This window comes from Taudactylus pleione, unplaced genomic scaffold (assembly GCF_031769625.1).
Source record: "Taudactylus pleione unplaced genomic scaffold, aTauple2 ptg001605l, whole genome shotgun sequence".
NCBI lineage: Eukaryota > Metazoa > Chordata > Amphibia > Anura > Myobatrachidae > Taudactylus > Taudactylus pleione.
In genome coordinates, this window is record NW_028286002.1 from 650,029 (window position 1) to 722,117 (window position 72,089).

The following is a 72,089-nucleotide window of genomic DNA, read 5'->3' on the forward strand; positions in this document are numbered from 1 at the left end:
CCCCAAGGTTCTGTTCTTGGTCCTCTCCTATTCTCCCTCTATACTTCCTCTCTAGGTGAACTCATCAGCTCTTTTGACCTCCATTATCATCTCTATGCTGATGATACTCAAATCTACCTTTCCTCCCCTGATCTCTCCCCCTCTCTTCAGACTCGTATCTCCAACTGTCTCTCTGCTGTCTCTTCCTGGATGTCCCAGCGATTTCTTAAACTTAATATGTCTAAGACAGAGCTAATCATCTTCCCACCCTCCCACATCACCTCACTTCCCACTATTTCTTTATCAATTGATGGAATAACTATCTCATCTAGTCCCAAGGTGCGCTGTCTTGGAGTTATCCTGGACTCATCCCTCTCCTTCAAACCACATATCCAGAACCTTTCACAGTCCTGTCATTTCCATCTCAAAAATATTTCTAAGATCAGACCCTATCTCACCCAGGATGCTACTAAGACCCTCATACACTCAATGGTCATCTCCAGATTGGACTATTGTAACCTCCTCCTATCTGGCCTCCCCAAATCCCATCTCTCTCCTCTCCAGTCTGTCCTCAATGCTGCTGCACGGCTTATCTTCCTCTCCAAACATTCTGTATCTGCCTCCCCTCTCCTACAAGCCCTACACTGGCTCCCCTTCCCTTTCAGAGTCCAATTTAAGGTTCTCACGCTCGCTCACAAAGCCCTCACCCAATCTTCTCCCATATACATCTCTGATCTCATCTCCCTTCACGCTCCTCTCCGCCCTCTTCGCTCAACTAATGCACGCCGCCTTTCATGCCAGCTGATTACTTCCTCCCACTCCCGCCTCCAAGATTTTGCCCGCACTGCTCCCCACCTCTGGAACTCTCTCCCACTCCGCATCAGACTCTCCACCTGTTTGCAATCCTTCAAACGGGCTCTCAAGACCCACTACTTCATCAAAGCCTTCCAGCTATCATTCTAACTCCTTGCTACATGCTCATTCGTCCCCATCTACCCCATCTGTGTCAACCCAGTTTGTCTTCCCCCACCTTTTTAGAATGTAAGCTCTCACGAGCAGGGCCATCTACCCTCTTGTGCTTCTCCTTACTATAGTGTCATTTACTTCTTACTCACCACTAGGGCACCTAACACTTGGTTGCTTATGCTCTGTTGCTTATCTGGGTGATATGGTCACTAATGTAGCAATATATATTATCCATGTCCTGTATTGTATTGTTCTGTAAGTCACTTGTATACAATTTGTTTTTGTACTTTGTAAGGCGCTGCGGAACACTTGTGGCGCCATATAAATAAATGCTAATAATAATAATAATAATAATAATAGCATGCCTGAACTCTGAACAATGTGCAGCTGCCAGGGAGCTGCAAAAAATACCGGGATCCCTGCAGGAGGAGAGTCACCAATTTTACAGGCAAGTAACGGGGAGCCTGCTGCCGAGTTCTGATAGGGTTGGTGCAGTTTTGATGGTGTTACCAATGGTTGCGTCTAAAGATGCACCCAGTGGTATTTCAGCATCTAAAGATGCTCTAAGTGGGTGCCTTAGTCCTTGCACATGCAGAGCATGCATGTGCATCAAGGAAGGGCTTATACTGGTATTAGCCTAAAGTCACATGCGCTACACTGGCAAAAGACCAACATACAGACGCTGCAACATCCAACTCAACAGCTTAATGTTTACTAAATTTGTCTTGTGGTGTTTTTTTTTACAATTTGTTCTGTGTTGAGAGTCATAATCAGGTTCCAGCTAATAGTGCCACCACTAAAAAATTATATACTAATTTATTTAAAATAAATATATATAAAAATCTGCAGCAAGACGGCACTCACTGGTCTCATATTGTTCAAATAAATGCACTTAAGCAGCCAGTTTGATAATCTGACATTTCTTTTATTGCCTGTTGTATTTCCTTGAAAACGGGCTATAATGTATATGTATATATATATATATATATATATATATATATATATAGCCAAAACACTGTGGGACGGCACTCCGGCATAAGTAATAAATCAAACTACACCTTATGGTTGTCAACGTTTCAGAGCTCTCCGCTCTTTTATCAAGACAATATCATAATGAAATACAAACAAAACACATATATTTATACATACCATGATCAGCTACACCCGAGTGCTCGTGCGACGCCAACCCAACGGAGTCCCGATGACGTCATGGACGCGCACAGCGCCGGCGGTCGCTGACTCACAGGGGGACGTCCAAAAGTGATGTATACCATCACCATGGGAACTACAGGGAAGCATAGTGTGGAAAAAAAGCATGAATGGCGGTGTCGCAACTCGGCAACAAAAGACAACAAGTGGTGTGTCTGACACCGAATAAGCAGACTAAAAACGGCAGATACATAAATATAGTAAAGTCTAAGAGATAAACAACCTACGGTATAAGGGAGACATGGCCATAAAAATATAGTCTCGACTTTGCCTGTAAGAAAGTACTACACAAGGATCTATCTAGTGTCCCTGTCTGTACACAGCTAAGCCCTGCTAAGGGGGACTGTGCCTAATGCTACACATGCTCAGAAAAATTTATTATAAGAAACAATTTAAAGAGAGCATCTCGTTCAGACCCCAGGGTTGTACAGTTTGTAGTGTATGAATCCAATAGGCTTCTTTCTGTAGTAACAACCGATCTCTGTCACCTCCCCTAGGATTATGGGGGACATGATCTATCATTTTATATTTAATAGTGGCAACACTATGCTGGAAGTCTCTGAAGTGTTTGGCGACAGGTTGGTCCGATCCTCTACCTTCGATGGCAGCCCTGATGTTAGATCGATGTAGAGCCATTCTCTCTTTTAATTGTCTTGTGGCTTTACCCACATAGAGAAGGCCACATGGGCACCTGATAACATAGACTACATAAAGAACTTGAGCAAGTCAGCGGATATTTGACAAAAAACTCTTCTTGCCTGATCTGGGATGAAAGAATATTTTGCCTGTTTCAAGAAAGCTGCAGGTGATGCAGCCTATACATTTGTAGTTGCCTGCGGGATGGGTCAAGAAGTGAGTAGTAATCGCCTTAGTATGTGAGCTCACATCGTTATGTACGACGATATCCTTAATATTTTTACCTCTCTTATAAGAGGAAAGGATAGTAGAACCTTGTAAAGCAGGTAGTTTCGGATCGTGGGCAATAATTGGCCATACTTCTTTGGCTGAACGTGCGAAATGCATACTAGCAGTGGTGAATTCCTCAGTCCAGATAACTTTGTTGGAAATGGTTTTAATTCCAGTGTTAATTAGCGCTTGTTCTCTGGAAATTGCAAGGACTTTATCTTTTGCTCTGTTCAAGGTCTTGTAATGATATCCTCGCTGCAAAAATTTAACCAACATATTGTCAATTTGTTTAATAGCATCAATACGATTACTACAAATTCTCCAGATTCTGAGAAATTGAGAGTATGGAAGTCCATATTTTAGGGCTGCCGGATGATGACTGGCTGTTTGTAGTGTAGTATTATGGTCCGTCAGCTTGAAGAACATCGTAGTTTCTAGTTCATGCCGCTCATTTTGATTGATGGTGACATCTAGATAGTGAACCGAACTAAAGATGTATTCAAAAGTGAATTTTATCGGATGTTGTTTATTGTTTAAATCTGTCATCAGTTGTAAGAACATATCTGTAGGTCCCGACCATAACAAAAAAATATCGTCTATATATCTGGAAAAACCAATGATATGTTGAGAAATCTGGATCCAACAAGAAGAATTCCTCTTCAACCCCAAACATGAAAATATTGGCGAAACTGGGTGCCACGCATGAACCCATGGCGCACCCAGTCCGCTGGGTATAGATATTAGTGTCGAACAAGAAATAATTTCTGGTAAGTGTATATTCCAATAGTTTGACAAAAAAATTAGGGTCCGGGCCCTTGTACTGAGGATGTTGAGAAATGAAATTATATATCGCTTGGATACCTTCTTTATTAGGAATGCTTGCATATAGGCTGCAGACGTCGATGGTACACATTAGTAAACGAGTGGGTAAGGGAGACAAACCCTGTAGTCTCTGAATGAAGGCCGTGATGTCTTTTAGGTATGACTGTTTCAAATTGAGGAGTGGTTGAAGGTAAAAATCGAGAAATTGTGAAATCCCATAATATAGGGAATCTTTGGCAGCTATAATAGGCCTTCCCGGTGGAGAGATAGCACCTTTATGTAATTTGGGAATAGTATAAAATACTGGTGTTTTAGGCGTATCTTGTGTAAGAGCATCGCGGATTTGAGCTGTAATGATTTTATCTTCTAATGCTTGTTCAAGGAATCTACTAATCTCCATTTTGAATTTACTGGTGGGGTCCTCTTGCATCTGTTCATAGACAGTGTTGTCCGATAGTTGTCGGTAACATTCAGCTGTATATGCTGTTAGATCCTGTACCACTATACCTCCTCCTTTGTCTGTTGGATGAATAATGATGTCCTTATATTTGCCTAATTGATGTAGAGCTTGGAATTCACTTGGGGTCAAATTGCATTGTCTCACTGAAGTTGTTGAGCTGTATTTAGATATTATGTTGTCCATGTGATTAGTAAAGCAGTTTATGCTCAAATTAGACGACAGAGGGATAAAAGTTGATTTTTTTATGGACAGGCAACAGCGGGACACTGGCATTATCAGTTCCAAAGAATTCTTTGAGTTTTAGTCTCCGATCCAACTTGAACAGGTCAATTTTATTTTGAAACAGATTAGGTGAAAATGTGGGGACAAATGACAAGCCTTTGTTCAGAACATTCATCTCGTCCGTAGTCAAAGTGCATTTCGATAAATTGAAAACTATGTCTTCTTGGGGAAAGGTTTTATTTGCTTTCCTCGCCCATTCGCCCCCACAGCCAGTCATCATCCGGCTGCCCTAAAATATGGACTTCCATACTCTCAATTTCTCAGAATCTGGAGAATTTGTAGTAATCGTATTGATGCTATTAAACAAATTGACAATATGTTGGTTAAATTTTTGCAGCGAGGATATCATTACAAGACCTTGAACAGAGCAAAAGATAAAGTCCTTGCAATTTCCAGAGAACAAGCGCTAATTAACACTGGAATTAAAACCATTTCCAACAAAGTTATCTGGACTGAGGAATTCACCACTGCTAGTATGCATTTCGCACGTTCAGCCAAAGAAGTATGGCCAATTATTGCCCACGATCCGAAACTACCTGCTTTACAAGGTTCTACTATCCTTTCCTCTTATAAGAGAGGTAAAAATATTAAGGATATCGTCGTACATAACGATGTGAGCTCACATACTAAGGTGATTACTACTCACTTCTTGACCCGTCCCACAGGCAACTACAAATGTATAGGCTGCATCACCTGCAGCTTTCTTGAAACAGGCAAAATATTCTTTCATCCCAGATCAGGCAAGAAGAGTTTTTTGTCAAATATCCGCTGACTTGCTGAAGTCGTTATGTAGTCTATGTTATCAGGTGCCCATGTGGCCTTCTCTATGTGGGTAAAACCACAAGACAATTAAAAGAGAGAATGGCTCTACATCGATCTAACATCAGGGCTGCCATCGAAGGTAGAGGATCGGACCAACCTGTCGCCAAACACTTCAGAGACTTCCAGCATAGTGTTGCCACTATTAAATATAAAATGATAGATCATGTCCCCCATAATCCTAGGGGAGGTGACAGAGATCGGTTGTTACTACAGAAAGAAGCCTATTGGATTCATACACTACAAACTGTACAACCCTGGGGTCTGAACGAGATGCTCTCTTTAAATTGTTTCTTATAATAAATTTTTCTGAGCATGTGTAGCATTAGGCACAGTCCCCCTTAGCAGGGCTTAGCTGTGTACAGACAGGGACACTAGATAGATCCTTGTGTAGTACTTTCTTACAGGCAGAGTCGAGACTATATTTTTATGGCCATGTCTCCCTTATACCGTAGGTTGTTTATCTCTTAGACTTTACTATATTTATGTATCTGCCGTTTTTAGTCTGCTTATTCGGTGTCAGACACACCACTTGTTGTCTTTTGTTGCCGAGTTACGACACCGCCATTCATGCTTTTTTTTCCACACTATGCTTCCCTGTAGTTCCCATGGTGATGGTATACGTCACTTTTGGACGTCCCCCTGTGAGTCACCGACCGCCGGCGCTGTGCGCGCCCATGACGTCATCGGGACTCCGTTGGGTTGGCGTCGCATGAGCACTCGGGTGTAGCTGATCATGGTATGTATAAATATATGTGTTTTGTTTGTATTTCATTATGATATTGTCTTGATAAAAGAGCGGAGAGCTCTGAAACGTTGACAACCATAAGGTGTAGTTTGATTTATTACTTATGCCGGAGTGCCGTCCCACAGTGTTTTAGCTATCTTTGAGAGTATCTCAGGACAGGCACCTGGGCCAGTTGCTGCATTAATTCTATTTGGAGTGCCGGACGACTACTATATTATATATATATATATATATATATATATATACACACATGTATATATATATATATATATATATATATATACACACACACACACACACATACATACATACACACATACATACACACATACAGTACCAGTCAAAAGTTTGGACACACGTTCTCATTCAATGGTTTTTGTTTGTGTAAATTATTTTCAACATAGCAGATTAATACTGAAGAAATCAAAACTATGAAAGAACACATATGGTATTATGTTATAAACAAAAAAGTGTTATACAAATCAAAATATGATTTATATTTTAGATTCCTCAAAGTAGCCCCCTTTTGCTTGGGTGACAGCTTTGCACACTCTAGGCATTCTCTCAATTTTGGCTGGTACTATATATATATATATATATATATATATATATATACTCAGGGTACTGATCTGAGCGCTAAACCCAGTTCAAGGTGTAAATACAGTCAGTTTTAAATAGGCACTTCAAATCTTCAACCACTATATATCCTAATTCTGGGGATGGCTGCTCGAACTTTCCCAGACAAGGCCCTTGTTGTATGGTCCTCAGAGATTATGAAAAAAATAGAAATGGAAACAGGCACACAATAGTGTAAATCCTTTAAAACAAACGGTAAGACGCACCCCATATATAAGTTCGGCGTACCGTATTGCTCTATTTACAGAGTGTGTAGTAGATAGTATAGATACTCTTACAGGGATACCCCTTCTGTATCTTCAATGATTCAATGTATAAGGTGTCACAGATCTCAGGCTGCTCTGCCAACCTTGGCAGGCACAGAAGGGTACCCTCTGCGCCATCCCTTCCATGCAGGGGTCAGCTCTACTCCTCAGTTTGCCAAGCGCTGGATCCTCACTTGTCTCTCGGCCGTATCTTAACTTCACCGGCTACTTGACTCCTGATGGAATTTTACTTCTAAAATGCAGTCACACTGTCAATGTTGACCGGCATTTATATGGTTTCTTAATTATCTTCTTTTCCTGATGTATATAAATGCAAGTCTACTCTGTATAACTATCGTTATCGGTACAGTCCTCCTCTGCTGCTGCTGCTGAGACTGGACTGGCAGAGCAGCCTGAGATCTGTGACACCTTATACATTGAATCATTGAAGATACAGAAGGGGTATCCCTATAAGAGTATCTATACTATATACTAGACGCTCTGTAAATAGAGCAATACGGTACGCAGAACTTATATATGTGGTGCGTCTTAACGTTTGTTTTAAAGTATTTACACTATTGTGCGCCTGTTTCCATATATATATATATACATACACACATACATACACTGCTTATTGTATTCATGCCCATGACATCAAGAAGCCCACTATAAATAGTTTCAAGCTCACAATAGTCCAGCACTCTCTCTATATATAGTTATTTGTCAATCTTATCATAAGGATACAGGTAATCTTATTGCCAACATATTTCACTGTTAAAGGCTGGTTGCTCTCTGGTTGAAACATATCAAGTAAAATATCAAACCTTATTTCTTTTTCCAATGTGCTGCACGTGACATGCACTAGTAAATATTACCCAAACATATGGCTGCCAAGAGATTAATCAACCCCAGTAAACGATGGTAGGGCTTAGGCACGGGGCGGTAAAAACTGGTACCCTCTAAATCTTTCTGACAGCATGTGCGGGCACCCAGACAGGGCTCTGTTGGTCAGGTGTTTACTCTTTATACACCTTTGATACTATTACTTGAAAGTGGTCAGTCTGTATGTATTCCTTAACACAACATTCTTTCTCTACATGTTATATAAGCTGTAGTTTTACTATATAACCACAGGAGGGAGCAAAAGTATGAAGACATAAAAATATACATTCTAGAGAACGTGGACTTCATTCGGAGACTATGGGCCAGATTCAATTAGAGGCGAAGAGCCGAGATCCGCGGTAAGCGCAATGTTTTTGCCTCATTCGCCTGTTTTGAGGTGTACTTTCACATTGTGCGCTCCCGCTTTTCGTCCTATTCAATTGCAAAATGTGCGAATACCGCAAATGGCCAAACTAGCAAAAAGGACTTATTTTTGGGAGGAAATTAGTCTGTACCCGAAAAAACGCGTAAGTGACCCTGGTAATCAATATACAAGTGTATTAATAGCTGTAATAAAAGTATTTTGGGTTCCTAAGTTGAGTCAAAAGGCTGTTATTTGTACCTTTGGATTAGTGTGAAAAATTACATAAAGCTATTTCTTTGGTGAAAAATAATTGCTTTAGTTAAATTGGGGGTACATTTAAATGGGTACTAATATATTTTGGAGTTAATAAAGTGCATTTTTTAAAACTTTCTAAAAACAGCTGCTGCAGCCCCCTACAATGTTAAAAACACCCATACCATCCGTACAGCCCCCCAAAATACTCATCCCAATAGTTAAAACCCATATTCAAACACTTAACATTTTCATCCCAAAAATTACGACTTTATCAGGGGGTATTAAGATTATTTTTATTTTTGTTTTGTCGAATTAGTCATTGGGGTGGGGGGTGCCCTAAGGGTTCTGAACCAAGGGCCTGATTCAGAGCCGGACGCAATTAGCGCTCGCTCGTCCAGAAAATAGGGGTGGCTATTCAAATCAACCGTTCGCTCTTTGCGGTCTGTTCACGTCTCTAGGTCTGAACGAGCGAACAAAACTTGCGGTAGTTTTTTGAAAAAATACGCCCCCTGGCCGCTCGCATCCTAAAACGCCCGTTTTGACCATTAAGCACGCCTGCGTTTGAATCTCCACTCCCCGTTTTCAAGCACCTTTCCTCCGTTACCACCCACATACGCCTACTCCTGTCAGTCAAATTATCATGTCCACTATTTATTAGATTAATCGAGTACATCGACCAGGGTATGAACTGCTCGCTATTCTTGGGGTTGGTTTTTGCTACCACAATTTTGCAAGCAGTTCTGGCTATAAAATAACCCAGTGACGTGGTCAATGACGCTGCTGTTTTAATTATGCACACCCATAAAACACCCGTTTTGACCATTAAGCACGCCTGCGTTCGGATCTCCACTCCCCGTTTTCAAGCACCTTTCCTCCGTTACCACCCACATACGCCTACTCCTGTCACTCAAATTATCAGGCATTCGCTATTTTGCGAGCACATGAATTTCGGCCGCACTGACTGGTTCGCGCATGCGTATAACGATCCGTACGCATGCGCAGTTGGGCAAACATCGCTCGGAGCGAACGAGCGGCCGCTTACGAGCGGCTCTGAATCAGGCCCCAAGTCCCCACATTTTTTACTCAAAAATAGGCATTTTACACATCTTTTCTCCTGCCTTTGGATGGAGAAACTTTTTTGCCTACTTTGCAAAGGCGAAAATGTCCTGGACTTGAATATGGCAATACTTTGGAAACAGGTGAAAACTGCACATCCGCCAAAACTTTTCCATGTGTAATTAGATGCAAAAAGCTTTGATTTCACAATAAGTTTTCACATGTGTGAACTTTTTGCACAAAATGCGTATTGTGCAATCCTATTCCCGGAGTTTTAGCATGTGCAAAATCTCCATAGACAAAAACAAGCAAACTGTTTTCACCAGCTCAGAACAGGTGAAAACTTGTGCAAATTCCCTATTTTGGCTAAAAATGTGGAGACTTGGGACCCAATTCAGAACCGGTTGCTAAGGTGCACTCGCTCGCTCTGAGCAATTTTCGCCCATCTGCATGTATTTCAGCCAGCACTGATCGCAGTGCTTGCGGCAGAGAAAGGCAACCTCAAGGGCTGCGAGCAGCTCCGATGGCTTTCAATGTTACTGATTAATCAATCAATTCCAGGACAAGACGTGTGTTGCAAGGGGAAAGAGGGCGTCTTTATACACTAGCGAGCGCTCAGTGCCGTAGCTCGCTAAGACATAGAGGGAGTCCTTACGCCAAGCAGTGCGCTTGAGGAATTTGAATATCAGGCCCCTTTTCACCAGCGAGCGTCCACATCTTGTGGGCAGGTCTGAATGAGCTCTTTGGTTCAGAACCCCTTGGACACTCGCCTAATGACAAATTAGGCAAAAATAATTTTTTAATTAGCGTAATTTGGTCAATAATGACTTAATTTTTTACCCCAAAAAAGACAAGTAGTGGAAAATTGGTTTAAAGTAGTGGGTCTGGTTTTTTGGGGGGACTGTATGGATTGGACATGTGTTTTAAACATTGCAGGTGGCAACAACAGGTGTATTTTTAAAAAGTGCACTTTTATGACACAACAATATACTTGCACCCATTTTAATGTACCCCCAATTTACTACAGCAGTTATTTTTCCCTTTCTATCATTTTTTCACTGTTGGAGAAAAATGCATATAACAGCCATTTGACACAATTTAAGATCCCCAATTCATTTGATTATGATCACTATTACACTTCTACACTATTACCTTATCTTAGTTTGGCTTCTCTGGGGGTGCAGGCAGATTTCCCCATTTTTACCTGCACTTTGTGCATATAACACATTGAGAAGTTTTCGGGCGAATGCTGTTTCGCATCTTTTGCAATAGGATTGCGCGAAAACCGGCACACCTGATAGATGTGAAAAGTGGCACATTCGGGTGAAGGGTGCGAAAAGTTTGCACACACGAAAACTTTACGTTTTTGTGTCTAATTGGATTTGGCCCTAATTTTCTAAATGTGAACGATAAATGAATTCAGGAAATGTGGGATGATTTATTACTGGAAATGCACTGTAAGCAAATTCAAGGCTTTATAAATGATTAACAGCAGGTTAAACATGATAACAACTGAATCAGTGGATGATCTAGTGAGTGGTGTTCTCAGTTGCAAATATATGCCCCAGTTCTTAAAATGCCCCACAATAGTGCCCCCAGTTTTTAAAATGCCCCTAATAGTGTACCCGGAACTTGAATGCCCCACAATACTGCCCCCAGTACCTAAAATGTTCCGTGATAGTGCTCCAGTAAATACAATTTGCCACACAGTAGTGATCTAGTACCTATAACGCTCTGCTGTGAACAAAAAACTATTTTCATTTACCTTCATCTGTGATGGCGGCAGGCGCCTCCTCCATACTTGCTTTCCTGGGATGTCAAATGTGAATGTCTCACAAGAATGATGACATCATCTTGTGAGGCCATTAGCTCTTCAACACCACTACTGGTTTCTTTCATTCCTGTTCCTGAAGCCACTTTATATTCTGGTCTGTGCTGTTGTTGATCCTTGAAAGTCCAGGGACCCTGGTGCAGAGATGGCCATCCACCATCAATGGTTAACAACTAACTATGGTTAACCACCAATACAATATTTTTTTTCTTTCTACTTGTGGCTGGGAGAACGGAGCCTAGCTTCGCCTCCAAAGTGACCCACAAAACCCAATCCCCCCTTTGATTGGTCCATTGCCTGGTGAGAAATAGAGCAGGGATGACCATCGGTTGGTGAAACCATTAATGGTTCCCTTGTCGACGGATTCATACCATCGAGGTTAACCAGCAATGGTGGCATTGATTGTTAACCCATCAATAGTCATCCTTACCCAGGTGTGGAGCACCAACTGCAATGCCAGTAGTTCCTTCCCAGAATGTAATAGTTTTTATGACTAGATTAGATCAAGTTATTAACACAATATTCAGAAGTACTTGACATTTTATTTCAGTTAGACCAATAATAGAGCGCACACTGCTATTAATATTCTGGTACAGTAGTGTGAAAACCTCTTCAAGTGGCTGTGCCACCCTGGATATTTGTGCTGAGATGAGGAAACACTTTGTTATATGCTACCACCAACCCTGACCTATCCTCAGCTGGAGACTTGGGGCTGCTGTACGCAGATGTTATTTTCCAGGGTTTTGTCTTTCTTCTTACAGCTCAGCCAATACCCAGTGGATGTAGGGGTATCATGGAAGAAAAAGGGGGTGGAGGTGTCCAATCACAAGCCACAGTCAAGAAATTGCCACTTATAACTGGTCCTCCTACTCACACCACCCCTTCCCGAAAGCATTTTAGAGTGGTGAGTGACATTAATTTGCACATTCTATAATGCTCCAGGGGGGAGAGAAACTTTTAATAAAATCTCTTCAGTAGGTGGTAGTACATATTTAAAGAACTGAAAAAATTACAGAAACTTTGGGATAGTAAAACAGATTTACATTGTGACTAAAATGTTCAGTATATATAATATAAGAACTCATTAGTGGATAGATATATATATATATATATATATATATATATATGTGTGTATATATTGTGACATGGTCGTGAACTGGTACCATCTCCTGGGGTACATGGCAATGCGCAGCAGCTGAGAAACCACACAAAAAAATTTGGTCTGGTGTAACTGGCCTCAGCCAGTTTTATTATGCAGCAAAACAAAAATAAACAGAAACAAACACCTTGCCGTCTGGCACTAACTAACACAAACATGATCCTAGCTCACTAATAAAACAAGGTACAACAGGTTTTACCAGACGTAGTTTACCTGGTCTCAGCGACCTGTTTCTCTCAGAGAAACACGAAAAGACTCTCCTTTCCCCAGGCAGTGTCTCCCCATACTGATCACCCTGACAGCCTTAAAACACGGCTGAAAGCCCTAATTAGCCTCCTGTGAAGCTAACAGCCCAAAAAGCTCCTAACACAAACATCTTCCTGAGGTTTCAAAATACATAGGTCAGGAGTCTAGGGCAAATATACCTGCCTTCAACTAGGATGCCAGTGACCTTGTCACATATCCCCCTCCCCTGTTTCGACCCCTGGGGCGGAACACTTGCAGCCCCCAAACAAAAGATACAGGACAACGCATCTGCACTAGCCAGTTGGGACCCAGGCCTATGTTCCACAATGAACTTAGATTCCTGCAAGGCTAAAAACCATCTCGTTGCCCTGGCATTTTGGCCTTGCTTTACTGACATCCATTTTTAATGGGGCATGATCTGTTATGAGCTTAAACCATCTGCCTAAGAGGTAATACCTCAAAGCATCCAATGCCCACTTAATGGCCAACGCCTCGTTTTCAACAATAGCATACCTTTTTTTATGGTCATTGAGTTATCTGCTCAAATAAACATAGGATGCTCTTCCCCATCCCTACTTTGGGACAACACTGCTCCTACCCCTACCTTTGAGGCATCCATCTGAACCACAAACTCTTTAGAAAAGTCCGGTGTTGTCAACACCGGCTATGTACACAAAGCCACTTTTCAATGCCTGAAACGCTCTTCAGCCTCAGGGCCCCATTTCCCCAGGTTAGACTGTTTCTCTTTTGTAAGGTCTGTTAGTGGCACTGTGGTGGTGGTAAAATTTGGGATAAACCATCTGTAGTACCCAGTGATCCCTAATAAGCCTTTAACTTGTTTTTTGTTTACAGGACAGGGCCAATTTTGTATAGCTTCAATTTTGTTTAACTGGGGATTAATTGGGCCTCTCCCTATGGTATACCCCAAGTATTGAACCTCTTCCATTGCTAGGCAACATTTCTTAGGGTTGGCTGTTAGGCTGGCCTTCCAAATTGAATCCAGTACCACCTGTTCTCTAAGTGAGATTCCCAGTCTGGACTGTGGATTACCACATCGTCCAGATAGGCTGCTGCATATTGTCTTTGGGGTTTCAAAATTCTATCCATTGTATGTTGAAAGGTTGCTGGGGCCCCATGCAACCCAAAAGGCAACATCCTGTACTGGAATAGCCCTTCTGGAACAAAGCAGTTTTCTCTTTCGCCCTATCAGTTAATAGTATTTGCCAATAACCCTTTGTCAGGTCCAGTGTGGTGAGATATCTGGCTGTCCCTAGCCTCTCTAGCAACTTGTCCACACGAGGCATGGGATATGCATCAAATTTGGAAACTGCATTTAATTTACGAAAATCGTTACAGAAGCATAGGCTGTCATAAGGCTTCAAAATCAGAACTATGGGACTGGACCACTCACTATTAGACTCCTTGATGACACCAAGCTCTAGCATATTCTTAACCCGTTTAGAGAGAGCCTCACGCTGTGCTCCAGGAATTCTATATGACTTTAGATTGACCTTAACCACTGGTTCTGTAATGATATCATGCTTTATTATGGCTGTTTGGCTGGGCAGTGCTGAAAACAAATCTCTGTTCCTAATAAGCAACTCCTTAGCCTCATTCTTTTGAGCGGTTAACAGGGTTTTGGACACTTTTACTTCTGGAATCAAAGGGACTGAAGCTATTGGTGGGCTAGCTTCAGCTAACAGAGCTAACCTATCCTTCCAGGGTTTTATAAGGTTAACAGGCTTCCTCTTGCCTGGTTGGTATACTTTATAGTTAACCTCACTTACTTTCTCCCTGATTTCATACGGACCTTGCCATTTAGCCAAAAACTTGCTTTCCACTGTGGGTATCAATACAAGCACTCTGTCCCCAGGGGAAAATGTACGTACCCGGGCATTCCGGTTCTACACTCTCTGTTGGGCTTGTTGGGCCTGCTCCATATGTTCTTTGACAATGAGCACCATGGTCGCAATCCTATCTTGCATCTGAGACAATGTTCAATTACACTTTTATAGGGTGTGGGTTGTCCTTCCCATGTCTCCTTAGCAACAACTAGTAACCCTCTGAGATGTCTTCCATACAACAGATCAAAAGGAGAGAATCCTGTGGAAGACTGAGGTACTTCTCTAATAGACAACATCAAATATGGCAACAAATAATACCTGTTTTTTCCATCCTTGTCAACAACCTTTTTTAGCATACTTTTTCAAGTTTTGTTGAATCTCTCTACCAACCAATCAGTTTGAGGATGGTAAACTGAGGTTCTCAAGTGAGTAACTTTACACAATTTGCATAACTCCTTCATAATTCTAGATAGGGGGTACCTTTCTCAGTTAAAATTTCTTTTGGTATTCCCACCATGCTGAAAACATGCACCAGCTCTCTAGCTATACCGCTGATTGATATATTATGCAAAGGGTTTGCCTCAGGATATCAAGTAGCGTAATCTTCTATTACAAGGATATATTGATGTCCCAAGCAGACTTTAACAAGGGCCCAACCAAATCCATGGCTATCCGTTCAAATGGGACCTCTATAATAGGCATAGAAGGAGGCTAGAGGACTCTTGAAATGGGGTCTAGGAGCATGATACTGCCACTGAGGGCAGGAAGAACAGAACTCAGACACATCTTTATACACCCCAGGCAAAAAGAACCACTGCAAAACCCTCTCAATGGTCTTTTCAGCCCCTAGGTGTCCTGCGGTGATATGACCATGAGCAAGGTCCAATACAGTTCTTCTATATGTCTGGGGAACAACAAGCTGTTCTACCACAACCTCACCCCTTTTTGTCACTTGACACAAGAGCTCATTGTTAAGGGCCATGTGTGGAAACATAAGCCTGCTATCAAGGTCTAATGGGTTCCCATTAACAACTTTCACATTTTCACTGGCTCTTATCAAGGTAGAGTCCTTTAACTGTTCATATGCAAACAAATCCCTTCTCACTTCAAGGGGATATATGCTTTCAGCCCTGTCTACCACCTCTGCCTCCTCTGGAGGAGGTACCTCATTTTGTTCCTCATCATCTACCACTTCCCCAGCCATACTAGCAAAAGGGCAAGGATCTGAGGGTTCTGAGGTCATGCAGGCAGCCAGTGTATCACCAGGATGGTCTACTGGCTCTACGCTGTTCACCTCTGTGACCACTCAGGACTTTCACAATTTCCAAAAATGGGAAAAGTCTCTATAATATTATAACATCATGTACTAAGGAAAGGATCATTCCCACATTAAACCATAACTGAACAACAAGAGGTCTCAATTTTCACTTCACCAGTATTATAATAACGGGTGTCACCAGGTATGCAAGTTAAACCAACAGTTGTTTGCTGGCCCTTTAAAGCACTTACCAACCCATCTTTCACAAGGGGTGATTACACTTTTTGAATCCAACAATGCCTTTACCCGGATAACTCCCATAACAATCTTGCACATTTGTTTTTCAGCTAGCCTGGCAAAGAAAGACATTCTGCACCATTCAAAGACAGATTCACATTGGATAAGTTTTTTAACAACTGGGCAATTAGCAACAACATGACCTGGCATACCACACCTAAAACATTTAATCACATAACTGTCAAGTCTTTTAGGCATGTGAGACCTTTCTGGCCCCATTGACCCATCTTTAAACCGAGCACTCACAGTCTCTTCAGTTTTAAGTTCTCTTAAACACCCAGTATATAAAGAATGTGTATGGGCGCCCACCTATCAGTAGTTGAATGATGACAGGCAGCTCTCCTAGGGGTCTCCCAACACACTATCTATTTACATATTTCTATTTTGAATTAAAGGATAGCGCCACAATGTCTACCTGGACCAGAAAGACACACACAATCCAGATAATAACAATAGTATTTTTATTTTACTAAATCTTCAGATATATATTGTAAAATGATCATTTACATATAAAAATTCTAACAATGAATGGTGCCAAAGCAATTCATTAATAAATGACCTGCACATATAAGAGGGTAAATACCCTCAACTTCCGCCTATAAAAACTTGATTGATAAATAGCACCAGCTGTATGCTCTGTTTGCAAACAGTGATATATTATTGTGTATCCAGTTGTTTAAAAAATAAGAAACAAGGTTGCATATGCATATGAAAAAAGTATCCTTTCCGTAATTGTGCAGTATTCGTATTGTACCAATGTGTAACCAATCCTTTATGCAGTCCAGATACATGAGTGCTTAAATATCAGTACAGCTACTGATCCACATTAGATCTCAGCATATATAAATTTAATTATGTCAATCAGCGTGGCATCTCCCCATGTAGGCTGTATATTTTAGATGGTGAGGACAGAATGTCACGAATAGAATGCTCACCTGGTGACCAAGTTCCAATTCTCCGTTTGATGTTGAGATCGGGAATCGCTGTACTAATGTTAATTGGCTGGTCCATCTGAGCTTTATGCTGTGTGGCAGCTAACTCGTCAGAGGCGCTCAGACCGAGAAATTTAACTCCGGAGCTCCAGTATATACAGCAAAAGCTCCACTTGGGCAGTGTAGTTACCAGGCCTGCAAGAACGCGTTTCTTTGTCATTAGAGAATTTCTTCAGAAGGATGTCTATCAGCAGGAAGATGTCATACTTAAGGGAAAACCCACCAATCAACTACAATCATCAATCTGGACAGCACCTGCAATCTATTCTGTCCCTTTTCAAGCTGCATTTCCTAACACACATGGAAGGCTGAATCAAGCACATTATCATGTTCATCATATAAAATACTATATAAAATAATTCAAAACATAATTATAAAGACTAAACTAAATGATAATCTAATAATTAAATCTATAAACATAACCATATGCACAAGTGTGCACATACATATCATATACATGCTGACTAAAATAGAACATCACATGTTTAACAAATCTCCAATCCATACCAAAAATAGCATGGATATATAACTTAACTAAAAATCAGGACTAAATTTGTACCTTAAACATTTAGTATAAACTATACAAAAATATATGCTACAATAATTACATAAATTAGACTATATATAATAGCTGTAGTAGAGTTAGAGTAATGGTATCCCTAAGATTACAAACCTACTTCTCATGAGAGCATAAAATAGATAGATCCCTTTTGAGCCTCCTAATGATGAAATGAAAATATGTTAACTAAAATAGGGAAAGAGAATCCACTATAACTGAGATAGAAAATAACTTAAATATAGGAATGTTATCCTATGACTGTGATCGATGGTCCCCTTGCTATTGGATTCTTAAGGGGTATATATCTATATTCTAATCCTCATTGTTCTAAATTTTTGGGCTGGTGAATGAGACCATCAGTCATGGAATAGTCGAATCTCCTATGTTAGATGGTCTCTATTCCCCTTCCTCCAGAATAGGCTAATGTAGGTGTTGGAACTGCCATTTTACTAAAGAAACTCAAGATCCACTGTCTCATTGAGCCCCTTCGGATGGTGGGTGCTCAATTGGTAGATCCAATAGGCCTCTCTCATGCAGAGTCTAGAGTACCTATCTCTCTGTCTCAGTGTTGTGGGTATGTGTTCTAATCCCCATAATTTCAGACCTGTAGTTTCCCCACAGTGTTGCTCTAGATGGTGTCGACGGACACGGTGGGTGGTGATTTTATTGAGTATGTTTCTACGATGTTCTAAAAATCTCTTCTTTAATGGGCTAATGGTGCGGCCAACATGCTGCAACCCACATTTGCATTGTAACAGGTATATTACAATTAATGAAAGTAGTTAATGGATGAACGATGTTAGTTACTGTAGATCTAATTGTTGTACTCCTATGTTGCATAAAACAGCATGTTATGCATCTTGTGTGTCCACAACAGAAACTACCCAAAATAGTTTTAGTTGATCTTAACCAAGACGTTTCATGTTGAACTGTCGACCTAATGGTACGCTAGATGGCTCTGTAAATTTGTAGCTTTCCTAAAGATAATAGTAGGTTGCTGTTTAAGGCTCTCCTTTAATAGTGGGTCCAACAGCAGTAGTGAATAGTTATTTTTGATGATTCTTTTGATTTGATTTGCAGATTGGTTATGCTTGGATACAAATACTACAGATTAATCTATTTCTTTTCTCTTTTTATGATCCCTCTGAGAATTGATATTCGTACTATCCTTATCTAAATTCACACCACTGTTTTCTCCTGCAGAATCTATTGGTATGTTTACCAATACATCCCTGTCTATATTGTCTACTTTCACTTTATCCTGAGATAGTAAAGCTTGGGGGCAGCCTTTATCTTCTAAAGCTGTACATAATTTTGAAGCTTGTTCTTCATACTTCTGTATTGAGGAGCAGTTGTGTTTCAGTCTTTGCAGCTGTCCTTGCGGTATGCTCGAAAGCCAATTTCTCTGGCGATTGCTTGAGAAGTCAATAAAGGTATTTGTATCTACTTCCTTATTAAAAGTATAGGAGGTGACAATATCCTCTATGATTTCCAATGTGAAATCTAAGAAATGTATCTTCCGTTTGTGATAAGCGCTAGTGAATGTCAAATTAAAAGAATTTTGGTTTAAATGTGTCACAAAACCTATAATCAAGTGATCATCACCATCCCAAATAAAAAATAACTCATCTATATATCGGCCATAGAGGACCAGGTGCACCCCAAGGTCTGCCTCCCAAATGAGCTTCTCCTCCACTCTCCCCATGTAGAGGTGGGCAAAACTCGGGGCGAACCTGGTCCCCATGGCCATCCCAGTGTGCTGTAAATAGTGCTAGTGATCAAAAATAAAATTATTGTGCTTCAATATAAATAATATAGAATCTGTGAGAAAACATCTTTGCCTCTCTGAGATTCCCACCTGCAAGGACAGAAAATGATCGACGGCCTCCAACACCTTGTCATGTGGGATGTTGGTGTATAAGGCCGTTACATCACATGTTAAAAACTGGTATCCTTCCTTCCAGGTGACATCTTAAATTTTATTTAGAAAATGGGTGGTATCTTTAAGATGGGATCTCAGAGAGGCTGCACAAGGTTGTAAATAATAATCATTATATGCAGACAAATTAGATGTAAGTGACCCTATCCCGAAAAATAATAGGTCGCCCAGGTGGATTAGTGAGTGACTTGTGAATTTTGGGCAAATAATAAAAAACTGGTGTGACAGGGTGAAGTGTGAATAAAAAATTAAATTCTCTCTTGGATATCACATGGTCTCCCATAGCTTCTTCCAAGAGATATCTAAGATCATTCTGAAATAAGAGTGAGGGGTCCCTAGTCAATGGGGTGCAAAAAACGGTATCACTAAGTTGTCGAGGTGCTTCTGCAACATAATCAGATGTATTCTGAATCACCAGCACGCCCCCCCCTCCTTATCTGCAGGGTTTATAATTATTGATTTATCTTTTGAAAGATTTTTCAGTGCTAGTCTTTCTTGAGGGATCAGGTTGTGGTGAATCAGTCTAGTATTCTTATTACACAAATGTTTGAATTGTATTAGACTATTTTTATAAAAAAGTATCTATACAACTGTTTTTATATTTTAAAGGAAAAACTTTAGATTTTTTTTTGTTAAATAGTTTTCTTTCTGTCTTGGTCTGTTTTTGACTTTGAGAGGTATTGATATCGAAGACAGGTAAGGTGCCCAAATCTTCATTATCTATCCCAGAATCTTTCTCCTAATAGCTCTGTTAGCTGTAATAAGCTTTCCCTATCACCTGCGTCAAGGATGATGGGTGAGCCTTCTATTTTGCTCTCTCATTTTTTGTGTGTAAAATAGCGTTTGCGACTCAATGCTCTTACATAGCGATTTAATTCAATAAAAAATTCAAAGAAGTTGGGACCAGATGTAGGGGCAAATTTCATTACCTTAGAGAGGAGCTTAGTTTCTGCCTTACTGAGTGGACGAGTAGAGAGGTTAAAGATATTAGAAGGCTTTAATAAGGTCTCATATTTTGCATTCTTCTTTTTAAATTGTCCTCCTCTGACACCCCTATATCTGGGTCTCTCCTTCTTTTTGGAGTGCCTGGGTACAGAGGTTCAAATCTGTTCTGGAGATAAAGCTCTTTCCTTGGATCTCTCATCTCCTTTGAAAAGGAGATCTTCTAAGTTCTGTCCTTTTATGTGTATCAGATTGATATATTTTGGGGCAGGCTCCCCCATATTTCTTCATCTCAATTTGAGTGAGTTGGGAGGAAGATGTTCTCCCCTCACATTCATGTGAAGTTCTATTAGAAGATGAATTATGGATGGTGTCTATTAATGCACCTTTCGCCATATCAAAATGATTCCTAATTTTCTGGGGTCTTGATTGCTATGAAGGATATTTAAAATTCCAATATTTGTTATTGTTTGGATGAAGCTTACGGTCCTGTCTTATGATCCTGATTGTGAATAATTTTATTGTATGTTCTGATTTTATTCTCACTATAGTCTAGAAAATCTCTATGAAATTTTTTGTTTTTGTTGTATATAAGTTCTTTTTCAAATCCCTCTACTCTTTTGTTTAGGAGCATTTCTCTTTCTTTCTGTTCTGGACATAGATTCGACTTCTCTATCTGTATTTTCATATTTTCTACCATGTTTCCCCGATATTAAGAACTACCCTGAAAATAAGACCTACCCCGAAAATAAGCCCTACCCTTACTTTTGAAAAACGGTCCAAAATAAGCCCTACCCCGAAAATAAGCCCTAACAAAAAAAAGAGGAAAAAAAAATAATTGTAAGTAAAGAATTGTAAAGCAGGACTGAGGCCATGATGGGGATAAAAGCAAGACTGAGGGCATGATTGCTATAAAAGCAGGACTGAGGGCATGAGCTGTCAATGTTAATTAAAATAAGTCCTACCCCAAAAATAAGCCCTATGGGGTTTTTTTTTACCCCCAAAAAAATAAGACAGTGTCTTATTATCGGGGAAACACGGTATCTCTTTCTCAATATTTTTGATTTTGGATTCCCTATATTCGGTCAGTAAATGCATGAGTGCATTGAAGCACTCATCTAGTGTGTTATTCCACTTATCTTGTAATTTATCATCATCCTTAAAGGATAAGGATTTGAATATCCTTAATTCTCTAGGGATTCTCTTGTATTCAATATATTTACTTAAAGTAGTTTTGTCCCACCAATGTCTAGCTTCTATTTTGAGTAGATCCCCTAATTTGTTGTATAAGTGTAGAGTCTTTGGTGGGTCTTCTAATTCTAAAGGTGAATCTCCTTTACAATAATTCTCTAGGAGGGTTTGCCTTCTCAGATTTCTATCATTGTAAAAAGGTAAATCCATAATTTAATCTGAAACAGCCGTTAGACAAGAATTGTATACAATTAAGGATAACAATTTTATCTTCCCAATATGTTTTAATCAATCAATCTAAACTCTATAACAATTTAGACTTTTTAAATGTAACAAATATACTGAGTCAAAAAGTTCTGGGACAGTTCAACTATAGATAGGGTGCAGCCCAAATGAAAGACCTCATTAAATTTATATATGCTGAGATCTAATGTGGATCAGTAGATGTACTGATATTTAAACACTCAGGTATCTGACCGGACTGCATAAAGGATTGGTTACACATTGGTACCATACGAATACTGCACAATTACGGAAAGGAGACTTTTTTCATAAGCAACCTTGTTTCTTATTTTTTAAACAATTGGATACACAATAATATGTCATTGTTTGCAAACAGAGGATACAGCTCATGCTATTTATCAATCAAGTTTTTATAGGCGTAAGTTGAGGGTATTTATCCTATTGTTATTATCTGGATTGTGTGTCTTTCTGGTCCGTGACAGACAATGTGGCACTATCCTTTATCTATCTTAAACGCCCAGGACCCTTTCCCACGGAACAGTCTTACCAGGTTTCACTGAAGTGCGCTATCATGGATCTAGGGGCCGCCAAGGTATATCCAATAGTTCCCCTGCCGCCAGATACCTTTCGACCATTTCCACTATCTGTTCAGCTGTCTTAGGAGCCCCGTGGTTCACCCAGTTGCATAAAACCATGGGCAGGGACATCTAGTCACGGTCCAGGACAACTCTTTTAACCATCTGGGGTCCAATTAAAGTCATTGGTTGTAATAATTTTTTGGTCAGGTGGATTAGGTTGTGCATTTGTGAGTGGTGAGGTTTGCCCATGTAATACACCCTACGATGCACACTTTGTGCTTAGACTGAAAATGTAACTCACAGGCGAGTCAGAATTTCTGCTTTTAGCTTTTCATAGTCCAAAGCATCTGCCTCGCGTAAGTCAAAGTATGCTTTTTGAGACTTGCTGGAGAGAAAGGGGGCCAGCAATCCAGCCCAATGATCCTTAGGTCAACTCTTCCGCTTGGCAGTCCTCTCAAGAGAAGTCAAATATGCCTCCACATCATCAGTCTCTGTCAATTTTTGAAGGAAATAGCTTGCCCTTATGGAGCTGGAGGTGTTTTGAACATTTGGGGAAGCATTTCCAGGCCGTGCTACAAGATGCTGCACCACCTCTTTTAGGACCTCACGGTCCTCATGCTGTTGCCACCGTGTCTCCTCAATCTCCAGTTGCTGTACCCTGGAAGCTTCTTGCTGTACTGCTGTCGCTTGTAGCAAGGCCTTGACAATATCCTCCATCTTGTTGGGTTTTTCCAGCAACTTTGTAGCCACTTTCACCCAGGACATGTATCAGTACTGCTTTCCAGCAAAAAGGAAGGTCTGGCCCTTTAACTGAGTAAAACTCTGCAGGCAAATCACCACCTGGACTTGCTGCTGTGTGTGAGGCACCACAGCTTCCAGCCTGCCACACTGTGAACAAGCTCTGCAGAGTATCGCTCCTGCAGTTTTACTCTGTGCCACATTTAATTTCACTCCAGACAGTCACAGACCTGCTTTCTGAAGAACTCTCAAAGCTGTTGCTGTCTTCCCCTATGCACAGACCACTAATGCCCACATTCTCCACCACATGAAACAGGGTCAGGAACTGGTACAATCTCCTGGGGTACATGGCCATGCGCAGCAGCTGAGAAACCACACAAAGAAATTTGGTCTGGTGCAACTGGCCTTAGCCAGTTTTATTATGCAGCAAAAGAAAAATAAACAGAAACAAACACCTTGACGTCTGGCACTAACTAAACACAAAAATTATCCTAGCTCACTAATAAAACAAGGTACAAGAAGTTTTACCAGACGTAGTGAGCCTGGTCTCAGTGACCTGTTTCTCTCAGAGAGACATGAAAAGACTCTCCTTTCCTCAGGCAGTTTCTCCCCATCAGGGCCGCCATCAGGGGGGGACTGCCGGGACTGGAGTCCCGGGCCCGGCCTCTGGCTGAACGGGAGGGAGCCCGCCGGGGCCTGTCCGGTGCCCACTAATACCACCTAACCTTTGCAGAGCCTGCAGCCTGAACTACCCCTTTGAAGAGAGGAAAGGGGGCACGGCCGCCTCTGCTGCCGCCCGCCGACCCGGTCCCCGTTACTAAATGATGGAGCTGGAGGAGGCTGCCTGGCTGCTCCTCCACCAGCTAACAGTGCGACAGACTCCAAAACAAGCTTTCAATAAAGCCACTGAAGGGCGAGGTCGACGTCGGAGGAGCCGCGGATCAAAAGGAGCGAGCTGCAGTGGACCATAGAGGAAGTAGCCAGATCCTTCTCGTAAAAAAGGTAAGTGGCGCACAACAACCGGGGGGAGTTAATAAAATAAAAGGCCTGCGGCGGGGGTGGCTGGCTTTTAGGAGTGAGGTGGATGTTTAAAAAAAAAAAGGAAGGTCAGACTGCATTCAGTAACGGGGGGAGCGAGGTGATAAAAAAAAGGAAGGGCACAGACTGCATTCAGTAATGGGGGGGTAGTGAGGTGATAAAAAAAAGGAAGGGCACAGATTGCATTCAGTAATGGGGGGAGGAAAGGCACACAGACTGCATTCAATAACGGGGGGGGGCCCCTGCCTATTCTATCAATCCCGGGCCCCACTATTTCTGATGGCAGCCCTGCTCCCCATACTGATCAGCCTGACAGCCTTAAAACACAGCCACACTGCTGAAATCCCTAATTAGCCTCCTGTGAAGCTAACAGCCCAAAAAGCTCCTAACACAAATATCTTCCTGAGGTTTCAAAACACATAGGTCAGGCATCTAGGGCAAATATACCTGCCTTCATCTAAGATGCCAGTGACCTTGTCACAAAATAGGTGCCAAAAAGCCCAGCACTCCCACAAAGAATACAACAGCCAACAGTGTCCTCTGGAACATTAAGTTATACAGTCAACATAAAACAAACAGCGGCACTCGTTGTAGATTAAATATAGAGAAAGCTATATTAAATCATAGCATAGCCGATGTTTCGGGGTTTGCACACCCCTTTGTCAAGGTAAACACGAATAAAAATACATGAAGAAACACTTACTTAAATAGATGTGAGAAGCCCGCTAGTTGTGCAGCGTGAGTGGGAGGCGGCGAGGTCGGAATGCTCGTCGCGTCCCCTTGCAATGACGTCATGGTACCAAAGCCATCCCGTCGTCAAGGAGATCAGGGACGCCTCTGGATCGCCCGTGTTATCAGAGCGATGCAATGAAAATAGTGGAAAGTATAGTGGCCAAAGTACCTGAAACACCACAAATGTGAAAAGAATAACTTACTTAATACCGATCTGAAAGCACCCTTAGCACAAGGAAGAAAACTAGCAGGAGGCATCATCAAGGGCAAAACAGAGATAGGGATGTAAGGAAGTAATAAAGATAACGGAACATGCAGAAACTCTTCTGGAGCAAATAAACATGGTTGTAAAGTGCAGTATTCAATAATCTACCAACTTAGAAAAATTGTATAAGAAATCTAAAAAAGGTCTGCATATACTCTCTCTGTGTAAGATGTTAAGTAACATATAAACTGCAACGGGTTGATTCATTTGAAGACACTCCAAGTGATATTTTCGTTACGTCCATTTGGACTGACTCAGGGCCGTAGCTAGGGTAGTACAGCCGGTGCCATCGCACAGGGCACCACAGGTCAGGGGGCGCTGTTTGGGCCTGTCAAATTTCTGTTTATTATCATTCTTGCTTGTAGCTTCCTCTTATTTCGTCCCCAGTATCTCCTGGCCTCTCCTATCTCTTCCCTGGCCCTTCCCCATGAAACCATGGCCATTTTTTATGTGCATTATGTCCCTTTGAAAAATGAGGGGGGCGCCAATTGCTCTTTCTGGCACAGGGCCCCAAAAAGTCTAGTTACGGCTCTGGACTGACTGTAATGAGTGCAAAGATCCATCTTGCTTCAATCTGTAACAGCCTGCCGGCCCTGTCACCACCTCAAATCGAAATTGGTATGTGATCGATAATTTTATGTTTAAGATCTGTCAAGGTATGTCCTTTGTCCGTAAAGTGTCTCGCCACCGGTTGGTTCGAGGCCTTTCCGGATAAGGCTAGCTTGATGGCGGAATGGTGGAGGGGCATTCTCTCTCTCATTGTCCTTGTGGTTTTGCCCACATAGCTAAGGTGGCATGGACACGTTATTAAATACACGATAAAAGAGGACGTGCAAGTTAGGACATGCTTGATATTGTATTGTCATCCTGAGTGGGGGGGGGGTGAATTTAGGCCCCGTGACCATGTTGTGGCAAGTGGTGCATCTAAGACATTTGTAGAAGCCAGGTAATTTGGTAAAAAAAATTGGAAGGTAAACTAGCTGATTTAGAAAAGTTGGTGATGTCTGTGTGGACCACCATGTCTTTGATATTTCTCCCCCACTGGTAGCATGGCATTGGTCACTTGTTCCTGAAGCACGGAAGGTCTTTATCGCAGGCCACAATAGGTACTGTTCCCACTAAATTTAATAGATTGAAAAAATCCGCAGTGTCCTTGATGGAGGTGCACCCTTTGATGATTAGGGGCTGTAAAATAGAGAACCTCATTCAGACCCGCTCGCAAGCGGGCCGATGGTGGGGCACTGCGCACGCGGCGCGTGCGCAAGTCCCGGAGAAAGAGAGAAATTCTCTCACTCCGGGGCTCACTACAAAAGGGGCGGTTGTCGATGTTGATCGACAGCTCGCCCCATTTTATAGGCGTGGTGGTGGGGTGGCCAGACAAACGGAGGCGTTCCTGAAGGAATGCCTGCTGTTTGTAGGCGGCCCTACTGACATCACCAGTGCCTGGGGCTTGCGGTAGATGAGACCCGACCCCAAGGGTCTCGTTGCAAGCCCCGATGGTCGCGATAGTCGAGACCATCGCGACCATCACCTAGTCACTCGCTAAACCTGTGGGTGGTAACCTACAGCTTAGCGAGCGGCCAGGAGGCCGCCTTTCAAAAGAAAAGCGGCTGCCCTCATTCAGAGCTAGTGTTCGCATGTTGCAAGCAGCTCTGAATGAGGTCCTGAGTCCAGAAACTGTGAGATGGGTTGATAAATAGAATTCCTGGCCGAAATAGCACCCGGTGCTATTGACCTATACAGGGAGAGCCGGACATCATGGTCTGTTTAAAATATATATATATATTAGGGATGTGCAGGCTCGGTTCTACTCGGTTCTGTTCGGTTCTTTTTACCGAATCTTATTGGCTATCCAAAACTCGTGACAGCTGAAACCCAATAAGATTCGGTAAAAAGAACCGAACGGAACCGAGTAGAACCGAGCCTGCACATCCCTAATATATATATATTTTACAGATGAGCGGGTTCAGATTTCTGAAATCCAAACCCCCCCCCAAGCCCCCTCAATCCTAGTCGTATCTGAGTCAGGCTCGACTTTTCCCGCCTGACTTGGATCTGAAATCGAGGCAAAATGTCATTATCCCGCCTTCCGGATCTCGTGGGTTTTGGATTCTATAAAAGGTCCCCGCGTCGGCGCCATTTCTCACTTCGGCTGTGGACAGTGAAGAGGGAGGGTGGGAGCTAGGGCTGGCTGAGCTGTGTTGTGCTGCTGTTGTCCATAGGGGCTATGACCACTCAGTCTATAGGGGCTGACTGGGGTGTGTTGTGCAGTGTCCCATAAAGGCTGTAGTCCTAGAGGGGTGCTGTGGTGTTGTCCAGGGGGTGATCTGTGCATCAGGGGTGCTCCCCCAAAGTGCACTCCAAAACAAAATTAATAATTTTTTTTTGTGTGTGTTTGTGAATTGTGTGCACAGTAGCCGCACGTGCATCAACAAAGTAAAGCCAAGCGTGCACATGTGTCATAAGTAAAGGGCCGGCTGGCTCGTCTGTTAAAGGGTGATGTAATCCCCAAAGTGCACTCCAAACAAAATAAAAAAAATTTTCTGTGTTTGTGAATTGTGTGCACTGTGGCTGCACGTGCATCAACAAAGGAGCAGCGCCAAGTGTGCGGCTGTGTCTCATAAGTAAAGGACTGGCTGGCTTGTCCGTTAAAGGGTGCTGTAACCCCCAAAGTGCACTCCAAAAAAAAACATTTTCTTCTGTGTTTGTGAATTGTCTGCACTGTACGTGCATCCTCAAAGCAGCAGCGCCAAGAGTGCGTCTGTCTGTTAAAGGGTGGTGTAACCCTCAAAGTGTACTCTTTGTGAATTGTGTGCACTGTAGCTGCACGTGCATCAACAAAGGAGCAGCACCAAGCGTGCGCCTGTGTCCCATAAGTAAAGAGCCGGCTGGCTCATTTCTTAAAGGGTGGTCTAACCCACAAAGTGCACTAGTCTCCAACAAAAATAAAAAATAATTTTCTGTGTTTCTGTGCGCCTTAGCTGCACGTATATATCAATATAACATAAATGGAGGACCAAACTTTCTCCGATAAAAATAAAATAGGCAAAGATAAAGAACCACTTCCTCCTAGTGCTGAAGCTGCTGCCACTAGTCATGACATAGACGATAACATGCCATCAACGTCGTCTGCCAAGGCCGATGCCCAATGTCATAGTAGAGGGCATATACAATCCCAAATGACAAAGTTCAGGAAAATGACCTTAAAAAACATTTAAATCATCTGAGGAGAAACGTAAACTTGCCAATATGCCATTTACGACACGGAGTGGCAAGGAACGGCTAAGGTCTTTCCCTATGATCATGACTAGTGGTTCAGCTTCACATGACGATGAAAGCCCTCATCCCGCTAAAAAAATCAAACGAGTTAAGCTGGAAAAAGCACAGTGAAGAACTGTGCGTTCTAAGAAGATATCACAAATCCCCAAGGAGAGTCCAAGTGTGGTGGTGGTTGCAATGCCTGACCTTCCTAGCACTGGATGGGAAGAGGTGGCTCTTTCCACCATTTGCACTCACTCTGCAGGTGAAATAAGTAGGGGTAGGGACGTTAACCACCTAGGAACATCCTCCCTTATACGTCACCTGCAGCGAATTCATAAAAAGTTACTATCAAGTTCAGAAACCTTGGCTAAGACCGTAAGCAGTCCAGGGACACCTAAATCCATTTGTCCTGTTGTATCCAAGCACCTGCACACCACACTGTCAACTCCCTCCTCGTCAATTTCCTCCTTAGTCAGGATCGGAAGTAGTCCTGCAGGCCATGTCACTGGCATGACTGACTCTCCTATCCGGGATTCCTCCGGAGGATCCTGTATTGCTACGCCTACTGCTGCCGCTGCTGCTGCTGTTGCTGCTGGGAGTCGTTCATCATCCCAGAGAGGAAGTAGGAACACCACTACTTTTACTAAACAATTGACCCTCCAACAGTCCTTAGCGAGGAGGATGAAGTACGACAGTAGTCATCCTGAAGCAAAGTGTATAACTGAGGCCTTGACTGCTATGTTGGTGTTAGACGTGCGTCCGGTATCCGCCATTAGTGCAGTGGGATTTAGACAATTGATGGAGGTAGTGTGTCCCTGGTTCCAAATCCCGTCTAGATTCCACATCACTTGGCAGGCGATACCGAGACTGTACAGACACGTCAGAAAAGTGTCCTCAGTGTCCTGAAAAATGTGGTTGTACCCAATGTCCACTTAACCACAGACATGTGGACAAGTGGAACAGGGCAGACTAAGGATTATATGACTGTGACAGCCCACTGGGTAGATGTATCACCTTACGCAGCAACGGCAGCAGCGTCACCAGTAGCAGCATCTCAGAAACGCCAGCTCGTTCCAAGGCAGGCTACGCTGTGTTTCACCGGTTTCAGTAAGAGGCACACCGCCGACAACCTCTTAGAGAAACTGAGGGAAATCATCGCCCAGTGGCTTACCCCACTTAGACTCTCCTGGGGATTTGTGATATCTGACAACGCCACCAATATTGTGCGGGCATTACATCTGGGCAAATTCCAGCACGTCCCATGTTTTGCTCACACAATAAACTTGGTGGTGCAGAATTTTCTGAAAAGCAACAGGGGCATGCAGGAGACGCTTTGGGTGGCCCGAAAAATTTCTGGCCACTTTCACCATTCAGCGACTGCGTGCCGAAGACTGGAGCACCAGCAAACACTCTTGAACCTGCCCCGCCATCACCTGAAGCAAGAGGTTGTGACGCGGTGGAACTCAACCCTATATATGCTTCAGAGGATGGAGGGGCAGCAAAAGGCCATTCAAGCCTATACATCCACCTATGACATAGGCAAAGGAGGGGGTATGCACCTGACTCAAGTGCAGTGAAGAATGATTTCCGTGTTGTGCAAGGTTCTCCAGCCCTTCGAATTTGCCACACGTGAAGTCAGTTCAGACACTGCCAGCTTGAGTCAGGTCATTCCCCTCATCAGGCTTTTGCAGAAGCAGCTGGAGAAAGTGAAGGAGGAGCTAAGATGGAGCCATTCCGCTCGGCATGTGGGACTTGTGGATGAAGCCCTTCATTCGCTTTGCCAGGATTCCAGGGTGGTCAATCTATTGAAATCAGACCACTACATTTTGGCCACCGTGCTCGATCCTAGGTTTAAAGCCTATGTGGTGTCTCTCTTTCCGGCCGACACAAGCCTGCAGAGGTGCAAAGACCTGCTGGTGAAAACACTGTCAGCTGAAGCGGAACGTGACACGTCAACAGCTCCTTCTTCATTTTCTCCCGCAACTGGGGCTGCCAGGAAAAGCAACCCGCTGGCGGTGATGCAGAGCAGGCAAGACCAGGTTTGGACATCTGGTCCAGACTGAAGGACCTGCCAACAATTTCTGACATGTCTACTGTCACTGCATATGATACTATCACCTTTGACAGAATGTTGGAAGATTACATCGGTGACAACATCCAAGTAGGCATGTCAGACAGTCCATACCTGTACTGGCAGGAAAAAGAGGCAATTTGGAGGCCCCTGTACAAACTGGCTCTATTTTACCTGAGTTGCCCCCCCTCCAGTGTGTACTCCGAAAGAGTGTTTAGTGCAGCCGAGAACCTTGTCAGCAAAAGGCGTAGGAGGTTGCCTCCACAAAATGTGGAGAAGATGATGTTCATAAAAATGAATTATTAACTCTTCCAGGGAGACCAGCCTCCAGAACGTACAGAGGGACCTGTGGTGGTGGATTCCAGCGGGGACGAATTAATACTCTGTGAGGATGAGGATGTACACAACACTGAAGAGGGTGAGGAATCGGTGGATGAGGAGGATGAGGATGACATTTTGCCTCCGTAGAGCCAGTTTGTGCAGGGACAGATTTAATTGCCAGCTTGTTTTGTGGGGGCCCAAACGAACCAATCATTTCAGCCACAGTCGTGTGGCAGACACTGTCGCTGAATGATTGGTTTGTTAAAGTGTGCATGTCCTGTTTACACAACATAAGGGTGGGTGGGAGAGCCCAAGGACAATTCCATCTTGCACCACATTTTTTTCTTTGCATTATGTACTGTTTGGGGTCTAGTTTTTCAAACTGCCATCCTGTCTGCCACTGCAGTGTCACTCCTAGATGGGCCACATGTTTGTGCTGCCAACTCGTGTCGCTTAGCATAGTCATCCAGCTACCTCGGTGCAACCTTTTGGACATAAAAACACTATTGTGAGGTGTGAGGTGTTCAGAATAGACTGGAAATGAGTGGAAATTAAGGTTATTGAGGTTAATAATAGCATAGGAGCAGAAAAACCCACACATTCTGTGATTTTAGCTGTTTTTATGCTTTTTTCCCAAAAAATACAGATCCAAAACACAAAACCTAGAACCCAAAACACAGAAGGGTGGTTTTGGCAAAACCAATCCAGATCCAAAACACGAAGATCCAGAACCAAATCACAAAACACGAAAAGTGGCCGGTGCACAGCCCTAATTATATATATATACACACATATATATATATATATATATATATATATATATATATATTAGGGATGTGCAGGCTCGGTTCTACTCGGTTCCGTTCGGGTGTTTTTACCAAATCTTATTGGCTATCCAAAACTCGTGACAGCTGATACCCAAAAAGATTCGGTAAAAACTCCCGAACGGAACCGAGTAGAACCGAACCCGCTCACCCCTAATATATATATACATACACACACACCCACATATATATATTATATATATATACACACACACACACACATATATATATATTATATATATACACACACACACACATTAAATATATATATATATATATATATATATATATATATATAGATAGCAACAACCCAGTGAGGATACTTTATTTAGTACTTCCTATCCCTAGTCTCATCATATTTTGCAGCACTGAGCAGAGAATATTTTATCATTCTGCAGTACATTAAAAACACCTTGACTAACACATATCAAGAACACCTTCCAGTACAACGATTCCTGCTGGTATATCTCATTGCCATTCCATTAATTAGTTTGTGCCATGAAGTAAAACAAAAGTTTTATTACATTTAGTTATTTTTTATTGTTCTTTGCTATAATGATGTGTTACATATTGGTGTGTTTATGCTTACGCATTGAATTCTACCAATGTGGGTTTTTTTTTAAACTACTCTCAATAAAATGAAAGTTGCAAAAGACAGCTCTACAGTATTTTGGTAGTGAAAAAGTAAAAAAAGTCCGGGAATCTATCAGTTATGTACACCTCAGCAGCAATTATCTCTGGGAGGCTGTTGTAGTTAGATTGTTCTTCTGTATTGTTTCCTAGTCTGTGAAACTAGCTTTCTGTAACACACCAACAATTTCTAAACCAGAAGTACATCAATTTACTTGTGGTAACAAAAGTTAAATTGGTGAGGTTTTCAATTTGACTCTAAATGAATGATTACAGTAAGTTTTATGAGCTAGGTGCACAGTACTGGAATGTTATAATGTTGTTAATCTCACATTAAACCATTCTGGTCATCACATGGATAACTCAGGTTAGAACCAGTCTTAGCCTTTGTTTGTGATAATTAAAAAAAACCTCCTATATACAAACAGGAACAACCACCAATGTTGGGAGGTATGTACAGTACTTGCACAAACCTATGGGCAATTACATCAAAGCATCCCTGTTACTATCAAGTTTACTTGTAATTTCTGACAATTGTATGTGTGTTAAACTCGCAAAGTTCAAATGTAGTCCAATAGTAAAAAACTAGCCCCAGACATTAATAAAAATAAACAGTTTACAATATCTACAGTAGGTCCATTAAAAAACATATTAAATTTCAATTATTCAGTACAAAAACAAGAAAAACAGGATACATGCAAATAAAAAGAAAAAAAAGAAAATAGGTGATTGTCTGTTAGTGCAAATGTTGTCACTAGACTTTTTGGTTACTGTTTGTTCCAAAAATATGTACTCTCTTGACTGGTAGATATCCATTAGAACACAGCGGGGCCATAACTAGTGGTGTGCTCAGGGCTCTGTAGGTGGCACCGTCATTGCCTCAGGTCCCTGCATCAGGCAGCGTTACTGCTGCTGTGCCAGCGGAATGTCAATAGGAGGCTCAAGACATGCAGCCTTTCCAGCACCCATAAGCATCCTGAGGATGCTCGCACATTGCTGCTGTTCTTCCCATCACTGAGGCCCTGCCCCCTTTGGCATGACATCTTGCATTCAGTGGACATGGCTAGTTGCAACTTTTCTCCTTTTAGATTGCTCATAATTTACACTGAAATATACACTATGGTTCTATTTTAATGTTAGACACATTTGTGCTCAGAACAAACAGTATGTAGGGGAAAAAAGGGCATGTAAAAAAAATAATAATAATATTTATGTGCATATGTTGTATCAGACATATCTCATATAAGGAATTTCTATTTAAACATCAGAAGCATTTGCACCAGGCATGTGTCAGGTGCAAGCGTACCACAATAGCATATGGACAACATAGAAATAGTGTAGAGATGCGGCTTGTCAGTAATAAAGCATAAGGTGCAGCTTCCATATTGAGATTATATATATATATATATATATATATATATATATATATATAGTCCAATGGAGAGAACAGCACTCACAAAGACTCCATGAATAATTCCTGCTGGGGTGCCATCTCAATGACAACATACGGAAAGCTGCCTATAGGAACAGTGGGTAGTATGAGAGCACTCACCAGCCTTCCTCAATGTCATGCAATTATTTATTTCATAGGAGCCACATATTATACAAACATATATTGAATTAGTTCCACACCTGCAGAAAAGTTTTGCATGCCAGACTTTTCGCCTACATCGCGTATTTTAGCAGCGGAAACTTATCGTGCGCGTCCCCGCTATTCAATTGCAAAAAAGATGAAAACGGCGACATGCGAAGTCAAAACAGGACGAAAGTGGTGTCAGAATTGGGGGAATCAGCCTGAATCCCCCCCAAAAATGCAGAAACATTGGGGATCAATGTAGTAGTGCCCGAATAGCCCTAATTAACCTGTTTGGGGTACTTAAGTTGGTACAACAACCTCTAATTAGCGTCATTGCACAAGTGGTAAAGTAATAGCATAAAGCAGTATTTTTAGGTAAAAATAAGTAGTCCTGTCAAATTTGGGGTACCTGAAAATGGGTGCAAGCATCTTTTAATATTTGTAAAGTGAAGTTTTAATAAAAGTGAAATTCCACCACCATAAAAACACCTGCAACCTCAAAAACATTTGACCCATTCTTAGAGCTCCTCCAGAACCTTATTTCGCTACTTTTTGAATTTGTCCCCCGACTTTGTGCTTTTTCGACCCCAAATTCAAAGTACCTTTTGGGGGTGTTCTTAAGTTTTTTTCAGGAATTTTTTGATGCAGTTGTCTGTTGGGGGCTGTCCCAAGGGTTCTGAGTGATTTCCCCAACTTTGCACCACAAAACAAAAATGTAGCACTTATTTTCTCCTGCTATTCAGAGGGAGAATCTTTTTCACTTTTTACATTGCATTGACTTTCTAAAAGCGGATGGAATTGAATACGGGAATAAGTTTCCGACACGCGAAAAGACGCAATCGGCGATACTTCTCGCTTATAATTGAATACGGCCCATAGTGTCAATGTTACGGTCCACAGCCGGACCTTTGTCAAAACAATTACACCCGACTGGTGTAAAAAGACAAAAACAAATACTTAACAACTAATTTATCAACGCGATAAATACCTTCCAGTTAACTTATGTCTTTTTACACCAATGCCTGATGATCTTGTTTTTGTGATTACATTAACTATGTGCTATTTCAAGGCTTAGTTTTTTTATGTGATACCTGGGATGTGTTGGCATTTTGCACCCTTCTAATGTGGATATTTCCATTTGTTCTAGAATAACTGCAGCGTGTCCTCAGACTTTGTGGTTATCTACTGTATGTAATGCAATGATTACTTAGCTTTAATGTAACCTATGCTTTATACTGAACTGTATGCACTCTTCTTAATATGATATTTTTGCTGCTATAGCTGGGTATAGGCTGATATGTGCATTTATATAGTTTACTGTGGTGTGGATTTTATTGCACTTTAACATTTACAACTTATGTTGGAAGTTAATTGTGTGACTTCCTATATATAGTGTTACACGAGCCTACTTTGATGTTATATTTGGCTTCTTTTATGACTAACTGTGCAGCAGGTTTTGGCCGGCCGGCCAAGAACCTGGCGGTGGCCGGCCAGGTTTTTTCAGGCACTCAGGCCCTGATTCAGAGGCGCTCGCAAAAAGCGAGCGCTCGCTCTGAATCAGGGCGGGCACTTGTTTTTTTAGTTGCGGCCTCTTGGCCGCTCGCATAGCTGTGGGTTACCACCCACAGCTTATGTGAGTGGCCACGTGATGGTCCTGCAGGAACGCCTCCATTTGCCCAGCCACTCCCCCTCCACGCCTTCCAAACGGGGCGAGCTGTCGATCAACATCGACAGCCGCCCCTTTTGGATGCGAGCGCCTGAGCGAGTGCTTTTTGCGCCTGCTCTGGAGCTCGCGCACGCCGCGCGTGCGCACTCGCACACCATCGACCCGCTTGTGAGCAGGTCTGAATCATGCCCTCAGTGCCTTTCACAAGCAGCGTCTTTGAGCCGCTTTTAATGTGTTTTTGTTTAATATATTGGGCATGCGCAGCAGCAGCTGCGGCCGGCACAAGCCCATGCCGGCAAAAGCCCATGTGTGAAGTACCAAAAGGGGTCATTATGGAAGGCACACTAACACTTATAATTAAAATATTACTTTTATTAATTCAGTTAAAGAGACTGATCCTATATCCTATTGGTTGAGTCGTACCACAAATAAATATATTGTTTAAAAAGATAATGAATATACAATAAAGTAAGTGATCAAGAAAATAAAAGAACGTGTTTAAAAAGAGAAACTGGGTGTCTATTTGATTGTGTCTTGTCCTTTATCAAATCCTTTAATGTAACTGCCAGTGGTGGAACTCCCGGAGACAATGGAGTTATTTTGCCTCCGGGCGTCAGCCCTGAAGGGGGCACCTGGCTCCATTGTCCCCGGGAGCTGCATGGAGAAGGAGCGCCGCTGATCGGCGCTCCACCTCCATTGGCGTAACTACGGAGGGTGCAAGGAGTGCGGTCGCACCCCTGCACCCTCCATTTGCCGGGCGCCCACTGAGTGTGTTACCAGCGGGCACGCGGCTCCTATCCTCCTGGCGGTAGCCGGAGGACGGAGCTCCCTCCGTCTTCCGGGTCCCGCAGTGTACTATGGGAGTGACGTTAGTGCCGAGGAGCGGACGCCGGGGACGGAGCTCAGGAGTGAGCTCCGTCTTCCGGGTCCCGCAGTGCACTATGGGAGTGACGTAATGACGTCACTCCCATAGTGCCGAGGAGCAGACACCAGGGATGACGGCAGCAGCACTGGAGCGGGCATAAAGGTAAGTGTTTGTTTGGTTTTTTTGTGTGTGCGCGCGCGGTGGGGGCCATCACTACTGGGGTCAACTACAGGGGCCTACTACTGGGGGCAACTACAGGGGCTCACTACTGGGGGCAACTACAGGGGCCTCACTACTGGGGGCAACTACAGGGGCCTCACTACTGGGGGCAACTACAGGGGCCTCACTACTGGGGGCAACTACAGGGGCCTCACTACTGGGGGCAACTACAGGGGCCTCACTACTGGGGGCAACTACAGGGGCCTCACTACTGGGGGCAACTACAGGGGCCTCACTACTGGGGGCAACTACAGGGGCCTCACTACTGGGGGCAACTACAGGGGACTCACTACTGGGGGCAACTACAGGGGACTCACTACTGGGGGCAACTACAGGGGACTCACTACTGGGGGCAACTACAGGGGACTCACTACTGGGGGCAACTACAGGGGACTCACTACTGGGGGCAACTACAGGGGACTCACTACTGGGGGCAACTACAGGGGACTCACTACTGGGGGCAACTACAGGGGACTCACTACTGGGGGCAACTACAGGGGACTCACTACTGGGGGCAACTACAGGGGACTCACTACTGGGGGCAACTACAGGGGACTCACTACTGGGGGCAACTACAGGGGACTCACTACTGGGGGCAACTACAGGGGACTCACTACTGGGGGCAACTACAGGGGACTCACTACTGGGGGCAACTACAGGGGACTCACTACTGGGGGCAACTACAGGGGACTCACTACTGGGGGCAACTACAGGGGACTCACTACTGGGGGCAACTACAGGGGACTCACTACTGGGGGCAACTACAGGGGACTCACTACTGGGGGCAACTACAGGGGACTCACTACTGGGGGCAACTACAGGGGCCTCACTACTGGGGGCAACTACCGGGGGGCTCACTACTGGGGGCAACTACCGGGGGCCTCACTACTGGGGGCAACTACCGGGGGCCTCACTACTGGGGGCAACTACCGGGGGCCTCACTACTGGGGGCAACTACTGGGGGCCTCACTACTGGGGGCAACTACCGGGGGCAACTACAGGGGCTCATTACTGGGGCAGCTACAGGGGCCTCACTACTGGGGGCAACTACAGGGGCCTCACTACTGGGGGCAACTACCGGGGCCTCACTACTGGGGGCAACTACCGGGGGCTCACAACTGGGGCAGCTACAGGGGCCTCACTACTGGGGGCAACTACAGGGGCCTCACTACTGGGGGCAACTACAGGGGCCTCACTACTGGGGGCAACTACAGAGGCCTCACTACTGGGGGCAACTACAGAGGCCTCACTACTGGGGGCAACTACAGAGGCCTCACTACTGGGGGCAACTACAGAGGCCTCACTACTGGGGGCAACTACAGAGGCCTCACTACTGGGGGCAACTACAGAGGCCTCACTACTGGGGGCAACTACAGAGGCCTCACTACTGGGGGCAACTACAGGGGCCTCACTACTGGGGGCAACTACAGGGGCCTCACTACTGGGGGTAACTACAGGGGCCTCACTACTGGGGGTAACTACAGGGGCCTCACTACTGGGGGTAACTACAGGGGCCTCACTACTGGGGGTAACTACAGGGGCCTCACTACTGGGGGCAACTACAGGGGCCTCACTACTTGGGGCAACTACAGAGGCTCACTACTGGGGGCAACTACCGGGGGCCTCACTACTCGGGGTAACTACCGGGGGCTCACTACTGGGGGCAACTACAAGGGGCCTCACTACTGAGGGCAACTACCGGTGGCTCACTACTGGATGTACTGCATAGGGGGACCATTACTCGGGAGCACTACATAGGCGGACCACTACTGGGGGCATTATATAAAAGGAACTGCATAAGGGGGGCGGCGGAGGCAGCTGGGGTTGGCATGGGTGCTGGGGGGTGGTACATTTTAGTTTGGGGGGGGGGCACCAACATTTATCTTGCCTCCGGGCACCTGGGATGAAGTTACGCCACTAGTAACTGCCCAATGGTTATTTAATTTCTATGATGAAATCTACTATTTATCATATCCAAATATTTGGTCAGTATTAAGATGTATTGATAATTTGTATTTCACAAATATGGGTCATATTCAGAGGGTATGCAGTCACATAGCCGGTGGACAGAATGCCGGGCGTCGATATCCCACTGCCCGGCAATATTCCGGCGCCGATATCCCGACAGTAAACGGGATACAGACGCCAGGATGATGAAGCAGCAGAATCCTGATTGTCCGGATGGGTAAGTAACGGCAAAGTTTTAGGGGATTAGGTTTAGGCACCACTGGGGGGGGGGTTAGGGTTAGGGTTAGGCTAGGGGAAGTGGGGTTATGGTTAGGCACCCCCCCGGGAGGGTTAGGGTGCGGGAAGGGGGTGTTAGGTTTAGGCAACAATGCAGGGGGGGGGTTAGGGTTAGGCACTCCCTAGGGAGATTATTGTTAGGTTAGCCTACTTCCCCACCGCTGCCGGCAATCAGAGATATTCATTCAGAGATAGTGCAAATGGTGCCATATGGAGAGTGCCCTGTGCTGACCACGCTTTCTTATGGCCCTGATTACTGTGCACCAAAATGGCCTGTTTACTATCTTGCTGTGCATTTGACCCACTGCATGTATTTTGCTTGCAATTTTGTTGGACTGTGTATCATAATCAGGAAGGTCTTACGAGTTATTGGTGGCCTAGTACTACAAGACAGGTGAGTAACACTTTAAAACCTACTGCATTGTGGTTGCTCAACGTGTATTGTCATATTTATACTAATGACTTTTCCATAGAGGTCTAGAATTACAAAAGAGTAAAGGTGCGTCTCCACTTGCCAACTGAGGAACGTTTGAACGATTATGACATCGTAATCGTTCCTCATCCTGTAGGTGCCCACACTGAATATGTCGTTCAGTGCAGGCACCTTCCTCATCCACGAACATGCCCGAACTATCCTTATCGGCAGATTGACCGGCATGTTCGGGTGATGATTGATTTCGTTTCCAACATTTTCATGCACGATTAATGAGCAATTGTCGTTATAGTTTAATCACTCAGTTTACATCGTCAAGTGGATACACGGCTTAACACTATTGTTTCCTGTGACAAATACATCGAATGCAAATATGTCACATTAAAAAAGTAGATGAATGTTGAGAAAGAGAGAGAGAGAAAGAGAGAGAGAGAGAGAGAGAGAGAGAGAAAAAGAGAGAGAGAAAAAGAGAGAGATTGAGGAAGAGGAAGAGTTAGAACTGTTAAAGCAAAGGCTGACATTTTCTGAGAAGCAAGATGGTGACTCTTCTGCCAGGAGAATTTGGAAATGTAACTAACTGGCATCTGTAACGTTCCACTCACATTGACTAGTCCAATATCCTCACTAAAAAAAAATCCTAAAACGGACGATACCAGGCTTTAGAAGTATGTTTAGTGCTCATTGATTTGTTAGCAAAATATTAGAAAGAGGAAAAACATACTGTATTCACACACAGGTTTTCTTTAGGTTTGGAACTGTGGGAATTTGTTTTTACCTAACTATATTTATTTAAGTATATATTGTATGTTCTGTAGTAACATTATTATCCGAGGCTACAGTAGCTAATGGTGCGTACACACAGTACGATTAAAATGGATAATATGAACGATATCGATCATATCGTTATCGTTCATATCATACATTTTTCGGTGGCCAATGACCAGCGATGCGCGGGCACGCATGGAAGATAACGATATCGACCATCGCCTGTGCATGCAGGCCAACCTTGTCGATATTGACCAGATTACTATAGGGATAGTCGTTATAGTCATTGGTGGGTACATGGTGTGCTGGATGATCGATATCGATCTTTACGTGTGTACTCATCCTTACTGTGGATAAAATCGTTAAACACTTTTGCTGACACAGTTGCATCCTATGTGACCGTGTCTGCTGGTGCATCCCCCTGTGATTTCAGAAGAGATGAGTTTGGCAAATGTGCAAAATAGGCCTCCTCCTTCTCTTCCAGCCCTCAGGCAATGATGTTGCAGTCTGTGACCACCGACATCATTGCTGAAAACACTTCCCATGGTGCATGCATTGAAAAGTAAGAGGGGAACTTAGTCCCCCTGAGTACTGTAAGGCTGATTAGAGATTAGCTGGAGCATAGAGGGTCTGATGATCAATCCACCATGACACACGTTCCGCTCTCCTCCTCTTTTGGGAGGGAGGGGCAGTGCCAAAGGGGAGAGGCATTGCCAGGAGAAGGGAGATTGGTAACATAGGGTGATCCTTTGCCACTGATGGAAAGGGTTATACACCTTCAAAGATTTAATTTACTAGGGGGAGACAGCTACGTATACATTTTTGTAATGACAGATGGGGGGGTTATCGATACAGGGGGATTGACACTGGTGGGTGGGTGTGTTTGTGTCACTGAGGATCTAGCACCCCTAGAGGAGGTAATGCCACTGGGAATAGGCTGGTAGGTATTGTCTAGGGGCAGGAGGTAATTTTACAATGGGGGCCTATGTTCTAAACTTAGTAAAATATTAAGGCACCTATTCATTATCTTAATTATCATGGACTGGTGGCAGCAATTTCGTGGTCGGGGAGAGCCCTCTCAAATTAGGCCATTTTGGAAAAGAGCATGGATGACCATGTCAATTTAAACAAAGTTGATTAAAAAAAAAAAAGAGCAGTTAAAATGGTTGACAGAGCTGTGTAGAAAGAGAGAGAGGGAAAGATGTACCAAGCCTTGCAGAGTGATAAAGTGAGAGAGATAAAGTACCATCCAATCAGCTCCTATCATTGTTTGAAAAATGGCAGTTAGTAGCCGATTGGTTGGTAGCATTGTAATGCCAGCCGGATCGCTGCTCATTTCGAAGTCTGTCTCTGTGGGGGCAGCCATATTGGTTTGATTATTTAAAACTATAATATATTAATTATTTAGCGCCCACCATTTCTATTTTTGTATTTTCTTGCTCTAAATAAGCAGTAATGACTTAATCCTCATGTGTGGAATGATTGTATGATTTGGTGATTTGTAACTATAAAATGTAAGGATTTAAAGGGTTCTTAAATTTGTTTATAACATCTGGGATATTTTGGAAAAAGTTTTTCAACTCTTTAGTAGAAATTAAATGAATTTTTCTATTTGAAATGAATTGCTACTTGTAATCATAACACAGAAGTCCATGCAGTTGGTGTTCCTGTTCCACATATGTTTTTACTGTTCAATATTACTTTGTTCTAAAACAGGTTTATACTGTAGATGCAGAGTCAATGATTAAACACGTGTGAGTGATGTCTCCTGTTTACTCGTTAATGAATGATGAGGGCATGTTACATTTAAACAAACAATATTCCATAATACTCTTGTACAATGTTGCTGAGTGAATGGAAATATTAATAAATATTGTGTTTATTTTGTTTTCTTTGCTGCAAAGTCACAATATTTTAGTGTTGCCTTTCAGTAAGACTAGCACCTGTTTCACATTAGTTTAAAATAGTTTAAACTGAAAAATATAGCATATTACTGAGGCCCTTGTCTGCTGAAAAGTTATAATTTTACAGGAATTCATGAGACATTATTGAGAACATTATTTTGGTATAGTTACTGTTTGTTAGTTGTTTTACAAATCCAATTTCTTGATGTTTGGCCTAATCTATACAGTAGGTGATATAAGGCCTTATCATATTAATATGTTGTATACTATATATGTAGCATATTACATGACATTATATTTAATATATTCTAACATAATAAAATGTCAGGTATAAGACTGTGGTGGAAATGTAAAAGCCTGCAAGATGCAGGTATCAATGTGAATCTGGTGAGTCTGCCATTTTTTTAAAGTGACAATAATTGATAAGCTAAAACCAATCTTGTTTGCCTTTAAAATTATTGCTGCTTGAAAAAAAACAGGAAGTCTCGCCGGAATAGTGCCAATGCCTGCATCTCGCTGGCTTTTACTTTTCCTCATGTGGCTGAGACCTACTAATTGTTGACTTTGCTTGCGATTGTGCAAACCACTCCTCAGATGCAGTTTTCAGTTTTAAACTACAGGATTTATCAAACTGCAGTTTGGAGGCTGAAATCTTAAACCAAACGCAAGTTGTGGGTCCAGTGTCTAATAAACCAATAGGCTGGTAAGGGATCTAGTTACCATCCCAGCGGTCGGTATGCAGAACGCTAATAATCCCTGACGGTAAGTATTAGGGTTAGGCACAGGAGGGAGGGTTAGGGTTAGGCAGTCAGAGAATAAAATGAGACCTAATTCATTCAATGCTGGCAGTACCACAGAGCTTAATTGAAGAAGCCTGCTATTTACCAGCTGTCCAGAGGCTGTGCTTTGGATTGAGGGGAAACCTTTCTTTATGTAGATTGTGCTACAATAACATGTAGCCTGTAGAGCTGCCAGTGATCATCTTTAGTCTTCCTTGTGCTTCCCAGAATAGAAAGCCTACCTTACACACCACATTAGATCAGTAGATGCCAAGATCAAACAGGTCAGTTGAATAAAGGGGCTTACACACTAGACGATAAAATTGAACCATATGAACGATAATGATAACATTCAACGATATATCGTTCATATCGACTAGTGTGTATAGTCCGAATGACCAACGATGCGCACTCCTACGGGTCAGTAATGATATCCCCAGTCAGCTGTACATGCAGCTCAATCTGGGGATATCGTGAGCGATGCCATGCTCCTGAATGCAGCATGGCCCCGCTCCCCCCACCGTTTTTCATTGCTGGTCGGCATCGGCAAGTGTGTATACATTTGCTGATGCCGACACCCCCACCAGGCCCGCCGCTGTCCATGTCACTGCATACACACATCGTCTAGTGCAGTGGTGGCAAAGCCTGGCACTCCAGCTGCTGTGGGACTACATATCCCAGCATTCCCTGCCAGTTTTAGCAATCCCTAATAGCAAAACTCTGGCAGTGCATGCCGGGATATGCAGTCCCGCAGCAGCTGGAGTGCCAGGGTTCACCCCCACTGGTATTAGTGTGTATGCAGCTTAACCTATGTTATCTGCACATGCACAGTACTTGTGGCAATTTCCAGAGCCAGCATATATACAGTATTCTGTGTTTAGCAGCCTTAAAGCAGAGAGGGCTAAAAATATATTAGCCCAGGGCTTCTGGGACCATTAATCAGGCACTGTGTGATTCTTTAAACTCCTAAACCGCATGTGGCTTACACCAAACTGTGTAGTGAAACCGGATGTGAAACGACTAGTGTTACTCAGCGGTTTTGTTATCTTGAGTGCCTGGTGAGATAGTATCTGCCCAACTTAACACATGATAATTAAAATGGGTTGATTCCTAGCATGGTCTCTTAACAATAAATGTGGTTATGTTTATTGCTACTTTGATTTTGCCCTTAGGAAATTGTTTGATTTACACAATACACATCAAATAGCATGAAACTATCCATTCTGTCAAATTGCTTTTTACTCAAGTCCAGCCTAAATAATTTAGTCCAGGGATGGACTGGGGCGCTTGTGAAGGGGGCGTGTTTTAGTTCCAAGGGAGCCGTGCAGCGAGTCTTGAGCAGGTGTGTCTTGAGCACCATGCCTGCTGCTGGGAGTGAATTTTCATCCCAGAAGGGATGAAGACATTGTTTTTTCTTCCCAACGGAAACAGATCTTAAGAGATGTAAATAACTACTGACAGGAAAAAGAGGCAATTTGGAGGCCCTTACACAAAACTGCCTTTGCTTTACTTGAGCTGCCCCACCTTCCAGTGAGTACTCAGAATGAGTTTTCAATTTTAGCACAGCCGGGAACCTTGTCAGGTGATCGGCCTGAGACTTCTTCCCCAAAATGTGGAAAAGATGATGCCCATCAAAATGAAATACAAATTCTACAAGAAAGACCTTTACCGTTAATTATGTGCAAAAATTAGAGGCACTTGTAATGATGGATTCCAGCGGGAACAAATTATAATTGTGTGAAGAAGATGATGTATACATCACCCCAGAATATACCATCTGCCAAGCCTATATCGTCATCCCATTTTGTGCTGTGTATAAATTACAGCTGCGCTCCCTGTTAGATTGGGGATTCATTGTCCACTTTAGTGGATGCAAGCTTCATTTTAGTCCATATCATCACCACACCCCCTACACATCTTCTGACCTGGGCTGCAGGAGGAGCAGCTGCACTCTGGAATACGGTTGCATGGATTGGCCCTCTGCCTCACTGAAATTCAGGTAGAGGGGCCATGGGTAGGGACTGTGAGTAGGGACATTAAAATCAGAGAACGCAGTTTTAGCTGCTTTATTCCATTTTATAAACCATATCCTCCAATTTCACCTTTGAAAATGTTTATGCAAATCTCAGCAGAGGCGCTTTGTGATGCCATGGCTAATGCGCACACACAAAAAAAAACAGATTGATTGATTTAGTCAATTTTTGGGGGGCACTTGGGATGGGAGAGCACCCAAACGAGGCAGCAGCCTCTTGATAAACAACACAGGCAGCACCCCTGACACACACACAAAAAAAGATTGATTGATTGAATTCATTTTTTGGGGTCACTTGGGAGGGAGAGCACCCGAACGAGGCAGCAGCCTCTTGATAAATGACACAGGCAGCACAGCACCTCTGCGCACATACGTTGCTGATAAATGTGGCTAACGTGCACACACAAAAAAATTGTTTTGATTTTCACACTGGTGGTGTGGCAGGCAAACACACACAAAAATTGTTTTTATTTTCACACTGGTGGTGTGGCAGGCTAATACGCACACGCAAAAAAATGTTTTTATTTTTTTACACTGGGGTGAAGAAGAGCACCCCTAATGGACAGAGCACCCCCTGGACAACACAGCAGAACAGCCAGCCAGCCCCTATGGCCAACAGCCAGCCCCTATGGATAGGACAATAGCCAGCAACAGCCAGCCAGCCCCTATGGACAACAGCCAGCCCCTATGGACAGGACAACCTCAATTATGCACAACAGCAGCGCAGCACAACTCCACAGCTCCCTCCCTCTTCACTCTCCACAACCAGAATGAAAAATGGCGGCAATTGCGGGACCTTTATAGGATCCAAAACCCGTGAGAATCCGACAGCCGGAAGATGTTTTGCCTTGTTTTGAGATCTGAGACAGGCGGGAAAACCTGAGCCGGCTTTGATCTGACTTTGGATCTCTGAGATCCAAACCCCGCTCATCTCTAGTATCTGGCGGTGAGGGGTGGAGGGCGGGGGTAATTCGCCCTCCTCAAACATGCCCAGAGACCATCGGCCCTTCTGGCAAATGCAAATGCCAGAAGTGCCAGATGGCAAATCCGGCCCTGTTTTAGTCAATTTTGGGACCCAATGTCAAAGTTCCTCATTTCTTCCACATTACTACACATTTTATGAAATTAACATTCATAATCAGTTTAAGGAATCTATTTACTAAGCTGTGTTAGGAGATAAAGTAAACGTTGATATGGTACCAGCCAATCAGCTCCTAACTGCCATGTCACAGGCTGTGTTTAAAAAATGGCAGTTAGGAGCTGATTGGCTGGTACCTTATCACCGTTCACTTTATCTCCAAACACAGCTTAGTAAATAGACCCCTAAGTCTTATGCATTCACAGTTAAGGAAAAAGTTGTCTTTATTCCACCCATAAATAACCTTTTTTAAGCTGTCTGTATAGCAGTGAAGACATTTGGCAAAATTTCCAACCAAAATGTGTAATAGGTCAGTTCTTGATCTTCTGCATGTGTATTGGTGCCAATGGCATAGCACTGTAGATGGGGAAGCAATCGGGAAGCCGACTGCCTATATACCGGCAGCTGGCTTCCCGACTGTCTTATCCCGGCAAGGGTGAAATGCCGGGCGTCTAAATGTAGACGCCTGCATTTCCCCAACGCCGGGAGACCGGCGCCAGGCATCACGATCGTAGTGATGCCGGGTGCCACGAGCGGACAGCTGCGGGGGGGAGGGTTAGGTTTAGGGCTCCCGGGGGGGACTTAGGGTTAGGCACCCCCCCGGGAGGGTTAGGGTTAGGCTAGGGGGAGGGAGGGTTAGGGTTAGGCACCCCCGGGGGGGACTTAGGGTTAGGCACCCCCCCGGGGGACTTAGGTTTAGGCAGCGGGGAAGGGGGTGGTTAGGGTTAGGCACTTAGAGGGGAGATTAGGGTTAGGCACTTGGGGGGGAAGTTAGGGTTAGGCACCCCTAAGGAGGGTTAGGGTTAAGGGGGTTAGGTTAGGTTAGTGGATACTTACCTATCCACGATCGGGATTTCCAGCGCTGTCGGGCTTCCGCTGCGTCGCACTCTGCTCCTGTCGGGCTGCCGCTGACGGGAATCATACCCATTCCCTGTAGATGCACTATGTGAATATGAGACTTGTCCTTAACAGTAAATAATTATAAGTAGTATAATCAAAATAGTACTAGTCCATATTTTTTGTGCAAAATCTATATGCTAATCTAGAACTTCAGTTGATGTCTGTATACTGAACCAGTTCCTCACTTCCAAAGTGGAATGATTTGAGGCCAGTAGTGTAAAATGTAACACAAATTTATTTAGCCAAAGCATATAACATAGGGTAAAGGCATGCAAGAATAAAAACACTTATCTGGTATTCAACCAAGTGTTTATTTATGTGTCCTACTTGGTGCATCTTAATTGCATAAATAAAACACCTGGACACAACTAAACCACTTTGCTAGACTGCACTGATTAATTTGATGTGCAACATTTGTATATCTGTGTGCGACTGAGACTGAATCTGTGTACGAAGTGTTGCAATGCTTTTTCTCATGCCAAGTTCTGTTGTGCGTCATCTGACACTTTAAAACTAATTCCTATGCAGTTATAGTCGCATCCCAGCATCTCTAGTATGGCATATATGCACTAGGGGGCACATTTACTAAAGGTCAAATTTGAAAGATTTAAAATCTGCATATTTATCATTCGTAACTTGAAGGATGTGTATGAGGACACATCTGTACTGTGCCATTCAAAGCATTATCAATCTGGCCACATATATCATAATTATTACTGTATTATATAATTATTATTATATAATTATCTGATTGATAGGAATATCAGGAATTACGAGTTGTTTCTGAAACAGCACAGTAATATATTTTAACTGCATAAGAGATATTGAAGCATGTGAGGATATTTTAAGAAATTTGTCAGCAATCATAGAACATGGCATCTCGGAGCACCATAGCAAACTTTGTAGAAGGGCCAAGCAGTGGCGTCCCTCCCCGCGGTGTCACCCAATGCAGGGAGGGACTTTGTGAGCGTGGTGGCGCGCCCCGAAAAGGGGGTGTGGCCTCATACAAATCCCAATCCCTCTCGTCCAGTTTTTTTAATATTATTGGGAGGGGGTGCAGGGGGTTCTGACTGCATTGTGTTGCAGTGCCGGCTCCCTCACAGTGTCAGGAGCCGGGTGCTGCACTTAATACTACAGTGCAGCACCCGGCTCCTATCACTGTGGGGGAGTGTCAGTCTGCACTTTGGTGTCACCCCTCGGTGGGTGACACCCAGGTGCGGTTCGCACCCCCCTTGTAACGCCACTGGGGCCAAGTGATGACGGACCCACCCTCCCTGCGGTGTCATACCTGGCTGTGCAAACTGTACTATTTATGGAATTAAGTTTTCTGCCAGACCCGCACATCTTCTGAAGAGGCCCTGCTTTGCTCCATAATGGGCATTTATTGTTCAGAAGAGGATACTACTCTAATCTCTGAGAGCATAGCACGGACCTCAACATTGCTGGCTTCCCCTCACCCCAAAGCCGTAATAGCCGTACCCCCTTCAGATGATGTATTTCCACCATTGGATGTCAGACTTTTGATAGACTGAAGTTAGATCATGGGTAAGGATTGACCAGTAGATAGAAATAAGTGCACTGGCTAATCAAACGTATAACCGCTTTGCTTTGATAACCCTTCTTTGCTTTGTACTTAACCACCTTGTTTTACTTTCATTGTGTGTTAATGATTTATTTTCAGAAAAGGTAGCTAGAGCTGAACTGAAATAAAATGAGACCAAAGGTATACACACAGTGTATTTCTAAGCACGTGTACCATTGTTACAATGTAAACAACATGTGAGAATAACCAATTACTTTCACTCTTTGTATTTTCTTCTCGTCTGCTGCATTTATATACTGTATATGTCTAAATCATTCAACAACTACAGGGGACAACAGATTTATTACAAATTACACTTTCACAGATTGATCCAGACAGTATTTTTTTGTGAACTAGTAGGCTCTTAACCACTTAACTAACACATTTTTTTTTGGTTAAAACCGTTCATAAATTGTCGTTTTTTTATTTAATTAAGTTTAAAAATCCTTTTAAAAATAGATTTAAATATTTTATTAAAAAAAACCTAGAGGATATTTTGCACACCCCCCCCCCAAATCCATCTAGAGGCCCCCATTGTAATTTATCATACCCCAAATCAAAAATAGCCCCCCCCAGTGTCAACAGATCCCCTGCAATAGCAAACCCATTACATGCGACCATGCCAGTTAAGTGGTTAAAGTACAATTTTAAAGTCATGATTCAATATTTGTCTGCAGATTTTCCCCTCCCACCTGTGACAGTAAATGTTAATTCCAGAGATCTCTAGCATGCACACATCCACAGTCAATGGAAACCCCTGAAAGACTACAATCAGAGCCCGACCCCTTGCAGCTTCATGCCATTATTATGTAATAGCCTGCGTGTTGGGCGGGTGCGCGTGTGTAAAAAATGCGAGATTTTCTTGGGGAAAACTCACAACTTGAAATGAGAGTATAAAAATAAATTAAAGTGTTAAAATAAAAAATTATGTTAGGTATCCCCCCCCCCCAAGAGCATAACCAGCACTGGGCTCTGTGAGCTGGTCCTAGTTGTGAAAATAGGTGGGAAAAAAAACATAGGGGTTCCCCATACTTTCATCAATCAGCACCAGGCTCTGGAAGCTGGTTGTGAAAATATGGGGGGGAAAATGAATAGGGGTCTCCCATATTATCCACAACCAGCACTGGCTCATACTAGCGGGGCTGTAATGTCACAGCTGGACTACACACTTCACTGGTCCCCTGGGCCAAAGCATTCAGCACCCCATACTAGTCAGTCCATGATGGGGATCACTGGGGAGTGGGAACCCCCCAATAAAGGGGTTCTCCCTCTCCAGGGTACCCCAAGTCGTGGATGAAGCCGAGGGTCATCCCACCGCATCCCTGGCTAGTGGATGCAGTGTTAATTGTGTAAAAAATAGATATAAAATAATATCTTTTACAGGAGGACTAGAGGTCACAGCAAGCCTCTCTCGCATGTGGGTACTTGGAGAACAACAAGTACCAGCATGCGGGGCATTAAGGACCACTGGTACCTCTAAGTCCACCTGGAAAAGAAATATAAAAAAAATAACAAGACACACACACAGTTGTATACTTGTATTACATATACACTAATTCATTCACACTACATACTTACCTTGTCCCTTGCGCCGGTCTGTCCCCTTGTCCAGTAGAATTCATTGTCATACCTGTAAAAACAAAAACCACACCTCTTGGTTTCAGAGCCGGATTTAGATCTCATGGGGCCCTAGGCAAGATACTGGTTTGGGACCCCCCAAACCAAGGGGCGTGGTGACACAATAGTGCCAATTCAAATTACTCCGCACAGTGGTTTCCCTTACACACGTTACACCACACACAATATTGCTGGTTATTCACATTATGCGACACACTAGTGCGTAACGGAAGGCCTTGCACATCAAAAAAATTTTAGAAAACTGTTCGAATAATGCCACAGTATTGCCCCTTACACATTATGCCACACAGTAGCACCTACTTTATAGAAGTATGCAACCGCTGGAAAGAGAGCAGCGGATAGGGGTAAGTTATCACTTTATCTACCTGATGCAGCATATTCAAATATCAGACTCTTGATTGACTGAAAGCCACAAACACCTTCTACAAACCAGGACCTAAATAACCTCCCTTGCGGCACAGCAGCCTGGCTACATCACAGAGAGAAACCTGTCTCCAGCTGTATACTACAAGTCCCAGCATGACCTCCCATACAATGGAGAAACTTGTAGTTCCATAGCAGCTGCAGACCAACGTATTGCCTAAGCCTGGATCCAGCAGCAGGAATAGTGATTTTTTTTATTGCTCTTTAATTCAATAATGCCCCCCCCCCCCCTTGCATAAGCCTTATCTAGCAGCAGGACTAGTGCATTTTGTGGACAATAAAAAAACCACTGCTGCTAGATTAATCTTGTGCAAAGGGGGGGGGGGCATTGGAGTGCAACTATTAAATTGAACAATAAAAGAAAAAGACACTGGTCCTCTACTCTAACAACCTATAACCAATGCTTTTGGTAAAAAAAATTCCACCACAATACTTACTATTGCTGGAGCTCAGGAACGGTGAGCTGGTCTGCAGGCAGGAAGGGTGGAGATGGTACCAAACCCAGGCCATTGCAATGCAACTGTACTCTTAAAATGGCCAACAACAGGATGGGTCCTCACTCTCCTTTTATATCTGGAGACAGACAGGAGGGCTGGGTTTGCCTCAGTGGAAAGAAGCAAACCCAGCCCTCCTGTCTGTCTCCAGATATAATCCAAATCCTGCTGTTGGCTGCAAACGTGGAGGAGGAGCACTGACTTAGTGGCACTGCAGCATGACAGCCGGACACTGCTGACAAGTGACTGCAGGGAAGTTTAGCAGCCATCAGGTCAGCTTATGAAGAAAAAGAGGAAGTATGCAGCGCTAATAGATACACAAATTTAATAAAAAACAATTAAAAACAATAATAGAAAAAACAATAACTGGTACACAGTATTGATGCACAAATAAATGTGGATACACTAAAAGGATGATTGGAAAGTTCAGTGAACATAAAACAAATAATAATGCATGATATTGACCCTGTAGGCACTAATTGCTGCAGCAATATTGGCACATAAAGATGGAAGACAATGTCTTTCAGGCAAAAATGGAGTATAGTTGTATGTCCAATAGTGGGGAAATGATTACCAGCTGAAGTCCAGATGAAATGAGGATCCTGTAATTAGCGAGGGCGTCACAGCCGGCGAACATCCAACGCAAGGAAATACCTCTGGGAGATCAGTGCTGGAAAAAGATGTGTCCCAACTCCAAAGCAGGCTCCAGTATATGTCCTTAGAATAGTCCCAATGATGAGTGCCTAGATCAGGGGAAGCTGAGCGGTTCCCCCATAGACTTAAATGGTGGGAATGTATTTTAATAACCTTGCGGTTCCCACCACTGAAGTCTATGATTGCAGCGTCTGTAGACACTGAAAGTGGGCATCTCAGTCCTTGCATTTTCGGACGCACGATTGTACAATAGGGAATGGCATTGTAGCGATATTAGCATAAAGTCGCAGATGCAATTGCAGCAAAAGTGACAAGGTAGACCGCAGCTGCATTCAACACAGAATCAGGACCTATGAGAATGTGAGGATGGACCCAGTCACCCTCGACAGACCTCATCCCCTCAACAAATCCCACCTCCATTAGGGTTGCTTCCATAAGCTTCGCGGGCTGGTCACCCACCCCTGCATACAATAATCACATTTAAATAATCACCAGAGTGCTGACTCCAACAGCAATGATGTAAAACAATCTGGCAGTGCATGTGGTCAGAAATTTCATATTTGGTCCTATATGAGGATTTCATCCTACCAAACTGGCTTTCCATAGTATAACATTTATGGGCAGTTAAGGTTTTCTGCCTGGAGAAACGGATTCGATAGATGCCATGAAAAATATTTAGGTGCAATAGTAAAAACCAGCAGCAGTTACAGGAAACACTTATTTACCAGAGTTAAATATAGGAAGTTAGATAAGAAGTATATTGGCAAATAAAGGATAGGTGCAGAACAAGGCAGAGGTTTTGTGTGAGAGCAGGAATGAACATGGTTACTAAGCAAAGATTAGAAAGAATACAAATGTTTATATTCATTTTTAGATTGTAAACTCATTAGAGCAGGGTTCTCTTTCTGATAGTGACTCCATATTGTATAAATACCAAAATATAGAATTGTTACTAAAGCTGGGTACATGCTATACAATATATCGTACGGATCGTGCAGTGTGTACGCCCGATTTTGCGTGTAAAGTTGTCATTCATCACAACGTCCCATCTGCTGTGCTGCACAGCAGATGGTACGATGTGGTGAATGACCTGGTGCTGGTACATGCACCATGTAACACATCGCACTGTCACACACCATGCATGAAAAATACGCTTTTGGCGCTGGGGAGGGGGCGCTGTGAGACCCTCAGCCCGGCGCAAAGCCAAGGGGGGCACAATCAGTGTGATCGCTCCCCCCCACAGGCATAGGAGACTGCTGCTCAGCAGCCACGAGCAGTCTCCCACAGCAGCTCAGCACATGCTGTGTGCTGGGCTGCTGTGAGGGAGGGGGAAGGGGGAGGGCGGCGCCAGACCCGGGCCCCGGCCGGGCCCCTCAGAAAGCCCAGACCCGTGTAAATAGTACCCGCTCCCCCCCACCCTCTCGGCACTCCTGGCTCTCTCTATGCTGGACAACCTGAACCCTGACTCTGCTGTGAACACTCTGCTTGTTTGAACGGTTGTCTCATGTAAGTTGAACTATTCTACCAGAAGTGTTGTTTGCCTTGTGTAAGAAGCCTGGAATAAAAAGCTTACTTGTTTGCAACATCTCAGTCTCCCATTGGTCGCCCGGAAATTTCCTGCTACACCCACTCAGAGAATATAACAGTATTATTATTATTATTATCATTTATTTATATGGCGCCACAAATGTTCCGCAGCGCCTTACAAAGCACATAAACAAGTTGTAGACAAGCGACTTACAGAACAATACAATACAGGACCAGGACATGGATAATATATATTGCTTCATTAGTGACCATAACACCCAGATAAGCAATAGAGCATAAGCAACAAAGTGTTAGGTGCCCTAGTGGTGAGTAAGAAGTAGATGAAACTAAAGTAGGGAGAAGTACAAGAGGTTAGAGGACCCTGCTCATAAGAGCTTACATTCTAAAAGGGGAGGGGAAGACAAACAGGGGTGACACAGATGGGGAGGAAGGTGTATGTATCAGGGGTTAGAATGATAGCTGGAAGGCTTTGATGAAATAATGGGTCTTGAGAGCCCGTTTGAAGGATTGCAAAGAGTGGAGAGTCTGATGGGGAGTGGGAGAGAGTTCCAGAGGTGGGGAGCAGTGCAGGAAAAATCTTGGAGGCGGGAGTGGGAGGAAGTAATCAGCTGGCATGAAAGGCGGTGTGCATTAGTTGATCGAAGAGAGCGGAGAGGAGAGTGAAGGGAGATGAGATCAGAGATGTATATGGGGGAAGATTGGGTGAGGGCTTTGTAAGCGAGTATGAGAACCTTAAATTGGGTTCTAAAAGGGAAGGGGAGCCAGTGGAGGGCTTGTAGGAGAGGGGAGGCAGATGTAGAGCATTTGGAGAGGAAGAAAAGCCATGCAGCAGCATTAAGGATAGACTGAAGAGGAGAGAGATGGGATTTGGGGAGGCCAGATAGGAAGAGGTTACAGTAGTCCAATCTGGAGATGACCAGTGATTGTATGAGGGTTTTTGTAGCATCCTGGGTTAGATAGGGTCTGATCTTAGAAATATTTTTGAGATGCAAATGACAGGACTGTGAAAGGTTCTGGATATGTGGTTTGAAGGAGAGGGATGAGTCCAGGATAACTCCAAGACTGCGCACTTTGGGGCTAGATGAGATAGTTATACCATCAATTGATAAATAAATAGTGGGAAGTGAGGTTATGTGGGAGGACGATCAGCTCTGTCTTAGACATATTGAGTTTAAGAAATCGCTGGGACATCCAGGAAGAGATGGCAGAGAGACAGTTGGAGATACGAGTCAGAAAAGAGGGGGAGAGAACAGGGGAGGAAATGTAGATTTGAGTATCATCAGCATAGAGATGATAATGGAGGTCAAAAGAGATGATGAGTTCACCTAGAGAGGAAGTATAGAGGGAGAATAGAAGAGGTCCAAGAACAGAACCTTGGGTTATACCTACTGTAAGAGGCTGTGGGGGGGAAGAGGAATCATGAGAGGAAACTGAGAAAGATCGGTCAGAGAGGTAGGACGACAGCCAGGAGAGGGCAGTGTCACGTAGACCAAGGGAGTGAAGGATATGCAGTAGGTGAGGGTGGTCCACAGTGTCAAAAGCAGCAGAGAGATCAAAGAGAATGAGAAGAGAGTAGTGGCCCTTGGATTTGGCAGCAAGGAGGTCGTTGCTGACTTTCGTGAGGGCAGTTTCAGTGGAGTGGAGAGAACGGAAGCCAGACTGAAAAGGGTCAAGGAGGGAGTGGGAGGAAAGAAAAGTGGTAAGGCGTTTGTAGACAATCCGCTCAAGAAGTTTGGAGGCAAAGTGGAGGAGAGAGATGGGTCGGTAGTTAGAAAGAAGGTTAGGATCTAGGGTAGGTTTTTTAAGAATGGGGGAGACAAGGGCATGCTTGAATGTAGAAGGAACAGTGCCTGATGAGCGGGAGAGGTTAATGAGGTGGGCAAGGTGGGAGCCGGCGGAAAGAGAGAGGAAGCGGAGGAGGCGGGAGGGGATAGGATCAAGGGGGGAGGTGGAAAAGAGGGGGAGGACCGGATGAGGGCCATGACTTCCTCTCCAGATACAGGGGAGAAGGATGTTAGAGTTGGTAAAGTTGACTGGGAGGGGTGATCTGGCAAAGGAGGAGGTGGAGTGCTGGGGGACTGGTTGGATATGATGTCCTGACGTATGGAATCAATTTTAGATGTAAAGTAGGTAGCAAAATCAAGGGCAGAGAGCAAGGAGGGGAGACGAGGAGGGGGTGGGCGAAGGAGGGAGTTGAAAGTGGTGAAGAGACGCTGGGGATTAGAGGACTGAGAGGAAATGAGGATCTTGAAATATGACTGTTTAGAGAGGGAGAGAGCAGCACTATAGGATGAGAGCATAAATTTGAAATGGAGAAAATCTGCCTTAGAGCGTGATCTTGTCCACTGTCGCTCGGCGGTTCGTGAACACTTTTGCAGTCGACAAAAAAGAAGGATATTGATATGGTGCACTGGTGCCATAAATAAAATATAACCTTTATTAGTTCTATGTTAAAGCAATTTCTACAAAAATTATACCATTTGCCTTGTCTTTGTTTTAAATGATTTGTTACAAACAGGCCAATTGGAATAATTTTTGTATAAATTGTTTTAATATACAACTAATAAAAGTTATATTTTATTTCTGTGACCAGTGCACCATATCACTATTCTTTTTCTGTTTACTACGGTTCTAAAAATTAAATGAAGTAAGTAATTTGTGTTATGGTATTTACAGATTCAACGCTCCTTATTAAAAAGGTTGTTATTCTATCCTGTGTAAAGAGGATATAAAATGACTATGGAAAGTCTATTTTCTAAAAGAAAATAAATACAGCATAAAAGTATTTCACATCATAACTACTGTATATAGAATATGACATAAAACACACTTTAAACTTTTTCGGATTCCTCCACTTTAATAGTCACCCCCACCCGTAAAAAAAAAATTAGATTAAAAAAATTGAAAGCTTTATTTATTTTTATTTTATTCCTCTTTATTACTTGAAAGCAGCTTATTTTTATTGCCATTTGCTCATATTATAATCATTTAAGTTTTATGAAGTTCCTATTTTTCAGTGCTTGTAATGCTTACTGCAGACGAGATGAAGAGTTGTAACTTTCCATCAGAAACTTTTTTCAGTTTCTATGGTACAAAACAAAAGGTAAAAGGGAGAACAGACAATTAGCTCTTTGTACAGTATGGGAACTATCACAGAATTCTAGACTCCCCTCCCTTTAAAAGAAAATCATTGAATGCTGCTACTATGATGCTATAAAAATAATGTTTCAGTAGTAGTTAAGGAGCAAGAATAATGGCCATAAAGTTCTGCAATATAGTCTGGAAGGTATTTGAAGAACTGCTCCCAATCCATGGTGGCTGAATAAATGTAGCCAAAGTGACATTACAGTAGGAGGAGGAATTAAGGGGCCTTCAGACCTTCAAGTCGCCGAGGTGCAGTGCCCGCAATGAACAGCGTTCACTGAACGGCATTCAGTGCAGGAGTCCGACCTCCTATCTCGGAACATGGGGAACCTGACGATCCTCGTCGTCAGGTTGATGGGCATGTTCCGTAGATAGTTGGAGTCGACAAGGACCCAGCGTGCACATGCATCGCTGGTCCTTGCCAGCTATCCATTACATGACTTTGTGAACAATGCGACCAAAACCTCCTGGTTTTGGATACATCGTTCTAAAAGTCGTGTAATGGATTGGCCCCTTATGGAGTGAAATCTGTATACCACGGAATATGATCATATATAGCAATAGCCACTAGTAGATGGTGTTCCTGTATGTTAACAAAGGCTCCAGACAAGAATATGACTTTTAAACAAATAAAGCAATATAAAGTAAAATAAAAACATGAATACCTTGTTAATTAAATACTTCGGGCCTGATGCAAGGTTGAACATATTTCCCTTTGCAGAGCATATATTGTGTCTTTTCACACTGTGCATGTTTGGGAAGTCATACAGCTTTAGATTGACTGCTGGATCTTCTAAACCAATTTCGGGCATATGCAACCCTTTAACCTTCAAAAGGGCTGCATATTCTCATTAAGAAGTTAAATATATATATTTAATCAAAGAGACACCAACATGTAATAAAATAAGACTTTTTAAATGTAAAATAAAGACCTTTACAAAGTTAAACAAACCTAACCGTTCATTGTGACGCCACACAACATGCACCTCAAAACCATTCACTCACCCCTCACTTGAACTACAATTCTTTACTTTGCTTTAATTAAATGAGAGGCTCATGCAGGTATATACCATTGTGAAAGGTGGGAAACTGTGTAGGGCAGGCTACAGAGTCGGCCCTAGGCATAGGCAAACTAAGCAAATGCCTAGGGCATTTGGAATGCCTAGGGGCATCCAAACCCACTTAGGGCTGGCGGATGTTTGAGGCAGGCACGGCCGGGACACCTGTTGCCAGCTCGGCAGAGACTCTGGCAGTTGCTACTGCCGCTGCACAGCGTCCTTGATCAGAGCTCAGCTGTCAGCTCCAATCAGGCCTAGCAGCAGCATCAAACAATGAGCGGGCAATGGGGGAACAGCTGACGGCAGTTTATGGGGGCTGGATACTTGGACAGCGACTAGTGGTTAGCACTGGGGTGGCATGCCCCGGGACATGGTCTGCCAGCCTGAGCCAGGAGAGTGCCCAGCCCATGGCTAGCTGTACCTCGAGTCGGGTGGCTCTGCAGGCTGTGCTCAAGTAAAAGTATGTCTGAAACTGGGAGAGGGCCGGGATACTGTAGTACTCACTCCGGGGAGAGTGATACTCTCCTGGTATAAGGGTGATGGGTGAAGGTGGCTGTTGACACCGTGCTGTGCTGCATGAGGGACGGTGTGGTTGAGGGAGGAGGGTGCTGTGTCAGGGTGAGGGGTGCCATCGTGCTGTCTTGGGAGCGGGGGATGCTGTGCTGGGTGAGGGCCGGGGTGCTAGTTGATGTGCTGGTAGAGGGGTGATGGGTGCTGTAAACTGTGCTGAGAGGTGCTGGGCTGGCCGAGGGCTGGGGTGTTGTGCTGGGTAAGGGGTGCCGACACCATGCTGTGCTGAGGGAGGGGGATGCAATGCTGGGTGAGGGGCTGGGTGATGGGTGCTGTGATCTGTGGAGGGCTGGGAGAGGATTGATGGTTGACATGCTGCGTTGGGTGATGAGTGCTGTGATCTGCGCTGGGAGAGGGTGCTGTGCTGGGATCTGTGCTGGTAGCACATCACAAAATGGAAAGGGGCCATAGCATAGCGAGACCACACCCCTTCCATGTGACCACACCCCCTTTTCAGGATCCCATTTGGGAGGGAACCACCCAAATTCTTGCCTAGGGCACTAATTTGGCTAGGGATGCTCTGGCTGGCTCCATGACCCTGCTCCTATGATCTTAGATACAGTTTTGGATGTGTGACCTCCATGCATTTTGTGTAGGAGGTCACGCAATGCAGGGCAAATCCTAGGTTGCAAAATACGACTACTGCAAACAAGAAAATCAACCTCATTCTCTGCGTTATGATTAGCTGAGCTTCACCCATAACCCCAAAACTTCAAAAAGAGACTGATAAAGCTTGGTGGGGCATACATTTCATCACTGTTCTAAATAGTATTTTATAATATTCTTTTAAAAACTGCATAGTTCTCTTAGCTAATATAAACAAATTTCTGAGAAGATGCCCACTTAAATATAATTGTATTTACCTAATGTCTAATACAAAGAGCTCTTTAACATTTTTTAATATTGAGTGGTCACCAAAAATGTTTGCTGTTACATCAATGTTTCATCTTAATGCTGAATGATACATAAATTCCAAAGAGTACTCAGTATTGGCTTGACTGGAATTCACACAAAAGTGCTTATAGTTTTTTTGGGGTGTGTGAAGGTGTGATTTCAACACTGGTGATATGGTAGTACAAGGACAAACAGATGTTACCAGCCTTGCCCTGCAGCCCACCTGACTCATATTGAGGAATTGAGGATTAACAAAGAGCATTCACAAAGCATGATAGCAACACTCTGTAACTAGATAAATAGCAGACAGAGGCCCTCATTCAGACCCACTCGCAAGCGGGCGCACGTACGTTAGGCGTACGTACAAAAATATTTAAATTCAATGGCTCGCTCGTATTTTCGTTCGCATCTAAAATTCCTCCCTAAACTCTGACGACCCCTCCTCTAACTAACGAGCGTACGAAATAGCGAGCGTACATCCCCGAAATGGCTTGAAAGGAACGCACGCACACGTATAAACAGGAAGTGGCCTTGTCAGATGTCGATTACCTGCTCCTTTATTCTGCCTACCTCCATCAATCGTATCATGCCAATCAATGTATCAATTAGCTTGTTTGTTTGTTTTTTTTCAACACAATGCAAGAAACTTTACTCTTGTCCGTGTTTGTGTTTACCCGCAGAATACGTACGGATGAAACATTCGCTTTTATTGTTCAAAAAACATGTGAACCACAATTAAACAATTGTACTATTGCTGTGGATCCCCGCATATTTCCCTGGGTTCATTTCTTTATTTAAATTTGCTTACGCATGTCACTGCATCAAGCCTATCCTAACTCTCCAGAGATTTCTGGCCCTGTCGAACACATGACTCATACACTAACCAATAAAATTGCTCCTGTTAATTTCCAAAATACATTAGCCAATCAGAAAATTTTTACACACTTTATCAAAAATGATTTTTAAGAAAAACACCATTGCCATCATGAGAGCCTCCGCATTCACCAGGCGTGAGCTGCTGGTGCTTACGGAGGTCATGGATCGCCGGATCACCAGCCAGCCTCAACCCATGACCAACCGGCAGAAGCGCTCCGCGTATGCGGAGGTACGGTCCCGCCTGCGGTCCTTCGGCTCACGCCGCAACATCGGGCAGCTGGAGCGCAGGTGGTCCGACCTGCAACGGCGAACGCCCCGCTTGCTGGCATGCTTTCGCATGCAGATCCTGGCAAGTAAGTGTTATGTATTGTGGTTTTAATGTTTGTGTTTGTGGGGCAAACTGCGTGTGCATGTTTTCCTGTCTGTTCTATTTATTATTTGTACTCATATCTGCGTCTGCATGTTTTCCTGTCTGTTCTATTTATTATTTGTACTCATATCTGCGTCTGCATGTTTTCCTGTCTGTTCTATTTATTATTTGTACTCATATCTGCGTCTGCATGTTTTCCTGTCTGTTCTATTTATTATTTGTACTCATATCTGCGTCTGCATGTTTTCCTGTCTGTTCTATTTATTATTTGTACTCATATCTGCGTCTGCATGTTTTCCTGTCTGTTCTATTTATTATTTGTACTCATATCTGCGTCTGCATGTTTTCCTGTCTGTTCTATTTATTATTTGTACTCATATCTGCGTCTGCATGTTTTCCTGTCTGTTCTATTTATTATTTGTACTCATATCTGCGTCTGCATGTTTTCCTGTCTGTTCTATTTATTTGTACTCATATCTGCGTCTGCATGTTTTCCTGTCTGTTCTATTTATTATTTGTACTCATATCTGCGTCTGCATGTTTTCCTGTCTGTTCTATTTATTATTGGTACTCATATCTGCGTCTGCATGTTTCCCCTCTTTTTCTGATTTTTTAATTCTACTGCTATTTTTTTTGGTTTTATTTTTTATTATTTTTTTTTTTTTTGTTTGGTTGCCCGGATTTGTCCATAAACTAAACGCAATTTCTTTGACATATTTTAGGGGGACAGCCAAGACTCCGCCGTCAACGTCCGTCCAGACGGCGTTCCCGCCCACTCTCCCCAACCCCCAGCCAACACTCCACCCCAAATCTTTCCCCTATTCCCCACTCCTCCCCATCCTTCCCAGACCCTCTCCCGGAAATGTCGGGCCTCCTTCCCCTCCGTCCCACTTCCCCCTCTCCTCCACCCACCCCTCTTCCAATTACCCCCTCCCCGGAGTCCAGCATAACTCCGCCCCATTCTTTGGGGAATGACGGATCCTCCGAGGAGGATCATGGAGGTTTGGCCGGAGCTCCCGATTTGTCTCCCGGTATGTTTTTTTAATTTTTTTTTTAAAGCACAAACTGTTTGTATGTAATCATGTGTCGTGCCTTTCTTCGTGTTTTTGTGGCTTGACTTTTGTTGATTGTGAAGGTTTGCCTTTACCTCTTCCTGGTGATTTAAGCATACACATATCATACCTGTGGGAATTTGTACCTAGGCCTTGTATTTTTGCCAGCCCACCCTTTTTATTTCTGTTTTTGGGTTTAGGAGTGATTTGGTTTTTTTTTTATGTTTTTCTGTGGATTCCCTATTGTTGTATTAACCCACACACTTTTCTCACCCACAGAGGAACAGAGGCGTCGGCAAGAGGTGGCGGATGTTGTGGGGCAGATGCGCCACCATGTAATCGGCCTTCTGGTGGCCCTCGACCGGCTGTCTGGCCTCCTTCGGCATTAGATTTTTTTTTTTTGTTCTATTTTCCAAATAAATTTATTAAGACAAATATACGTTGTGGCTCATTTTTAAAAACCAAAACCAAGATAGTTTAGCCTGACATAAGTTCCTGCAAGGATTTCCCTTTTTTAAAAGTTAGATTGTGTTTTGTCTTTGTATGTCAAACAGACACCAGAAACACATAACAGTAACAATGTCATTTCCCTTTTTGGGTGTAGTGTCAATTACAGATTTCTACATTTTCCAGGTTCCTACTTGGTGCATCAAGCTGCTTAGGCCAATCTTACAAATCCCAAGGTTGGGCCAGGCTTCCTTTTGGTGTGGATTGGGAAGCTGAAAACATATTTCAGTTTTGCTCAACTGGCGTCAGTACTGGTTTACCCCTTAGTCAAATGTAACTTGTGTTAACCTGGTTACACTTGCTGTTAACGTCCCAAAAAAGGAAGACCATTTCACTCTTCAAACATTTATTCACAACATAACAGAGAAAACAAAGTGGTCACTCCCAAAAAAAATACACAGTGATAAATTCAAATACAACACATACCAAGAAATAATTAAATAAAAACACAAAATCAAGAACTGGTTGACGAAGGACCATGCCAACATGATTCCACAAACATGGCGTTGCGATATGGGTTCAAGAATATATGCCCAAAAGGACCAGATCCAGGTTTGGTAAGGGTAGCAGGAAGTAGTGAGCGTTGGAGTGCCAAAGATTATGTGAACAAACAGAAGATGGTGAGAAAATTAAAAATAAATTAGATGTTCGCCAAAAAACACAAACACATTAGGTATAAACACTGGAGTTTTGTTCAAACTTACCTAAAAAATCTGGCCACCACATCATCGCGTATGGCCCCCCCACATACTGACCTTCGACCAACCTCGGGGGGGCCATCCTCAGGTAAGGCATCCTCTGGCTGCATTGGGACACCACTCCTTATGGCAATGTTGTGAAATATCCCACACAGGACCACAATTTTCGACACCATATCCGGCACATACATGAGCTCGCCACCAGAGCGGTGGAGGCATCTGAATCGGCCTTTTAAAAGGCCGATACAGCGCTCCACCACTTGCCTGGTGGCTGTAAGTGCGGAATTATACGCACTTTGTGGCCCTGGTGTGGGAGCCAAATAAGGAGTGAGCAGCCAGGACATGCAAGGGTATCCACTGTCTCCTGTGAACAAAAATAGACCACATCAGGAACACTGTGTATCAAGCTTAACATTGTTATGTACTAAAGGTCTCCACTTACCCAGAAGCCACGCATCACCAGCTTGTAGGTTGGTTAATTTCTGCCATATCCCTGATTGCCGGATGACGAAGGAGTCATGAGCACTTCCGGGTAATTTAGCATTCAGGGACAGGATCTGGAGGGAGGCATCACATACCACCATTACATTCAGGGAGTGATAGTGTTTCCTGTTTCTAAATATTGCCTCCAGCCGTGCTGGAGGCTGAAGTGGTATGTGAGTACCATCCACAACCCCTATGATGTGTGGGAAGCCAGCTATTTGGTAAAAATTGGCCTTGGCCACACTAAGGGCACCCATATCCAAAGGCATTTGAATAAAATGATGGAGGTGCTTGAAAAGTGCCTCCATCACTGCCCTCAGGATCCGGGAAAAGGAGGATTGGGAGATGCCCGCCACTATTCCCACCGTTGTTTGAAATGATCCTGAGGCACAGAAATGTAACACCGCCATAAATTGCGTCAGTGGTGGTATTGCTGTTGGACTGTCAATTTGCCGCTCAAGATCACTTTCTATTAATGAGAGAGTGTCTATGATGATTTTGGGAGGTAGACGGTAGCGTCTTAAAACCTCATCATCGGGCATTCCAAAAAGGGTGACACGTGTTCGAAATATCTGGGGCCTTGCATGCCTACGATGCCTACGCCTGGGACGAGTTTGAGGTTGGTCGTCTTCCGGGAGCAGGGCCAGAACAATTCGCCCCAGATCTACCTGAAATTCAAAGTTTACAATGTAAGGCTTTTGACCCACCCCAAAAGTAAGAAAAAACAACTTAGCTTTCTGATACCATCCATAGCTGCTTACATGCCGGGGTATTGTCATGATACGTATAAACTGTAAAAAAGCCAACAATGAGACTTCAAAAATTTAGAGGGTGTTTTTTTTGTTTAAAAATTGTTGCAAGCCAACACAGAAAATAGCGGAAAAACACATTTGGCCATCGATGAAAACGACATTGCACACCGTACGTCAAATAGGGTTCAAATGGACCCAAAAAATGGAAAAGGGAAAAGCAAAACTGGATTATATGATGAATAAGCCGTCAAAAATGCAGTAAATAATTCGCAAATGCAAGTCGCTACACCAACAGTCAAAAATGCGGTAATTAATTCGCAAATGCAAGTCACTACACCAACAGTCAAAAATGCGGTAATTAATTCGCAAATGCAAGTCGCTACACCAACAGTCAAAAATGCGGTAATTAATTCGCAAATGCAAGTCGCTACACCAACAGTCAAAAATGCGGTAATTAATTCGCAAATGCAAGTCGCTACACCAACAGTCAAAAATGCGGTAATTAATTCGCAAATGCAAGTCGCTACACCAACAGTCAAAAATGCGGTAATTAATTCGCAAATGCAAGACAAAAAATGGACTTACCCAACTCGAATATATAAGATTTCCACAAAAAACTTCTTTGGGTCCGAAAACAAAAAAAAACTAAAAAAGATGAAATGAGTGTTAAACAAATTAACGAACCACAAAACAGAAGAATACACCAATTGGCCACAAATTTGAATGCACAAAACTTACCAAATCAGGAAAGGATGTTGAAAAAATGAAAAAAATGCGAACGGAAAAACCAAAGAAATGTAGCAAAAACAAACAAAAAAACAACTCTGCCAAATCCTCCAAACGCAAACAACCAAATCCAAACCACTTAACCGACAACACTCCAACAACCCCACCTCGAATCCACACACACCAAGCCATAAATAGTGTTTATTTTCCCGCACAAATTAAGGATGAATCATAGGGACGCACAATCAATGATGCGGCTGCAAACTAAGGACGCATGTATAAATACGTCACGAAATCACATAGAATTTCTGGATGATTTCATGCTGGAAGCAGAGACATGGCTTCAAACCAGGGAAACAATGGTCAAAATTGCAGCGGTAAGGCCTTCATGCATTTTGTGTCAATGATTCTTTTAAAACATAATATTGTGCAAGTTGTGAAGTGGCTAAATCTGCATATTTACCCAAATAGGTGAGGAGGATGACATGGAAGAGACTGCTGGCCCCAGTCAACCCGCCAAAGCTGCCAAAAAAAAAAGGCAGCCACATTTCACAAGCAAGGAGATGGAGGTTTTGATCCAGAAGTGCGTTGACATCCTGCCCCAGGCAGCCAGGAATATGAGCCAAAGCCAGAAGTGGAGAATGTGGGAGGAGGTCGCCGTTGCTGTCAATAGGGTGGGTGATTATGTCCGTCTAGCCCGGGATGTCAAACGGCGGTAAGTAAACACTTTCCCATCCTATAAACAAACCCCATTGTAAAAAAAAGGATAATGGTTCCAAATTCATTCCACAGATGGGCAGACTTCAAATATCGTCTCAAACAAAAACTTGCCGACAGGGCTAGGCATGCAAGGGGGACAGGTGGGGGTCCCACCCCTGTGTCATTGGAGTTGACAGACTTAGAAGAGATGGCACAGGGGTGTGTGCAGGCTGTGGAGGTGTTTGGCGTGTCCAACATGAATACGGACATGCCAGACTTTGCGGCTCCTCATGTTGGCCAAGGTAAGTCTTGTGATGTCACCAACTCAGAAATGCTATTGTGCCAATATGTAGATTCTAATGTGAGTCTTTTCTCCAATTTCCTAACAGAGACAGAGGCGGATGAGTCTGCTCCAGAGGGGAGCCTTGGTCGCAGAATTTCTGCTGGCTCTGCAGGGGAGGAACCAGTACATCCGGCTGAGGACCCTGCAGAAGCCAGTCCAGGGCGTGCCCCCTCGCAGGCAGTGGGCCTCCTCACAGAACTCAATTTTAAATCGGATTGCCATACGGAGATTCTGCAGAGGATGGACGCCAGTCTGATACGGGTGGCTGAGGCCCTGGAGCAAAATGCTGCGGCCAACGTGACCATTGGTCAGGCCCTGGCGGAAAATACCAGGGCCAACATCCGCATCGCCGATGCCCTGGAGCAGCTCGTTCGCCAGCACATGGTGGAGCCGACCTCCCTTCCTGCCGGAACATCCGGATCCTCCACCTCTGGCACAACATCAGCCAATCCTCCAAATGTGCCTAGCCCTGTGCCTAGTCCAGAGGCCACAACATCTGCCTCTGGACAGGCCAGCCCGATGGCATCCCGGACCCGGTCTGGCGCCCACCCTCACCCAGCCAAACGGGCGAGAAAACGGTGACAGCAATGGCGACTTTTCCCACACTCCTTCTGTGCTTGGCTCATATTCCTTTCTGGTCAAAACTTCCCTCTCCTTTCTTGTGAAATGTTTTTAAATTTTGTATTTACGCTTATGTTAGTAGTTATGTTATATTTTTTTTTGGATCAAATATCTTGGCCACAAAAAAAGGCAATACAATATTAGGCCAATTTGTTTGTGTGTAAACAATAAATTAAAAACAAAACACTGACATTGTATTGTGACATTATTGTACAAATATGGGTTACATTTAATCCTGGCCTTAAACGCAAAAACTGACCCTCTTTAAAAAAAAAAAAAGGCCTCTTTAAGGAACGTTTAAAAAAATCACATAGCGATGCAAATTCCACAGTAAACCAAAAAAAAGGGGAGCTAATTAAAAGATGATGACATTATTGTTACAATAGGCCGTAACCACCAAATTGTGGCCAAAATAAAACCCCAAAAATGTACGCTAATTGATTGTGTAATCATGACATTAGCAGCTCTGATTTCCACCTGCGTACGCTTTTGTGCTATCCCAATAAACTGCTTTCCAAACACATACCAAGCCGGATTTCAATCCAACACTAATTACTTTACTGACCAGCCGCGATTAATCGCTGCACCATCGTGGAGTCCCGGGACGGAGGAGAAGGCCATCGCCAATGTGGTCGAGTAATCCTGACCCTAAGCTGTGCGAGCATTTTGAAGGGAAAGCGGATGTTTCAGTGACGTATGAGACGGTCCGAACACATTTGACGTTCGCATCTGCTAATGTATGTACGCCCCAAAAACGCCTCGCCACGCCTGCGTTTTTTCATCTCCACCCCCGTCAACACCCAAAAACGCCCTGTTCTGTCAATCACATTTGACATGTCACTTCCTGTACGCTATTTTAGGAACGAGAGAAAAAAAGCTCGCAATCTGCCGTACGCACATGCGCAGTGTAACACCGACGCATGCGCGGTTAGTCAACATCGGAACGCAACGAGCGTACTGTTGTTAACGTGCGGCTCTGAATGAGGGCCAGAGTCATTAAAAGTTTAAGCTTTCAATTATTTTTAGCATAAACAATTTTAAAACAAATGCACATGCAACATCCTTCATTGGAGCATTAACTCATATTGTTACACATTAGACAGCTTACTACTATAAACAGGTTTTGACAGGTAGTGCATGCAAGTCAGCTGAGCCACACTCACCACTGTAAATGTGTATTCTAACTAAAGCGGAGTACACACTGGTACAATGTTCAGGGCAATTTGCCTTCACCCTGGACATCGCATGATGTCCAGTACGCACTACCCGATTTAATGAACAACGGAGCGATCACTCTGACTTTCATTAATATGTATGGCATTGCGTGCAATTTCGTGTGATTGGACATGCAGCACGATATGCCTGATTTGTCATTACATTTTGGCAAAATTGAGCAAATATCACTCTAGTGTGTACCAAGCTTAACTCTGCATCACAGATTGAGAATTTTTTTGTGAAATATTTAGCTTATTAGTTTTACTTACAGTACTTTCAAACTAATGGTTTGTAACTGTGACAGCCACACTTACATGTGCAATGTAAGAACTAAGGTTTACTCAATCTGACACCTATTACTAGAGATAAGCGGGTTTGGTTTTCCCAAAAATGAACCCATCTGAATTTCGCATACATGACAAGATCTGGATCCCAAAACGAGGTAAAACAATCTTCCTATTGTTGGATCTCACAGTGTTTTGAATTGCATACAAAAGTCCCTCCCATGTGTTTGGCCACCATTTCACGCTGGAGAACTGACAGGGGAGGTAGTGTAGGTAGGGCTCTAATGCTAGAAAGAAATAAAGCTAGCTTAGTTAGCTTGGCAGCAGTACTAACCTTACTGTTTGAGGTGATTGGTCATCTGTTGACAAAAAATATTAAGCATTACTCTTTGTGGTGGTCACTGTTGAAAAAAACATTAATCATTACTCTTTGTGGTGGTCACTGTTGGTCACCTGTTTAAAAAAATTTAAAAAAAAAATCCATTTATTGTTTGTGGTGGTCTAAGTTTAAAAAAAATAGGAAAGAAAAATGTTTTATTTTTTAAATTTGCATTTTTTTTTCTAGACTAAACTAGACAGGCAGGCCCGTGATACAAGACTAACACACAGTAGCTTCAGGGTCACCATGTTAATAATCAGTGTGTCATAGACATTTTGTGCAGAGTTATAAAAAATGAAAAAGCATTTTTCTTCTCCTCGGGCCTCTGATTTATTTCATGATTAATGAAAAAACATTCCCTTGTCTCTTTTTATGGGGTCATATAGTTTATTAAATTACCATCCTGTCTGCCACTGCAGTGCTACTCTTTTTCCTAGATGTGCCATGTTGGAAGTTGAACTGTAACAGCTGCTGAAATCTTCAACGTGGTTGCTAAATGATGAAAATGTCCAGAAATGTTTATGGACACAGACAGCATCAACTGCATGCCCCTTTAATTTTAAAAATATTCTGAAGCATCAAGTTTATTTTGTGGTCAAACATGGGACATGTTCACACAGGTGTAATAATTTATCAAGCAATTAACTTCATTGGGATTTTAGATGATTGTTTTAATAATGCTTTCCGATTCTCTGTTCTGCTTTTTTTTGTATGGTTATAAAAATGCTCTCCCCTCCTTCCTCATAAATTTGCTTCAGTATTAAAAAAAAAATTTAATTTACAAACAAGTCAATCCTTACTTCCTCTCTCTGCCTTCCACTACATACATATTTCATCTCCCTCGGGCCTCTGATCTAGTTCTTGATTAATGGAAACATTATTGGTTTCTTTCTGAGGGGTCGTATAGTTTCCGAAACTGCCATCCTGTCTGACACTGCAGTGCCACTCTCTCTCCTAGATGTGCCATGTTGGAAGTTGAACTGCCACGTGTTTGTGCCAACCACTGCTGTCGCATTGCTTAGTCAGCCCGCTAGCTCGGTGCAACCATTTATCTTAAACTGGATGAAAACAATATTGTGAGTTGTGAGGTGGTCAATATTGGTTGGAGATGACTGGAATTTAATGTTATTGCAGTTAATAATACTGTAGGAACAAAATCAGGCCCAAGTTATGTGATTGTAGCTGTTTTTATCAATTATAAATCCAAAACCTGACAACAAATCAGAACAAATACCAAAACACGGTGGTTCGGCGCCCATCTCTACCTATTACTGTGTAACATATTTGTTCCTTCGGCTATTAGACTTAAGGGCCTGTTTACTATCATTATCAATTTTTATCCATTGACCTTAATACAAGTTTTCTATTGTGTAATGCTGTTGATAATAAAAGCAGTGACAAGCAGAGTATTACATAGATTATTGAGAGAGACAATGGTGAGACATGATAATATATTAGCTCAGCTGCTCACAACCAACCAGATGACACTCCATGCATCACTGAACATCTTCACCTCTTCCACATTCTCCTGTCTGAATACTGTTAAAAACAGGAGGTGCAAGATTCCGTTCTTAGAAGAAGAGGTGTGCCAAATTTATTTTAACAAAACACATGCAATCTGTTTTGTTTCAACAAAGCTATGTATATGATTATTGTAATAAACCAGCAAGAAATTTAATTTTGAGATTTCAGATTATATACACAGCAAAACTATGCAACATGTCTGTGTTTCTATGTTGTACTCTTTTGTGGCAATTTTATGGCACTGCAATAACAGACATCAAAATCAATCCACTGTATTGGCCAAATCACTGCAAAACACTACACATACAATCATGTATTCTATGACCACTGTCTGTGCTCTTGATCTGCTTGAAATGTTTCTACATTCAGCATTAATATTCATGTTTATTTAGGCCTGCTGAATCTGAAGGCAAACATTTCAATGGGCCACATTACTAAATCCACAACACTATACAGTAGATTAATAGCTTTTTGTTGTATCATTGATTATAAACACATACATTTCCAGAATGCACCCCTTTGTCACTTGTTACCTTGCCTCTTCTCTCATGACATCTCACCTTAACTATTACAAACTCCTCCTTTGTGACATACTTGCGAGTCTTTCTCCTCTACAATCCATCCTAAAAGCAGCAACGGGACTGATATCCTCTCCCACCACTATATAGTCACAACTTCACTCTGTAAATCACTACACTGGGCTGAACATGAAGATATCTTTAATTAGACTTTATCATTAAGAGACCTGTGTATCAAGCTTTTTTTTTAAATTATGTAGAAACTGTAGTTTCTGCATGATTTTATGAAATGTTGCCAAGTAGAAATTTCCCAAAAAAAGCAAAGCTTTTCGGAGTTTGGCCCTGGTAATTTACACCATCTTCAGATGGTGTAAACTGCTGTAAGCCTACTGAGGCTCCAGGTGCAGGAGATAGATCTTCCAATCTCTCTCCCACAGCCTACGGCTGGCAGCAGAAGCTGACACTGTATGCACTGTAATAAAACAATAGATACTATAGCTATCCAGTTGCATGGGAGCTATAGTTGTCACAGAACTTATATAGAGGTACAGTATATCAATACATAAAAAATATTTTTATATATGTTAGAAATATTTGTGATCAAAACTTCATATATAATATATAAATATATATATATATATATATATACACACACACACACACACACACACACACATACATATACAGATGTATTTATTTCAGCAATGCAGCTGGACTAAGATTCAGTTGCAATTCTGACACACAAAAAGCAAATATAGACTGTGCTATTGCTGACAATTCATCAATTAATAAATTACACTTGAATGATCACAGGTAGGCTTCTTTGTATCAATAATTGCAGAACTTCTGAGATTTTTAAAGTTATGTATTGTGACAGATATTTTAATTTTTAATGGAATTATCCCCGCTATATACCAAGGGAAACTTGCAGGGACAGTGGTTGTGGTAACTGCTGTCCCTGCAAGTTATATAAAAAGTATGGTGGTCGCTCATATCAGCTTAATGACATTGCACAGGTGCTCGTAAAGGGCGGGATTTACACTGAACCACAGAAAAAAAAAAAAGATTCCCTCTAGCTCACTACAGCAATATCAACAAAAAATACTTAAATCCTAAATTATCATAGAGATTCAGAGGCATTAGTTACATACATTTGCAAATATATGAATAAGTGCCAGGCCATCATCAAGGCTCCTCTATACTGGCGTCCCTAACATTAAGGGGTTCACATTCGAGAAGCAAGGTACCCCAAAAAATTCCAGCCAAGGACCATCCCCAGGGCATCACACGAAAAGAGGAAAAAAGGTGATAGTGTAGTGACACTATAGAGCAAGGACATTCCTGAACATAGATGCAATATGAAGATTTACAGTTTACAAATTTTTTTTATTGGAATTGGATGCGATACATGTAAATATATAACCAATAATTGTACTAGCAATGGTGCGTACACACATAGCGATTTAAATGATCAATTTGAATGATAACTATATCGTTACCATTATTGTTCAAATCAGTCATTTAAATAGTCCCTACCAACTGACTATCGATCAGCGATGCACGGCCACATATGGACGATATCGATATCATCCATCGGCAGTGAATGCCAGTAAACTTGCTCGATATTGAGAAGGTTACTATAGGGACCCGCGATTGTTAATTACGGGTCACTTTAGTCATCGGTGAGTTGGTGGTGTGCTGGATGTTCAATATCAATCATCCAGCACACCAGGGAGGGTGCAGGACGATCAGCCAGTGATATCGTATCGCTGGCTGATCGCTACATGTGTTTGCACCATAACACAGATTTGTTTATTACATCTGTAACACCCCATATGTTTATTGGTCAACCAGATTCCGGAGGGTAGATCTTTTATCTCTCTTAATTCACTAGGGGCTAAGATATTTTTCAAATTAACATTTTTCTT